Source organism: Eucyclogobius newberryi, unplaced genomic scaffold (assembly GCF_026437365.1).
Source record: "Eucyclogobius newberryi isolate DKJ021-1_F unplaced genomic scaffold, fEucNew1.0.hap1 SCAF_20, whole genome shotgun sequence".
Lineage (NCBI taxonomy): Eukaryota > Metazoa > Chordata > Actinopteri > Gobiiformes > Gobiidae > Eucyclogobius > Eucyclogobius newberryi.
This window is the reverse complement of record NW_027315835.1, coordinates 6,493,751-6,562,476: the sequence shown is the minus strand read 5'-3', so window position 1 is coordinate 6,562,476 and position 68,726 is coordinate 6,493,751. Positions and strand designations below refer to the sequence as shown.

General features: G+C 49.9%; 5 protein-coding genes across 5 annotated transcripts; 2 read left to right on the top strand and 3 right to left on the bottom strand.

The window, feature by feature from the left end:
• Nucleotides 1-32,139: 32,139 nt before the first annotated feature.
• acadsb (acyl-CoA dehydrogenase short/branched chain) lies at nucleotides 32,140-40,607 on the bottom strand. The gene is made up of 11 exons (XM_072456406.1): nucleotides 40,529-40,607; nucleotides 39,389-39,551; nucleotides 38,953-39,053; nucleotides 37,780-37,986; nucleotides 37,545-37,715; nucleotides 36,865-36,990; nucleotides 36,012-36,104; nucleotides 35,859-35,948; nucleotides 34,303-34,440; nucleotides 34,067-34,166; nucleotides 32,140-32,535 (listed from the first exon to the last, which is right to left on the bottom strand). Exons 1-11 carry the CDS (start codon nucleotides 40,559-40,561, stop codon nucleotides 32,459-32,461), a joined length of 1,299 nt encoding a protein of 432 aa, XP_072312507.1. The 5' UTR covers nucleotides 40,562-40,607; the 3' UTR covers nucleotides 32,140-32,458.
• Nucleotides 40,608-41,375: 768 nt separating this feature from the next.
• LOC140368922 (zinc finger protein Pegasus-like) lies at nucleotides 41,376-44,876 on the top strand. The gene is made up of 3 exons (XM_072456089.1): nucleotides 41,376-41,553; nucleotides 43,252-43,440; nucleotides 43,953-44,876. Exons 1-3 carry the CDS (start codon nucleotides 41,403-41,405, stop codon nucleotides 44,795-44,797), a joined length of 1,185 nt encoding a protein of 394 aa, XP_072312190.1. The 5' UTR covers nucleotides 41,376-41,402; the 3' UTR covers nucleotides 44,798-44,876.
• Nucleotides 44,877-45,084: 208 nt separating this feature from the next.
• LOC140368706 (L-seryl-tRNA(Sec) kinase) lies at nucleotides 45,085-51,767 on the bottom strand. The gene is made up of 6 exons (XM_072455740.1): nucleotides 51,489-51,767; nucleotides 50,098-50,320; nucleotides 48,689-48,890; nucleotides 47,867-47,942; nucleotides 46,247-46,340; nucleotides 45,085-45,464 (listed from the first exon to the last, which is right to left on the bottom strand). The coding sequence occupies exons 1-6, from the start codon at nucleotides 51,684-51,686 to the stop codon at nucleotides 45,253-45,255; spliced, it is 1,005 nt and encodes a 334-aa protein (XP_072311841.1). The 5' UTR covers nucleotides 51,687-51,767; the 3' UTR covers nucleotides 45,085-45,252.
• Nucleotides 51,768-56,587: 4,820 nt separating this feature from the next.
• Nucleotides 56,588-65,140, bottom strand: LOC140369467 (uncharacterized). The gene is made up of 7 exons (XM_072456813.1): nucleotides 65,120-65,140; nucleotides 63,021-63,107; nucleotides 60,827-60,932; nucleotides 60,188-60,317; nucleotides 60,012-60,111; nucleotides 59,112-59,143; nucleotides 56,588-58,228 (listed from the first exon to the last, which is right to left on the bottom strand). The coding sequence occupies exons 1-7, from the start codon at nucleotides 65,138-65,140 to the stop codon at nucleotides 58,060-58,062; spliced, it is 645 nt and encodes a 214-aa protein (XP_072312914.1). The 3' UTR covers nucleotides 56,588-58,059.
• A 935-nt stretch (nucleotides 65,141-66,075) lies between these two features.
• LOC140369466 (E3 ubiquitin-protein ligase TRIM39-like) lies at nucleotides 66,076-67,533 on the top strand. Its single transcript, XM_072456812.1, has one exon. It carries the CDS (start codon nucleotides 66,109-66,111, stop codon nucleotides 67,531-67,533), a length of 1,425 nt encoding a protein of 474 aa, XP_072312913.1. The 5' UTR covers nucleotides 66,076-66,108.
• Nucleotides 67,534-68,726: the final 1,193 nt, after the last annotated feature.

The following is a 68,726-nucleotide window of genomic DNA, read 5'->3' as shown; positions in this document are numbered from 1 at the left end:
AGACTCTGAGAGAGGAGAGACTCTGAGAGAGGAGATACTCTGAGGGAGGAGAGACTGAGAAAGGAGAGACTCTGAGAGAGGAGAGACTCTGAGAGAGGAGAGACTCTGATGGAGGAGAGACTCAGAGGGAGGAGAGACTCTGAGAGAGGAGAGACTCTGAGGGAGGAGACTCTGAGAGAGGAGAGACTCTGAGAGAGGAGAGACTCTAAGGGAGGAGAGACTCTGAGGGAAGAGTGACTCTGAGAGAGGAGAGACTCTGAGAGAGGAGAGACTCTGAGAGAGGAGAGACTCTGAGAGAGGAGAGACTCTGATGGAGGAGAGACTCTGAGGGAGGAGAGACTCTGAGAGAGGAGAGACTCTGAGGGAGGAGAGACTCTGAGAAAGGAGAGACTCTGAGAGAGGAGAGACTCTGAGAGAGGAGAGACTCTGATGGAGGAGAGACTCTGAGGGAGGAGAGACTATGAGAGAGGAGAGACTCTGAGGGAGGAGAGACTATGAGGGAGGAGAGACTCTGAGAGAGGAGAGACTCTGAGGGAGGAGACTCTGAGAGAGGAGAGACTCTGAGAGAGGAGAGACTCTGAGGGAGGAGAGACTCTGAGGGAAGAGTGACTCTGAGAGAGGAGAGACTCTGAGAGATGAGAGACTCTGAGAAAGGAGAGACTCTGAGAGAGGAGAGACTCTGATGGAGGAGAGACTCTGAGGGAGGAGAGACTATGAGAGAGGAGAGACTCTGAGAGAGGAGAGACTCTGAGGGAGGAGAGACTAAGATGAAAGACTCTGAGAGAGGAGAGACTCTGAGAGGAGAGACTCTGAGAGAGGAGAGACTCTGAGGGAGGAGAGACTCTGAGGGAGGATAGACTGTGAGGGAGGAGAGACTGTGAGAGAGGTGAGACTCTGAGGGAGGAAAGACCCCGAGGGAGGGAGGAGAGACTCTGAGGGGGGGAGACTGTGAGGGAGGAGAGACTGTGAGGGAGGAGAGACTCTGAGAGAGGAGAGACTGTGAGGGAGGAGAGACTCTGAGGGGGAGAGACTCTGAGGGAGGAGAGACTCTGAGGGAGGAGAGACTCTGAGGGGGAGAGATTGTTAGAGAGGTGAGACTCTGAGGAAGGAAAGACCCCGAGGGAGGGAGGAGAGACTCTGAGGGGGGGAGACTGTGAGGGAGGAGAGACTCTGAGGGAGGAAAGACCCTGATGGAGGGAGGAGAGACTCTGAGGGAGGAGAGACTGTGAGGGAGGAGAGACTCTGAGAGAGGAGAGACTGTGAGGGAGGAGAGCCTCTGAGGGGGAGAGACTCTGAGGGAGGAGAGACTCTGAGGGAGGAGAGACTCTGAGGGGGAGAGACTGTGAGAGAGGTGAGACTCTGAGGGAGGAAAGACCCCGATGGAGGGAGGAAAGACTCTGAGGGGGGGAGACTGTGAGGGAGGAGAGACTCTGAGGGAGGAAAGACCCTGATGGAGGGAGGAGAGACTCTGAGGGAGGAAAGACCCTGAGGGAGGGAGGAGAGACTCTGAGGGAGGAGAGACTCTGAGGGAGGGAGGAGAGACTCTGAGGGAGGAGAGACTCTGAGAGAGGAGAGACTCTGAGAGAGGAGAGACTCCGAGGAGAGACTCTGAGAGAGGAGAGACTATGAGAGAGGAGAGACTCTGAGAGAGGAGAGACTCTGAGGGAGGAGAGACTCCGAGAGAAGAGAGACTCTGAGGGAGGAGAGACTCTGAGAGAGGAGAGACTCTGAGAAAGGAGAGACTCTGAGAGAGGAGAGACTCTGAGAGAGGAGAGACTCTGATGGATGAGAGACTCTGAGGGAGGAGAGACTATGAGAGAGGAAAGACTCTGAGGGAGGAGAGACTCTGAGGGAGGAGAGACTGTGAGGTGGAGAGACTTTGAGGGGGTGAGACTGTGAGGGAGGACTAACTCTGAGGGAGGAAAGAACCTGAGGGAGGGAGGAGAGACTCTGAGAGAGGAGAGACTCTGAGAGAGGAGAGACTCTGAGGGAGGAGAGACTCTGAGAGAGGAGAGACTCTGAGGGAGGAGAGACTCTGAGAGAGGAGAGACATTGAGGGAGGAGAGACTCTGAGAGAGGGGAGACTCTGAGGGAGGAAGGAGAGACTCTGAGGGAGGGAGGAGAGACTATGAGAGAGGAGAGACTCTGAGGGAGGAGAGACTCTGAGAGAGGAGAGACTCTGAGGGAGGGAGGGGAGACTATGAGAGAGGAGAGACTCTGAGGGAGGAGAGACTCTGAGGGAGGAGAGACTCTGAGGGAGGGAGGAGAGACTCTGAGGGAGGGAGGAGAGACTATGAGAGAGGAGAGACTCTGAGGGAGGAGAGACTCTGAGGGAAGAGAGACTGTGAGGGAGGAGAGACTCTGAGAGAGGAGAGACTGTGAGGGAGGAGAGACTCTGAGGGGGTGAGACTCTGAGGGAGGAGAGACTCTGAGGGAGGAGAGACTCTGAGGGGGAAGACTGTGAGAGAGGAGAGACTCTGAGGGAGGAAAGACCCCGAGGGAGGGAGGAGAGACTCTGAGGGGGGGAGACTGTGAGGGAGGAGAGACTCTGAGGGAGGAGAGACTCTGAGGGAGGAGAGACTCTGAGGGAGGAGAGACTCTGAGGGATGGAGGAGAGACTCTGAGGGAGGGAGGAGAGACTATGAGAGAGGAGAGACTCTGAGGGAGGAGAGACTCTGAGAGAGGAGAGACTGTGAGGGAGGAGAGACTCTGAGGGGGAGAGACTCTGAGGGAGGAGAGACTCTGAGGGAGGAGAGACTCTGAGGGAGGAGAGATTCTGAGAGGGAGAGACTGTGAGAGAGGAGAGACTCTGAGGGAGGAAAGACCCTGAGGGAGGGAGGAGAGACTCTGAGGGAGGAAAGACCCTGAGGGAGGGAGGAGAGACTCTGAGGGAGGAGACTCTGAGAGAGAAGAGACTCTGAGAGAGGAGAGACTCTGAGAGAGGAGATACTCTGAGGGAGGAGAGACTGAGAAAGGAGAGACTCTGAGAGAGGAGAGACTCTGAGAGAGGAGAGACTCTGATGGAGGAGAGACTCTGAGGGAGGAGAGACTCTGAGAGAGGAGAGACTCTGAGGGAGGAGACTCTGAGAGAGGAGAGACTCTGAGAGAGGAGAGACTCTAAGGGAGGAGAGACTCTGAGGGAAGAGTGACTCTGAGAGAGGAGAGACTCTGAGAGAGGAGAGACTCTGAGAGAGGAGAGACTCTGAGAGAGGAGAGACTCTGATGGAGGAGAGACTCTGAGGGAGGAGAGACTCTGAGAGAGGAGAGACTCTGAGGGAGGAGAGACTCTGAGAAAGGAGAGACTCTGAGAGAGGAGAGACTCTGAGAGAGGAGAGACTCTGATGGAGGAGAGACTCTGAGGGAGGAGAGACTATGAGAGAGGAGAGACTCTGAGGGAGGAGAGACTATGAGGGAGGAGAGACTCTGAGAGAGGAGAGACTCTGAGGGAGGAGACTCTGAGAGAGGAGAGACTCTGAGAGAGGAGAGACTCTGAGGGAGGAGAGACTCTGAGGGAAGAGTGACTCTGAGAGAGGAGAGACTCTGAGAGAGGAGAGACTCTGAGAAAGGAGAGACTCTGAGAGAGGAGAGACTCTGATGGAGGAGAGACTCTGAGGGAGGAGAGACTATGAGAGAGGAGAGACTCTGAGAGAGGAGAGACTCTGAGGGAGGAGAGACTAAGATGAAAGACTCTGAGAGAGGAGAGACTCTGAGAGGAGAGACTCTGAGAGAGGAGAGACTCTGAGGGAGGAGAGACTCTGAGGGAGGATAGACTGTGAGGGAGGAGAGACTGTGAGAGAGGTGAGACTCTGAGGGAGGAAAGACCCCGAGGGAGGGAGGAGAGACTCTGAGGGGGGGAGACTGTGAGGGAGGAGAGACTGTGAGGGAGGAGAGACTCTGAGAGAGGAGAGACTGTGAGGGAGGAGAGACTCTGAGGGGGAGAGACTCTGAGGGAGGAGAGACTCTGAGGGAGGAGAGACTCTGAGGGGGAGAGACTATGAGAGAGGAGAGACTCTGAGAGAGGAGAGACTCTGAGGGAGGAGAGACTAAGATGAAAGACTCTGAGAGAGGAGAGACTCTGAGAGGAGAGACTCTGAGAGAGGAGAGACTCTGAGGGAGGAGAGACTCTGAGGGAGGATAGACTGTGAGGGAGGAGAGACTGTGAGAGAGGTGAGACTCTGAGGGAGGAAAGACCCCGAGGGAGGGAGGAGAGACTCTGAGGGGGGGAGACTGTGAGGGAGGAGAGACTGTGAGGGAGGAGAGACTCTGAGAGAGGAGAGACTGTGAGGGAGGAGAGACTCTGAGGGGGAGAGACTCTGAGGGAGGAGAGACTCTGAGGGAGGAGAGACTCTGAGGGGGAGAGATTGTTAGAGAGGTGAAACTCTGAGGGAGGAAAGACCCCGAGGGAGGGAGGAGAGACTCTGAGGGGGGGAGACTGTGAGGGAGGAGAGACTCTGAGGGAGGAAAGACCCTGATGGAGGGAGGAGAGACTCTGAGGGAGGAGAGACTGTGAGGGAGGAGAGACTCTGAGAGAGGAGAGACTGTGAGGGAGGAGAGCCTCTGAGGGGGAGAGACTCTGAGGGAGGAGAGACTCTGAGGGAGGAGAGACTCTGAGGGGGAGAGACTGTGAGAGAGGTGAGACTCTGAGGGAGGGAAGACCCCGATGGAGGGAGGAAAGACTCTGAGGGGGGAGACTGTGAGGGAGGAGAGACTCTGAGGGAGGAGAGACTCTGAGGGAGGGAGGAGAGACTCTGAGGGAGGAAAGACCCTGAGAGAGGAGAGACTCTGAGAGAGGAGAGACTCCGAGGAGAGACTCTGAGAGAGGAGAGACTATGAGAGAGGAGAGACTCTGAGAGAGGAGAGACTCTGAGGGAGGAGAGACTCCGAGAGAAGAGAGACTCTGAGGGAGGAGAGACTCTGAGAGAGGAGAGACTCTGAGAAAGGAGAGACTCTGAGAGAGGAGAGACTCTGAGAGAGGAGAGACTCTGATGGAGGAGAGACTCTGAGGGAGGAGAGACTATGAGAGAGGAAAGACTCTGAGGGAGGAGAGACTCTGAGGGAGGAGAGACTGTGAGGTGGAGAGACTTTGAGGGGGTGAGACTGTGAGGGAGGACTAACTCTGAGGGAGGAAAGAACCTGAGGGAGGGAGGAGAGACTCTGAGAGAGGAGAGACTCTGAGAGAGGAGAGACTCTGAGGGAGGAGAGACTCTGAGAGAGGAGAGACTCTGAGGGAGGAGAGACTCTGAGAGAGGAGAGACATTGAGGGAGGAGAGACTCTGAGAGAGGGGAGACTCTGAGGGAGGAAGGAGAGACTCTGAGGGAGGGAGGAGAGACTATGAGAGAGGAGAGACTCTGAGGGAGGAGAGACTCTGAGAGAGGAGAGACTCTGAGGGAGGGAGGGGAGACTATGAGAGAGGAGAGACTCTGAGGGAGGAGAGACTCTGAGGGAGGAGAGACTCTGAGGGAGGGAGGAGAGACTCTGAGGGAGGGAGGAGAGACTATGAGAGAGGAGAGACTCTGAGGGAGGAGAGACTCTGAGGGAAGAGAGACTGTGAGGGAGGAGAGACTCTGAGAGAGGAGAGACTGTGAGGGAGGAGAGACTCTGAGGGGGTGAGACTCTGAGGGAGGAGAGACTCTGAGGGAGGAGAGACTCTGAGGGGGAAGACTGTGAGAGAGGAGAGACTCTGAGGGAGGAAAGACCCCGAGGGAGGGAGGAGAGACTCTGAGGGGGGGAGACTGTGAGGGAGGAGAGACTCTGAGGGAGGAGAGACTCTGAGGGAGGAGAGACTCTGAGGGAGGAGAGACTCTGAGGGATGGAGGAGAGACTCTGAGGGAGGGAGGAGAGACTATGAGAGAGGAGAGACTCTGAGGGAGGAGAGACTCTGAGAGAGGAGAGACTGTGAGGGAGGAGAGACTCTGAGGGGGAGAGACTCTGAGGGAGGAGAGACTCTGAGGGAGGAGAGACTCTGAGGGAGGAGAGATTCTGAGGGGGAGAGACTGTGAGAGAGGAGAGACTCTGAGGGAGGAAAGACCCTGAGGGAGGGAGGAGAGACTCTGAGGGAGGAAAGACCCTGAGGGAGGGAGGAGAGACTCTGAGGGAGGAGACTCTGAGAGAGGAGAGACTCTGAGAGAGGAGAGACTCTGAGAGAGGAGATACTCTGAGGGAGGAGAGACTGAGAAAGGAGAGACTCTTAGAGAGGAGAGACTCTGAGAGAGGAGAGACTCTGATGGAGGAGAGACTCTGAGGGAGGAGAGACTCTGAGAGAGGAGAGACTCTGAGGGAGGAGACTCTGAGAGAGGAGAGACTCTGAGAGAGGAGAGACTCTAAGGGAGGAGAGACTCTGAGGGAAGAGTGACTCTGAGAGAGGAGAGACTCTGAGAGAGGAGAGACTCTGAGAGAGGAGAGACTCTGAGAGAGGAGAGACTCTGATGGAGGAGAGACTCTGAGGGAGGAGAGACTCTGAGAGAGGAGAGACTCTGAGGGAGGAGAGACTCTGAGAAAGGAGAGACTCTGAGAGAGGAGAGACTCTGAGAGAGGAGAGACTCTGATGGAGGAGAGACTCTGAGGGAGGAGAGACTATGAGAGAGGAGAGACTCTGAGGGAGGAGAGACTATGAGGGAGGAGAGACTCTGAGAGAGGAGAGACTCTGAGGGAGGAGACTCTGAGAGAGGAGAGACTCTGAGAGAGGAGAGACTCTGAGGGAGGAGAGACTCTGAGGGAAGAGTGACTCTGAGAGAGGAGAGACTCTGAGAGAGGAGAGACTCTGAGAAAGGAGAGACTCTGAGAGAGGAGAGACTCTGATGGAGGAGAGACTCTGAGGGAGGAGAGACTATGAGAGAGGAGAGACTCTGAGAGAGGAGAGACTCTGAGGGAGGAGAGACTAAGATGAAAGACTCTGAGAGAGGAGAGACTCTGAGAGGAGAGACTCTGAGAGAGGAGAGACTCTGAGGGAGGAGAGACTCTGAGGGAGGATAGACTGTGAGGGAGGAGAGACTGTGAGAGAGGTGAGACTCTGAGGGAGGAAAGACCCCGAGGGAGGGAGGAGAGACTCTGAGGGGGGGAGACTGTGAGGGAGGAGAGACTGTGAGGGAGGAGAGACTCTGAGAGAGGAGAGACTGTGAGGGAGGAGAGACTCTGAGGGGGAGAGACTCTGAGGGAGGAGAGACTCTGAGGGAGGAGAGACTCTGAGGGGGAGAGACTATGAGAGAGGAGAGACTCTGAGAGAGGAGAGACTCTGAGGGAGGAGAGACTAAGATGAAAGACTCTGAGAGAGGAGAGACTCTGAGAGGAGAGACTCTGAGAGAGGAGAGACTCTGAGGGAGGAGAGACTCTGAGGGAGGATAGACTGTGAGGGAGGAGAGACTGTGAGAGAGGTGAGACTCTGAGGGAGGAAAGACCCCGAGGGAGGGAGGAGAGACTCTGAGGGGGGGAGACTGTGAGGGAGGAGAGACTGTGAGGGAGGAGAGACTCTGAGAGAGGAGAGACTGTGAGGGAGGAGAGACTCTGAGGGGGAGAGACTCTGAGGGAGGAGAGACTCTGAGGGAGGAGAGACTCTGAGGGGGAGAGATTGTTAGAGAGGTGAGACTCTGAGGGAGGAAAGACCCCGAGGGAGGGAGGAGAGACTCTGAGGGGGGGAGACTGTGAGGGAGGAGAGACTCTGAGGGAGGAAAGACCCTGATGGAGGGAGGAGAGACTCTGAGGGAGGAGAGACTGTGAGGGAGGAGAGACTCTGAGAGAGGAGAGACTGTGAGGGAGGAGAGCCTCTGAGGGGGAGAGACTCTGAGGGAGGAGAGACTCTGAGGGAGGAGAGACTCTGAGGGGGAGAGACTGTGAGAGAGGTGAGACTCTGAGGGAGGGAAGACCCCGATGGAGGGAGGAAAGACTCTGAGGGGGGAGACTGTGAGGGAGGAGAGACTCTGAGGGAGGAAAGACCCTGATGGAGGGAGGAGAGACTCTGAGGGAGGAAAGACCCTGAGGGAGGGAGGAGAGACTCTGAGGGAGGAGAGACTCTGAGGGAGGGAGGAGAGACTCTGAGGGAGGAGAGACTCTGAGAGAGGAGAGACTCTGAGAGAGGAGAGACTCCGAGGAGAGACTCTGAGAGAGGAGAGACTATGAGAGAGGAGAGACTCTGAGAGAGGAGAGACTCTGAGGGAGGAGAGACTCCGAGAGAAGAGAGACTCTGAGGGAGGAGAGACTCTGAGAGAGGAGAGACTCTGAGAAAGGAGAGACTCTGAGAGAGGAGAGACTCTGAGAGAGGAGAGACTCTGATGGAGGAGAGACTCTGAGGGAGGAGAGACTATGAGAGAGGAAAGACTCTGAGGGAGGAGAGACTCTGAGGGAGGAGAGACTGTGAGGTGGAGAGACTTTGAGGGGGTGAGACTGTGAGGGAGGACTAACTCTGAGGGAGGAAAGAACCTGCGGGAGGGAGGAGAGACTCTGAGAGAGGAGAGACTCTGAGAGAGGAGAGACTCTGAGGGAGGAGAGACTCTGAGAGAGGAGAGACTCTGAGGGAGGAGAGACTCTGAGAGAGGAGAGACATTGAGGGAGGAGAGACTCTGAGAGAGGGGAGACTCTGAGGGAGGAAGGAGAGACTCTGAGGGAGGGAGGAGAGACTATGAGAGAGGAGAGACTCTGAGGGAGGAGAGACTCTGAGAGAGGAGAGACTCTGAGGGAGGGAGGGGAGACTATGAGAGAGGAGAGACTCTGAGGGAGGAGAGACTCTGAGGGAGGAGAGACTCTGAGGGAGGGAGGAGAGACTCTGAGGGAGGGAGGAGAGACTATGAGAGAGGAGAGACTCTGAGGGAGGAGAGACTCTGAGGGAAGAGAGACTGTGAGGGAGGAGAGACTCTGAGAGAGGAGAGACTGTGAGGGAGGAGAGACTCTGAGGGGGTGAGACTCTGAGGGAGGAGAGACTCTGAGGGAGGAGAGACTCTGAGGGGGAAGACTGTGAGAGAGGAGAGACTCTGAGGGAGGAAAGACCCCGAGGGAGGGAGGAGAGACTCTGAGGGGGGGAGACTGTGAGGGAGGAGAGACTCTGAGGGAGGAGAGACTCTGAGGGAGGAGAGACTCTGAGGGAGGAGAGACTCTGAGGGATGGAGGAGAGACTCTGAGGGAGGGAGGAGAGACTATGAGAGAGGAGAGACTCTGAGGGAGGAGAGACTCTGAGAGAGGAGAGACTGTGAGGGAGGAGAGACTCTGAGGGGGAGAGACTCTGAGGGAGGAGAGACTCTGAGGGAGGAGAGACTCTGAGGGAGGAGAGATTCTGAGGGGGAGAGACTGTGAGAGAGGAGAGACTCTGAGGGAGGAAAGACCCTGAGGGAGGGAGGAGAGACTCTGAGGGAGGAAAGACCCTGAGGGAGGGAGGAGAGACTCTGAGGGAGGAGACTCTGAGAGAGGAGAGACTCTGAGAGAGGAGAGACTCTGAGAGAGGAGATACTCTGAGGGAGGAGAGACTGAGAAAGGAGAGACTCTTAGAGAGGAGAGACTCTGAGAGAGGAGAGACTCTGATGGAGGAGAGACTCTGAGGGAGGAGAGACTCTGAGAGAGGAGAGACTCTGAGGGAGGAGACTCTGAGAGAGGAGAGACTCTGAGAGAGGAGAGACTCTAAGGGAGGAGAGACTCTGAGGGAAGAGTGACTCTGAGAGAGGAGAGACTCTGAGAGAGGAGAGACTCTGAGAGAGGAGAGACTCTGAGAGAGGAGAGACTCTGATGGAGGAGAGACTCTGAGGGAGGAGAGACTCTGAGAGAGGAGAGACTCTGAGGGAGGAGAGACTCTGAGAAAGGAGAGACTCTGAGAGAGGAGAGACTCTGAGAGAGGAGAGACTCTGATGGAGGAGAGACTCTGAGGGAGGAGAGACTATGAGAGAGGAGAGACTCTGAGGGAGGAGAGACTATGAGGGAGGAGAGACTCTGAGAGAGGAGAGACTCTGAGGGAGGAGACTCTGAGAGAGGAGAGACTCTGAGAGAGGAGAGACTCTGAGGGAGGAGAGACTCTGAGGGAAGAGTGACTCTGAGAGAGGAGAGACTCTGAGAGAGGAGAGACTCTGAGAAAGGAGAGACTCTGAGAGAGGAGAGACTCTGATGGAGGAGAGACTCTGAGGGAGGAGAGACTATGAGAGAGGAGAGACTCTGAGAGAGGAGAGACTCTGAGGGAGGAGAGACTAAGATGAAAGACTCTGAGAGAGAAGAGACTCTGAGAGGAGAGACTCTGAGAGAGGAGAGACTCTGAGGGAGGAGAGACTCTGAGGGAGGGAGGAGAGACTCTGAGGGGGGGAGACTGTGAGGGAGGAGAGACTGTGAGGGAGGAGAGACTCTGAGAGAGGAGAGACTGTGAGGGAGGAGAGACTCTGAGGGGGAGAGACTCTGAGGGAGGAGAGACTCTGAGGGAGGAGAGACTCTGAGGGGGAGAGATTGTGAGAGAGGTGAGACTCTGAGGGAGGAAAGACCCCGAGGGAGGGAGGAGAGACTCTGAGGGGGGGAGACTGTGAGGGAGGAGAGACTCTGAGGGAGGAAAGACCCTGATGGAGGGAGGAGAGACTCTGAGGGAGGAGAGACTGTGAGGGAGGAGAGACTCTGAGAGAGGAGAGACTGTGAGGGAGGAGAGCCTCTGAGGGGGAGAGACTCTGAGGGAGGAGAGACTCTGAGGGAGGAGAGACTCTGAGGGGGAGAGACTGTGAGAGAGGTGAGACTCTGAGGGAGGAAAGACCCCGATGGAGGGAGGAAAGACTCTGAGGGGGGGAGACTGTGAGGGAGGAGAGACTCTGAGGGAGGAAAGACCCTGATGGAGGGAGGAGAGACTCTGAGGGAGGAAAGACCCTGAGGGAGGGAGGAGAGACTCTGAGGGAGGAGAGACTCTGAGGGAGGGAGGAGAGACTCTGAGGGAGGAGAGACTCTGAGAGAGGAGAGACTCTGAGAGAGGAGAGACTCCGAGGAGAGACTCTGAGAGAGGAGAGACTCTGAGGGAGGAGAGACTCTGAGGGAGGATAGACTGTGAGGGAGGAGAGACTGTGAGAGAGGTGAGACTCTGAGGGAGGAAAGACCCCGAGGGAGGGAGGAGAGACTCTGAGGGGGGAGACTGTGAGGGAGGAGAGACTGTGAGGGAGGAGAGACTCTGAGAGAGGAGAGACTGTGAGGGAGGAGAGACTCTGAGGGGGAGAGACTCTGAGGGAGGAGAGACTCTGAGGGAGGAGAGACTCTGAGGGGGAGAGATTGTTAGAGAGGTGAGACTCTGAGGGAGGAAAGACCCCGAGGGAGGGAGGAGAGACTCTGAGGGGGGGAGACTGTGAGGGAGGAGAGACTCTGAGGGAGGAAAGACCCTGATGGAGGGAGGAGAGACTCTGAGGGAGGAGAGACTGTGAGGGAGGAGAGACTCTGAGAGAGGAGAGACTGTGAGGGAGGAGAGCCTCTGAGGGGGAGAGACTCTGAGGGAGGAGAGACTCTGAGGGAGGAGAGACTCTGAGGGGGAGAGACTGTGAGAGAGGTGAGACTCTGAGGGAGGAAAGACCCCGATGGAGGGAGGAAAGACTCTTAGGGGGGGAGACTGTGAGGGAGGAGAGACTCTGAGGGAGGAAAGACCCTGATGGAGGGAGGAGAGACTCTGAGGGAGGAAAGACCCTGAGGGAGGGAGGAGTGACTCTGAGGGAGGAGAGACTCTGAGGGAGGGAGGAGACACTCTGAGGGAGGAGAGACTCTGAGAGAGGAGAGACTCTGAGAGAGGAGAGACTCCGAGGAGAGACTCTGAGAGAGGAGAGACTATGAGAGAGGAGAGACTCTGAGAGAGGAGAGACTCTGAGGGAGGAGAGACTCCGAGAGAAGAGAGACTCTGAGGGAGGAGAGACTCTGAGAGAGGAGAGACTCTGAGAAAGGAGAGACTCTGAGAGAGGAGAGACTCTGAGAGAGGAGAGACTCTGATGGAGGAGAGACTCTGAGGCAGGAGAGACTATGAGAGAGGAGAGACTCTGAGGGAGGAGAGACTCTGAGGGAGGAGAGACTGTGAGGTGGAGAGACTTTGAGGGGGTGAGACTGTGAGGGAGGACTAACTCTGAGGGAGGAAAGAACCTGAGGGAGGGAGGAGAGACTCTGAGAGAGGAGAGTCTCTGAGGGAGGAGACTCTGAGAGAGGAGAGACTCTGAGAGAGGAGAGACTCTAAGGGAGGAGAGACTCTGAGGGAAGAGTGACTCTGAGAGAGGAGAGACTCTGAGAGAGGAGAGACTCTGAGAGAGGAGAGACTCTGAGAGAGGAGAGACTCTGATGGAGGAGAGACTCTGAGGGAGGAGAGACTCTGAGAGAGGAGAGACTCTGAGGGAGGAGAGACTCTGAGAAAGGAGAGACTCTGAGAGAGGAGAGACTCTGAGAGAGGAGAGACTCTGATGGAGGAGAGACTCTGAGGGAGGAGAGACTATGAGAGAGGAGAGACTCTGAGGGAGGAGAGACTATGAGGGAGGAGAGACTCTGAGAGAGGAGAGACTCTGAGGGAGGAGACTCTGAGAGAGGAGAGACTCTGAGAGAGGAGAGACTCTGAGGGAGGAGAGACTCTGAGGGAAGAGTGACTCTGAGAGAGGAGAGACTCTGAGAGAGGAGAGACTCTGAGAAAGGAGAGACTCTGAGAGAGGAGAGACTCTGATGGAGGAGAGACTCTGAGGGAGGAGAGACTATGAGAGAGGAGAGACTCTGAGAGAGGAGAGACTCTGAGGGAGGAGAGACTAAGATGAAAGACTCTGAGAGAGGAGAGACTCTGAGAGGAGAGACTCTGAGAGAGGAGAGACTCTGAGGGAGGAGAGACTCTGAGGGAGGATAGACTGTGAGGGAGGAGAGACTGTGAGAGAGGTGAGACTCTGAGGGAGGAAAGACCCCGAGGGAGGGAGGAGAGACTCTGAGGGGGGGAGACTGTGAGGGAGGAGAGACTGTGAGGGAGGAGAGACTCTGAGAGAGGAGAGACTGTGAGGGAGGAGAGACTCTGAGGGGGAGAGACTCTGAGGGAGGAGAGACTCTGAGGGAGGAGAGACCCCGAGGGAGGGAGGAGAGACTCTGAGGGGGGGAGACTGTGAGGGAGGAGAGACTCTGAGGGAGGAAAGACCCTGATGGAGGGAGGAGAGACTCTGAGGGAGGAGAGACTGTGAGGGAGGAGAGACTCTGAGAGAGGAGAGACTGTGAGGGAGGAGAGCCTCTGAGGGGGAGAGACTCTGAGGGAGGAGAGACCCTTAGGGAGGGAGGAGAGACTCTGAGGGAGGAGAGACTCTGAGGGAGGGAGGAGAGACTCTGAGGGAGGAGAGACTCTGAGAGAGGAGAGACTCTGAGAGAGGAGAGACTCCGAGGAGAGACTCTGAGAGAGGAGAGACTATGAGAGAGGAGAGACTCTGAGAGAGGAGAGACTCTGAGGGAGGAGAGACTCCGAGAGAAGAGAGACTCTGAGGGAGGAGAGACTCTGAGAGAGGAGAGACTCTGAGGGAGGAGAGACTCTGAGAGATGAGAGACTCTGAGGGAGGAGACTCTGAGGGAGGAGAGACTCTGAGAGAGGAGAGACTCTGAGAGGAGAGGCTATGAGGGAGGGGAGACTCTGAGGGAGGAGAGACTCTGAGAGAGGAGAGACCCTGAGGGAGGAGAGACTCTGATGGGGGAGAGACTCTGAGGGAGGAGAGACTCTAAGTGAGGAGAGACTCTGAGAGAGGAGAGACCCTGAGGGAGGAGAGACTATGAGGGAGGAAAGACCCTGAGGGAGGAGAGACTCTGTGGGAGGAGAGACTCTGAGGGGGAGAGACTGTGAGGGAGGAGAGACTCTGAGGGAGGAGAGACTCTGAGGGAGGAGAGACTCTGAGGGAGGGAGGAGAGACTATGAGAGAGAAGAGACTCTGAGGGAGGAGAGACCCCGAAAGAGGGAGGAAAGACTCTGAGGGGGGGAGACTGTGAGGGGTGAGGGAGGAGAGACTCTGAAGGAGGAGAGACTCTGAGGGAGGAGAGACTCTGAGGGAGGGAGGAGAGACTATGAGAGAGGAGAGACTCTGAGGGAGGAGAGACTCTGAGGGAGGAGAGACTGTGAGGGAGGAGAGACTCTGAGAGAGGAGTGACTGTGAAGGAAGAGAGACTCTGAGGGGGAGAGACTCTGAGGGAGGAGAGACTCTGAGGGAGGAGGGACTCTGAGGGGGAGAGACTATGAGAGAGGAGAGACTCTGAGGGAGGAAAGACCCTGAGGGAGGGAGGAGAGACTCTGAGGGAGGAAAGACCCTGAGGGAGGGAGGAGAGACTCTGAGGGAGGAGACTCTGAGAGAGGAGAGACTCTTAGAGAGGAGAGACTCTGAGAGAGGAGAGACTCTGAGGGAGGAGAGACTCTGAGAAAGGAGAGACTCTGAGAGAGGAGAGACTCTGAGAGAGGAGAGACTCTGATGGAGAAGAGACTCTGAGGGAGGAGATACTCTGAGAGAGGAGAGACTCTGAGCAAGGAGACTCTGCGAGAGGAGAGACTCTGAGAGAGGAGAGACTCTGTGGGAGGAGAGACTCTGTGGGAAGAGTGACTCTGAGAGAGGAGAGACTCTGAGAGAGGAGAGACTCTGAGAAAGGAGAGACTCTGAGAGAGGAGATACTCTGATGGAGGAGAGACTCTGAGGGAGGAGAGACTCTGAGAGAGGAGATACTCTGAGGGAGGAGAGACTCTGAGAAAGGAGAGACTCTGAGGGAGGGAGGAGAGACTCTGAGGGAGGGAGGAGAGACTATGAGAGAGGAGAGACTCTGAGGGAGGAGAGACTCTGAGGGAGGAGAGACTGTGAGGGAGGAGAGACTCTGAGAGAGGAGAGACTGTGAGGGAGGAGAGACTCTGAGGGGGAGAGACTCTGAGGGAGGAGAGACTCTGAGGGAGGAGAGACTCTGAGGGGGAGAGACTGTGAGAGAGGAGAGACTCCTAGGGAGGAAAGACCCCCAGGGAGGGAGGAGAGACTCTGAGGGGGGGAGACTGTGAGGGAGGAGAGACTCTGAGGGAGGAGAGCCTCTGAGGGAGGGAGGAGAGACTCTGAGGGAGGGAGGAGAGACTATGAGAGAGGAGAGACTCTGAGGGAGGAGAGACTCTGAGGGAGGAGAGACTGTGAGGGAGGAGAGACTCTGAGAGAGGAGAGACTGTGAGGGAGGAGAGAGTCTGAGGGGGAGGAACTCTGAGGGAGGAGAGACTCTGAGGGAGGAGAGACTCTGAGGGGGAGAGACTGTGAGAGAGGAGAGACTCTGAGGGAGGAAAGACCCCCAGGGAGGGAGGAGAGACTCTGAGGGGGGGAGACTGTGAGGGAGGAGAGACTCTGAGGGAGGAGAGACTCTGAGGGAGGAGAGACTATGAGAGAGGAGAGACTCTGAGGGAGGAGAGACTCTGAGGGAGGAGAGACTGTGAGGGAGGAGAGACTCTGAGAGAGGAGAGACTGTGAGGGAGGAGAGACTCTGAGGGGGAGAGACTCTGAGGGAGGAGAGACTCTGAGGGAGGAGAGACTCTGAGGGGGAGAGACTGTGAGAGAGGAGAGACTCTGAGGGAGGAAAGACCCTGAGGGAGGGAGGAGAGACTATGAGGGAGGAAAGACCCTGAGGGAGGGCGGAGAGACTCTGAGGGAGGAGACTCTGAGAGAGGAGAGACTCTGAGAGAGGAGAGACTCTGAGGGAGGAGAGACTGAGAAAGGAGAGACTTTGAGAGAGGAGAGACTCTGAGGGAGGAGAGACTCTGAGGGAAGAGTGACTCTGATGGAGGAGAGACTCTGAGGGAGGAGAGACTCTGAGAGAGGAGAGACTCTGAGGGAGGAGACTCTGAGAGAGGAGAGACTCAGAGAGAGGAGAGACTCTGAGGGAGGAGAGACTCTGAGGGAAGAGTGACTCTGAGAGAGGAGAGACTCTGAGAGAGGAGAGACTCTGAGAAAGGAGAGACTCTGAGAGAGGAGAGACTCTGATGGAGGACAGACTCTGAGGGAGGAGAGACTCTGAGAGAGGAGAGACTCTGAGGGAGGAGAGACTCTGAGAAAGGAGAGACTCTGAGAGAGGAGAGACTCTGAGAGAGGAGAGACTCTGATGGAGGAGAGACTCTGAGGGAGGAGAGACTATGAGAGAGGAGAGACTCTGAGGGAGGAGAGACTCTGAGGGAGGAGAGACTCTGAGAGAGGAGAGACTCTGAGGGAGGAGAGACTCTGAGGGAGGAGAGACTCTGAGGGAAGAGTGACTGAGAGAGGAGAGACTCTGAGAGAGGAGAGACTCTGAGAAAGGAGAGACTCAGAGAGAGGAGAGACTCTGATGGAGGAGAGACTCTGAGGGAGGAGAGACTATGAGAGAGGAGAGACTCTGAGGGAGGAGAGCCTCTGAGTGAGGAGAGACTCTGAGAGAGGAGAGACCCTGAGGGAGGAGAGACTATGAGGGAGGAGAGACTCTGAGTGAGGAGAGACTCTGAGAGAGGAGAGACTCTGAGGGAGGAGAGACTCTGAGAGAGGAGAGACTCTGAGGGAGGAGAGACTCTGAGAGAGGAGAGACTCTGAGGGAGGAGAGACTATGAGAGAGGAGAGACTAAGAGGGAGGAGAGACTATGAGAGAGGAGAGACTAAGAGGGAGGAGAGACTATGAGAGAGGAGAGACTAAGAGGGAGGAGAGACTCTGAGGGAGGAGAGACTCTGAGAGAGGAGAGACTCTGAGGGAGGAGAGACTCTGAGAAAGGAGAGACTCTGAGGGAGGGAGGAGAGACTCTGAGGGAGGGAGGAGAGACTATGAGAGAGGAGAGACTCTGAGGGAGGAGAGACTCTGAGGGAGGAGAGACTCTGAGAGAGGAGAGACTCTTATGGAGGAGAGACTCTGAGGGAGGAGATACTCTGAGAGAGGAGAGACTCTGAGCGAGGAGACTCTGAGAGAGGAGAGACTCTGAGAGAGGAGAGACTCTGAGGGAGGAGAGACTCTGTGGGAAGAGTGACTCTGAGAGAGGAGAGACTCTGAGAAAGGAGAGACTCTGAGGGAGGGAGGAGAGACTCTGAGAGAGGAGAGACTCTGAGAGAGGAGAGACTCTGAGAAAGGAGAGACTCTGAGAGAGGAGATACTCTGATGGAGGAGAGACTCTGAGGGAGGAGAGACTCTGAGAGAGGAGATACTCTGATGGAGGAGAGACTCTGAGAAAGGAGAGACTCTGAGGGAGGGAGGAGAGACTCTGAGGGAGGGAGGAGAGACTATGAGAGAGGAGAGACTCTGAGGGAGGAGAGACTCTGAGGGAGGAGAGACTGTGAGGGAGGAGAGACTCTGAGAGAGGAGAGACTGTGAGGGAGGAGAGACTCTGAGGGGGAGAGACTCTGAGGGAGGAGAGACTCTGAGGGAGGAGAGACTCTGAGGGGGAGAGACTGTGAGAGAGGAGAGACTCCTAGGGAGGAAAGTCCCCCAGGGAGGGAGGAGAGACTCTGAGGGGGGGAGACTGTGAGGGAGGAGAGACTCTGAGGGAGGAGAGCCTCTGAGGGAGGGAGGAGAGACTCTGAGGGAGGGAGGAGAGACTATGAGAGAGGAGAGACTCTGAGGGAGGAGAGACTCTGAGGGAGGAGAGACTGTGAGGGAGGAGAGACTCTGAGAGAGGAGAGACTGTGAGGGAGGAGAGAGTCTGAGGGGGAGGAACTCTGAGGGAGGAGAGACTCTGAGGGAGGAGAGACTCTGAGGGGGAGAGACTGTGAGAGAGGAGAGACTCTGAGGGAGGAAAGACCCCCAGGGAGGGAGGAGAGACTCTGAGGGGGGGAGACTGTGAGGGAGGAGAGACTCTGAGGGAGGAGAGACTCTGAGGGAGGAGAGACTATGAGAGAGGAGAGACTCTGAGGGAGGAGAGACTCTGAGGGAGGAGAGACTGTGAGGGAGGAGAGACTCTGAGAGAGGAGAGACTGTGAGGGAGGAGAGACTCTGAGGGGGAGAGACTCTGAGGGAGGAGAGACTCTGAGGGAGGAGAGACTCTGAGGGGGAGAGACTGTGAGAGAGGAGAGACTCTGAGGGAGGAGAGACTCTGAGGGAGGAGAGACTCTGATGGGGGAGAGACTCTGAGGGAGGAGAGACTCTAAGTGAGGAGAGACTCTGAGAGAGGAGAGACCCTGAGGGAGGAGAGACTATGAGGGAGGAAAGACCCTGAGGGAGGAGAGACTCTGTGGGAGGAGAGACTCTGAGGGGGAGAGACTGTGAGGGAGGAGAGACTCTGAGGGAGGAGAGACTCTGAGGGAGGAGAGACTCTGAGGGAGGGAGGAGAGACTATGAGAGAGAAGAGACTCTGAGGGAGGAGAGACCCCGAAAGAGGGAGGAAAGACTCTGAGGGGGGGAGACTGTGAGGGAGGAGAGACTCTGAAGGAGGAGAGACTCTGAGGGAGGAGAGACTCTGAGGGAGGGAGGAGAGACTATGAGAGAGGAGAGACTCTGAGGGAGGAGAGACTCTGAGGGAGGAGAGACTGTGAGGGAGGAGAGACTCTGAGAGAGGAGTGACTGTGAAGGAAGAGAGACTCTGAGGGGGAGAGACTCTGAGGGAGGAGAGACTCTGAGGGAGGAGGGACTCTGAGGGGGAGAGACTATGAGAGAGGAGAGACTCTGAGGGAGGAAAGACCCTGAGGGAGGGAGGAGAGACTCTGAGGGAGGAAAGACCCTGAGGGAGGGAGGAGAGACTCTGAGGGAGGAGACTCTGAGAGAGGAGAGACTCTTAGAGAGGAGAGACTCTGAGAGAGGAGAGACTCTGAGGGAGGAGAGACTCTGAGAAAGGAGAGACTCTGAGAGAGGAGAGACTCTGAGAGAGGAGAGACTCTGATGGAGAAGAGACTCTGAGGGAGGAGATACTCTGAGAGAGGAGAGACTCTGAGCAAGGAGACTCTGCGAGAGGAGAGACTCTGAGAGAGGAGAGACTCTGTGGGAGGAGAGACTCTGTGGGAAGAGTGACTCTGAGAGAGGAGAGACTCTGAGAGAGGAGAGACTCTGAGAAAGGAGAGACTCTGAGAGAGGAGATACTCTGATGGAGGAGAGACTCTGAGGGAGGAGAGACTCTGAGAGAGGAGATACTCTGAGGGAGGAGAGACTCTGAGAAAGGAGAGACTCTGAGGGAGGGAGGAGAGACTCTGAGGGAGGGAGGAGAGACTATGAGAGAGGAGAGACTCTGAGGGAGGAGAGACTCTGAGGGAGGAGAGACTGTGAGGGAGGAGAGACTCTGAGAGAGGAGAGACTGTGAGGGAGGAGAGACTCTGAGGGGGAGAGACTCTGAGGGAGGAGAGACTCTGAGGGAGGAGAGACTCTGAGGGGGAGAGACTGTGAGAGAGGAGAGACTCCTAGGGAGGAAAGACCCCCAGGGAGGGAGGAGAGACTCTGAGGGGGGGAGACTGTGAGGGAGGAGAGACTCTGAGGGAGGAGAGCCTCTGAGGGAGGGAGGAGAGACTCTGAGGGAGGGAGGAGAGACTATGAGAGAGGAGAGACTCTGAGGGAGGAGAGACTCTGAGGGAGGAGAGACTGTGAGGGAGGAGAGACTCTGAGAGAGGAGAGACTGTGAGGGAGGAGAGAGTCTGAGGGGGAGGAACTCTGAGGGAGGAGAGACTCTGAGGGAGGAGAGACTCTGAGGGGGAGAGACTGTGAGAGAGGAGAGACTCTGAGGGAGGAAAGACCCCCAGGGAGGGAGGAGAGACTCTGAGGGGGGGAGACTGTGAGGGAGGAGAGACTCTGAGGGAGGAGAGACTCTGAGGGAGGAGAGACTATGAGAGAGGAGAGACTCTGAGGGAGGAGAGACTCTGAGGGAGGAGAGACTGTGAGGGAGGAGAGACTCTGAGAGAGGAGAGACTGTGAGGGAGGAGAGACTCTGAGGGGGAGAGACTTTGAGGGAGGAGAGACTCTGAGGGAGGAGAGACTCTGAGGGGGAGAGACTGTGAGAGAGGAGAGACTCTGAGGGAGGAAAGACCCTGAGGGAGGGAGGAGAGACTATGAGGGAGGAAAGACCCTGAGGGAGGGCGGAGAGACTCTGAGGGAGGAGACTCTGAGAGAGGAGAGACTCTGAGAGAGGAGAGACTCTGAGGGAGGAGAGACTGAGAAAGGAGAGACTTTGAGAGAGGAGAGACTCTGAGGGAGGAGAGACTCTGAGGGAAGAGTGACTCTGATGGAGGAGAGACTCTGAGGGAGGAGAGACTCTGAGAGAGGAGAGACTCTGAGGGAGGAGACTCTGAGAGAGGAGAGACTCAGAGAGAGGAGAGACTCTGAGGGAGGAGAGACTCTGAGGGAAGAGTGACTCTGAGAGAGGAGAGACTCTGAGAGAGGAGAGACTCTGAGAAAGGAGAGACTCTGAGAGAGGAGAGACTCTGATGGAGGACAGACTCTGAGGGAGGAGAGACTCTGAGAGAGGAGAGACTCTGAGGGAGGAGAGACTCTGAGAAAGGAGAGACTCTGAGAGAGGAGAGACTCTGAGAGAGGAGAGACTCTGATGGAGGAGAGACTCTGAGGGAGGAGAGACTATGAGAGAGGAGAGACTCTGAGGGAGGAGAGACTCTGAGGGAGGAGAGACTCTGAGAGAGGAGAGACTCTGAGGGAGGAGAGACTCTGAGGGAGGAGAGACTCTGAGGGAAGAGTGACTGAGAGAGGAGAGACTCTGAGAGAGGAGAGACTCTGAGAAAGGAGAGACTCAGAGAGAGGAGAGACTCTGATGGAGGAGAGACTCTGAGGGAGGAGAGACTATGAGAGAGGAGAGACTCTGAGGGAGGAGAGCCTCTGAGTGAGGAGAGACTCTGAGAGAGGAGAGACCCTGAGGGAGGAGAGACTATGAGGGAGGAGAGACTCTGAGTGAGGAGAGACTCTGAGAGAGGAGAGACTCTGAGGGAGGAGAGACTCTGAGAGAGGAGAGACTCTGAGGGAGGAGAGACTCTGAGAGAGGAGAGACTCTGAGGGAGGAGAGACTATGAGAGAGGAGAGACTAAGAGGGAGGAGAGACTATGAGAGAGGAGAGACTAAGAGGGAGGAGAGACTATGAGAGAGGAGAGACTAAGAGGGAGGAGAGACTCTGAGGGAGGAGAGACTCTGAGAGAGGAGAGACTCTGAGGGAGGAGAGACTCTGAGAAAGGAGAGACTCTGAGGGAGGGAGGAGAGACTCTGAGGGAGGGAGGAGAGACTATGAGAGAGGAGAGACTCTGAGGGAGGAGAGACTCTGAGGGAGGAGAGACTCTGAGAGAGGAGAGACTCTTATGGAGGAGAGACTCTGAGGGAGGAGATACTCTGAGAGAGGAGAGACTCTGAGCGAGGAGACTCTGAGAGAGGAGAGACTCTGAGAGAGGAGAGACTCTGAGGGAGGAGAGACTCTGTGGGAAGAGTGACTCTGAGAGAGGAGAGACTCTGAGAAAGGAGAGACTCTGAGGGAGGGAGGAGAGACTCTGAGAGAGGAGAGACTCTGAGAGAGGAGAGACTCTGAGAAAGGAGAGACTCTGAGAGAGGAGATACTCTGATGGAGGAGAGACTCTGAGGGAGGAGAGACTCTGAGAGAGGAGATACTCTGAGGGAGGAGAGACTCTGAGAAAGGAGAGACTCTGAGGGAGGGAGGAGAGACTCTGAGGGAGGGAGGAGAGACTATGAGAGAGGAGAGACTCTGAGGGAGGAGAGACTCTGAGGGAGGAGAGACTGTGAGGGAGGAGAGACTCTGAGAGAGGAGAGACTGTGAGGGAGGAGAGACTCTGAGGGGGAGAGACTCTGAGGGAGGAGAGACTCTGAGGGAGGAGAGACTCTGAGGGGGAGAGACTGTGAGAGAGGAGAGACTCCTAGGGAGGAAAGTCCCCCAGGGAGGGAGGAGAGACTCTGAGGGGGGGAGACTGTGAGGGAGGAGAGACTCTGAGGGAGGAGAGCCTCTGAGGGAGGGAGGAGAGACTCTGAGGGAGGGAGGAGAGACTATGAGAGAGGAGAGACTCTGAGGGAGGAGAGACTCTGAGGGAGGAGAGACTGTGAGGGAGGAGAGACTCTGAGAGAGGAGAGACTGTGAGGGAGGAGAGAGTCTGAGGGGGAGGAACTCTGAGGGAGGAGAGACTCTGAGGGAGGAGAGACTCTGAGGGGGAGAGACTGTGAGAGAGGAGAGACTCTGAGGGAGGAAAGACCCCCAGGGAGGGAGGAGAGACTCTGAGGGGGGGAGACTGTGAGGGAGGAGAGACTCTGAGGGAGGAGAGACTCTGAGGGAGGAGAGACTATGAGAGAGGAGAGACTCTGAGGGAGGAGAGACTCTGAGGGAGGAGAGACTGTGAGGGAGGAGAGACTCTGAGAGAGGAGAGACTGTGAGGGAGGAGAGACTCTGAGGGGGAGAGACTCTGAGGGAGGAGAGACTCTGAGGGAGGAGAGACTCTGAGGGGGAGAGACTGTGAGAGAGGAGAGACTCTGAGGGAGGAAAGACCCTGAGGGAGGGAGGAGAGACTCTGAGGGAGGAAAGACCCTGAGGGAGGGCGGAGAGACTCTGAGGGAGGAGACTCTGAGAGAGGAGAGACTCTGAGAGAGGAGAGACTCTGAGGGAGGAGAGACTGAGAAAGGAGAGACTTTGAGAGAGGAGAGACTCTGAGGGAGGAGAGACTCTGAGGGAAGAGTGACTCTGATGGAGCAGAGACTCTGAGGGAGGAGAGACTCTGAGAGAGGAGAGACTCTGAGGGAGGAGACTCTGAGAGAGGAGAGACTCAGAGAGAGGAGAGACTCTGAGGGAGGAGAGACTCTGAGGGAAGAGTGACTCTGAGAGAGGAGAGACTCTGAGAGAGGAGAGACTCTGAGAAAGGAGAGACTCTGAGAGAGGAGAGACTCTGATGGAGGACAGACTCTGAGGGAGGAGAGACTCTGAGAGAGGAGAGACTCTGAGGGAGGAGAGACTCTGAGAAAGGAGAGACTCTGAGAGAGGAGAGACTCTGAGAGAGGAGAGACTCTGATGGAGGAGAGACTCTGAGGGAGGAGAGACTATGAGAGAGGAGAGACTCTGAGGGAGGAGAGACTCTGAGGGAGGAGAGACTCTGAGAGAGGAGAGACTCTGAGGGAGGAGAGACTCTGAGGGAAGAGTGACTGAGAGAGGAGAGACTCTGAGAGAGGAGAGACTCTGAGAAAGGAGAGACTCAGAGAGAGGAGAGACTCTGATGGAGGAGAGACTCTGAGGGAGGAGAGACTATGAGAGAGGAGAGACTCTGAGGGAGGAGAGCCTCTGAGTGAGGAGAGACTCTGAGAGAGGAGAGACCCTGAGGGAGGAGAGACTATGAGGGAGGAGAGACTCTGAGTGAGGAGAGACTCTGAGAGAGGAGAGACTCTGAGGGAGGAGAGACTCTGAGAGAGGAGAGACTCTGAGGGAGGAGAGACTCTGAGAGAGGAGAGACTCTGAGGGAGGAGAGACTATGAGAGAGGAGAGACTAAGAGGGAGGAGAGACTATGAGAGAGGAGAGACTAAGAGGGAGGAGAGACTATGAGAGAGGAGAGACTAAGAGGGAGGAGAGACTCTGAGGGAGGAGAGACTCTGAGGGAGGAGAGACTCTGAGAAAGGAGAGACTCTGAGGGAGGGAGGAGAGACTCTGAGGGAGGGAGGAGAGACTATGAGAGAGGAGAGACTCTGAGGGAGGAGAGACTCTGAGGGAGGAGAGACTCTGAGAGAGGAGAGACTCTGAGGGAGGAGATACTCTGAGAGAGGAGAGACTCTGAGCGAGGAGACTCTGAGAGAGGAGAGACTCTGAGAGAGGAGAGACTCTGAGGGAGGAGAGACTCTGTGGGAAGAGTGACTCTGAGAGAGGAGAGACTCTGAGAAAGGAGAGACTCTGAGGGAGGGAGGAGAGACTCTGAGGGAGGGAGGAGAGACTATGAGAGAGGAGAGACTCTGAGGGAGGAGAGACTCTGAGGGAGGAGAGACTGTGAGGGAGGAGAGACTCTGAGGGATGGAGGAGAGACTCTGAGGGAGGGAGGAGAGACTATGAGAGAGGAGAGACTCTGAGGGAGGAGAGACTATGAGAGAGGAGAGACTCTGAGGGAGGAGAGACTCTGAGGGAGGAGAGACTCTGAGAGAGGAGAGACTCTGAGGGAGGAGAGACTCTGAGGGAAGAGTGACTGAGAGAGGAGAGACTCTGAGAGAGGAGAGACTCTGAGAAAGGAGAGACTCAGAGAGAGGAGAGACTCTGATGGAGGAGAGACTCTGAGGGAGGAGAGACTATGAGAGAGGAGAGACTCTGAGGGAGGAGAGCCTCTGAGTGAGGAGAGACTCTGAGAGAGGAGAGACCCTGAGGGAGGAGAGACTATGAGGGAGGAGAGACTCTGAGTGAGGAGAGACTCTGAGAGAGGAGAGACTCTGAGGGAGGAGAGACTCTGAGAGAGGAGAGACTCTGAGGGAGGAGAGACTCTGAGAGAGGAGAGACTCTGAGGGAGGAGAGACTATGAGAGAGGAGAGACTAAGAGGGAGGAGAGACTATGAGAGAGGAGAGACTAAGAGGGAGGAGAGACTATGAGAGAGGAGAGACTAAGAGGGAGGAGAGACTCTGAGGGAGGAGAGACTCTGAGAGAGGAGAGACTCTGAGGGAGGAGAGACTCTGAGAAAGGAGAGACTCTGAGGGAGGGAGGAGAGACTCTGAGGGAGGGAGGAGAGACTATGAGAGAGGAGAGACTCTGAGGGAGGAGAGACTCTGAGGGAGGAGAGACTCTGAGAGAGGAGAGACTCTGAGGGAGGAGATACTCTGAGAGAGGAGAGACTCTGAGCGAGGAGACTCTGAGAGAGGAGAGACTCTGAGAGAGGAGAGACTCTGAGGGAGGAGAGACTCTGTGGGAAGAGTGACTCTGAGAGAGGAGAGACTCTGAGAAAGGAGAGACTCTGAGGGAGGGAGGAGAGACTCTGAGGGAGGGAGGAGAGACTATGAGAGAGGAGAGACTCTGAGGGAGGAGAGACTCTGAGGGAGGAGAGACTGTGAGGGAGGAGAGACTCTGAGAGAGGAGAGACTGTGAGGGAGGAGAGACTCTGAGGGGGAGAGACTCTCTGGGAGGAGAGACTCTGAGGGAGGAGAGACTCTGAGGGGGAGAGACTGTGAGAGAGGAGAGACTCTGAGGGAGGAGAGACTCTGAGAAAGGAGAGACTCTGAGGGAGGGAGGAGAGACTCTGAGGGAGGGAGGAGAGACTATGAGAGAGGAGAGACTCTGAGGGAGGAGAGACTCTGAGGGAGGAGAGACTCTGAGAGAGGAGAGACTCTTATGGAGGAGAGACTCTGAGGGAGGAGATACTCTGAGAGAGGAGAGACTCTGAGCGAGGAGACTCTGAGAGAGGAGAGACTCTGAGAGAGGAGAGACTCTGAGAGAGGAGAGACTCTGAGAGAGGAGAGACTCTGAGAAAGGAGAGACTCTGAGAGAGGAGATACTCTGATGGAGGAGAGACTCTGAGGGAGGAGAGACTCTGAGAGAGGAAATACTCTGAGGGAGGAGAGACTCTGAGAAAGGAGAGACTCTGAGGGAGGGAGGAGAGACTCTGAGGGAGGGAGGAGAGACTATGAGAGAGGAGAGACTCTGAGGGAGGAGAGACTCTGAGGGAGGAGAGACTGTGAGGGAGGAGAGACTCTGAGAGAGGAGAGACTGTTAGGGAGGAGAGACTCTGAGGGGGAGAGACTCTGAGGGAGGAGAGACTCTGAGGGAGGAGAGACTCTGAGGGGGAGAGACTGTGAGAGAGGAGAGACTCCTAGGGAGGAAAGACCCCCAGGGAGGGAGGAGAGACTCTGAGGGGGGAGACTGTGAGGGAGGAGAGACTCTGAGGGAGGAGAGCCTCTGAGGGAGGGAGGAGAGACTCTGAGGGAGGGAGGAGAGACTATGAGAGAGGAGAGACTCTGAGGGAGGAGAGACTCTGAGGGAGGAGAGACTGTGAGGGAGGAGAGACTCTGAGAGAGGAGAGACTGTGAGGGAGGAGAGACTCTGAGGGGGAGAGACTCTGAGGGAGGAGAGACTCTGAGGGGGAGAGACTGTGAGAGAGGAGAGACTCTGAGGGAGGAAAGACCCCCAGGGAGGGAGGAGAGACTCTGAGGGGGGGAGACTGTGAGGGAGGAGAGACTCTGAGGGAGGAGAGACTCTGAGGGAGGAGAGACTATGAGAGAGGAGAGACTCTGAGGGAGGAGAGACTCTGAGGGAGGAGAGACTGTGAGGGAGGAGAGACTCTGAGAGAGGAGAGACTGTGAGGGAGGAGAGACTCTGAGGGGGAGAGACTCTGAGGGAGGAGAGACTCTGAGGGAGGAGAGACTCTGAGGGGGAGAGACTGTGAGAGAGGAGAGACTCTGAGGGAGGAAAGACCCTGAGGGAGGGAGGAGAGACTCTGAGGGAGGAAAGACCCTGAGGGAGGGCGGAGAGACTCTGAGGGAGGAGACTCTGAGAGAGGAGAGACTCTGAGAGAGGAGAGACTCTGAGGGAGGAGAGACTGAGAAAGGAGAGACTTTGAGAGAGGAGAGACTGTTAGGGAGGAGAGACTCTGAGAGAGGAGAGACTGTGAGGGAGGAGAGACTCTGAGGGGGAGAGACTCTGAGGGAGGAGAGACTCTGAGGGAGGAGAGACTCTGAGGGGGAGAGAATGTGAGAGAGGAGAGACTCTGAGGGAGGAGAGACTCTGAGAAAGGAGAGACTCTGAGGGAGGGAGGAGAGACTCTGAGGGAGGGAGGAGAGACTATGAGAGAGGAGAGACTCTGAGGGAGGAGAGACTCTGAGGGAGGAGAGACTCTGAGAGAGGAGAGACTCTTATGGAGGAGAGACTCTGAGGGAGGAGATACTCTGAGAGAGGAGAGACTCTGAGCGAGGAGACTCTGAGAGAGGAGCGACTCTGAGAGAGGAGAGACTCTGAGGGAGGAGAGACTCTGTGGGAAGAGTGACTCTGTGAGAGGAGAGACTCTGAGAAAGGAGAGACTCTGAGAAAGGAGAGACTCTGAGAGAGGAGATACTCTGATGGAGGAGAGACTCTGAGGGAGGAGAGACTCTGAGAGAGGAGATACTCTGAGGGAGGAGAGACTCTGAGAAAGGAGAGACTCTGAGGGAGGGAGGAGAGACTCTGAGGGAGGGAGGAGAGACTATGAGAGAGGAGAGACTCTGAGGGAGGAGAGACTCTGAGGGAGGAGAGACTCTGAGGGAGGAGAGACTCTGAGAGAGGAGAGACTGTGAGGGAGGAGAGACTCTGAGGGGGAGAGACTCTGAGGGAGGAGAGACTCTGAGGGAGGAGAGACTCTGAGGGGGAGAGACTGTGAGAGAGGAGAGACTCCTAGGGAGGAAAGACCCCCAGGGAGGGAGGAGAGACTCTGAGGGGGGGAGACTGTGAGGGAGGAGAGACTCTGAGGGAGGAGAGCCTCTGAGGGAGGGAGGAGAGACTCTGAGGGAGGGAGGAGAGACTATGAGAGAGGAGAGACTCTGAGGGAGGAGAGACTCTGAGGGAGGAGAGACTGTGAGGGAGGAGAGACTCTGAGAGAGGAGAGACTTGAGGGAGGAGAGACTCTGAGGGGGAGAGACTCTAAGGGAGGAGAGACTCTGAGGGGGAGAGACTGTGAGAGAGGAGAGACTCTGAGGGAGGAAAGACCCCCAGGGAGGGAGGAGAGACTCTGAGGGGGGGAGACTGTGAGGGAGGAGAGACTCTGAGGGAGGAGAGACTCTGAGGGAGGAGAGACTATGAGAGAGGAGAGACTCTGAGGGAGGAGAGACTCTGAGGGAGGAGAGACTGTGAGGGAGGAGAGACTCTGAGAGAGGAGAGACTGTGAGGGAGGAGAGACTCTGAGGGGGAGAGACTCTGAGGGAGGATAGACTCTGAGGGAGGAGAGACTCTGAGGGGGAGAGACTGTGAGAGAGGAGAGACTCTGAGGGAGGAAAGACCCTGAGGGAGGGAGGAGAGACTCTTAGGGAGGAAAGACCCTGAGGGAGGGCGGAGAGACTCTGAGGGAGGAGACTCTGAGAGAGGAGAGACTCTGAGATAGGAGAGACTCTGAGGGAGGAGAGACTGAGAAAGGAGAGACTTTGAGAGAGGAGAGACTCTGAGAGAGGAGAGACTCTGATGGAGGAGAGACTCTGAGGGAGGAGAGACTCTGAGAGAGGAGAGACTCTGAGGGAGGAGAGACACTGAGAGAGGAGAGACTTTGAGGGAGGAGAGACTCTGAGAGAGGGGAGACTCTGAGGGAGGAAGGAGAGACTCTGAGGGAGGGAGGAGAGACTATGAGAGAGGAGAGACTCTGAGGGAGGAGAGACTCTGAGAGAGGAGAGACTCTGAGGGAGGGAGGGGAGACTATGAGAGAGGAGAGACTCTGAGGGAGGAGAGACTCTGAGGGAGGAGAGACTCTGAGGGAGGGAGGAGAGACTCTGAGGGAGGGAGGAGAGACTATGAGAGAGGAGAGACTCTGAGGGAGGAGAGACTCTGAGGGAAGAGAGACTGTGAGGGAGGAGAGACTCTGAGAGAGGAGAGACTGTGAGGGAGGAGAGACTCTGAGGGGGAGAGACTCTGAGGGAGGAGAGACTCTGAGGGAGGAGAGACTCTGAGGGGGAAGACTGTGAGAGAGGAAAGACTCTGAGGGAGGAAAGACCCCGAGGGAGGGAGGAGAGACTCTGAGGGGGGGAGACTGTGAGGGAGGAGAGACTCTGAGGGAGGAGAGACTCTGAGGGAGGAGAGACTCTGAGGGAGGAGAGACTCTGAGGGATGGAGGAGAGACTCTGAGGGAGGGAGGAGAGACTATGAGAGAGGAGAGACTCTGAGGGAGGAGAGACTCTGAGAGAGGAGAGACTGTGAGGGAGGAGAGACTCTGAGGGGGAGAGACTCTGAGGGAGGAGAGACTCTGAGGGAGGAGGGACTCTGAGGGAGGAGAGATTCTGAGGGGGAGAGACTGTGAGAGAGGAGAGACTCTGAGGGAGGAAAGACCCTGAGGAAGGGAGGAGAGACTCTGAGGGAGGAAAGACCCTGAGGGAGGGAGGAGAGACTCTGAGGGAGGAGACTCTGAGAGAGGAGAGACTCTGAGAGAGGAGAGACTCTGAGAGAGGAGATACTCTGAGGGAGGAGAGACTGAGAAAGGAGAGACTCTGAGAGAGGAGAGACTCTGAGAGAGGAGAGACTCTGATGGAGGAGAGACTCTGAGGGAGGAGAGACTCTGAGAGAGGAGAGACTCTGAGGGAGGAGACTCTGAGAGAGGAGAGACTCTGAGAGAGGAGAGACTCTGAGGGAGGAGAGACTCTGAGGGGGAGAGACTGTGAGAGAGGAGAGACTCTGAGGGAGGAAAGACCCCCAGGGAGGGAGGAGAGACTCTGAGGGGGGGAGACTGTGAGGGATTAGAGACTCTGAGGGAGGAGAGACTCTGAGGGAGGAGAGACTATGAGAGAGGAGAGACTCTGAGGGAGGAGAGACTCTGATGGAGGAGAGACTGTGAGGGAGGAGAGACTCTGAGAGAGGAGAGACTGTGAGGGAGGAGAGACTCTGAGGGGGAGAGACTCTGAGGGAGGAGAGACTCTGAGGGAGGAGAGACTCTGAGGGGGAGAGACTGTGAGAGAGGAGAGACTCTGAGGGAGGAAAGACCCTGAGGGAGGGAGGAGAGACTCTGAGGGAGGAAAGACCCTGAGGGAGGGCGGAGAGACTCTGAGGGAGGAGACTCTGAGAGAGGAGAGACTCTGAGAGAGGAGAGACTCTGAGGGAGGAGAGACTGAGAAAGGAGAGACTTTGAGAGAGGAGAGACTCTGAGAGAGGAGAGACTCTGATTGAGGAGAGACTCTGAGGGAGGAGAGACTCTGAGAGAGGAGAGACTCTGAGGGAGGAGACTCTGAGAGAGGAGAGACTCAGAGAGAGGAGAGACTCTGAGGGAGGAGAGACTCTGAGGGAAGAGTGACTCTGAGAGAGGAGAGACTCTGAGAGAGGAGAGACTCTGAGAAAGGAGAGACTCTGAGAGAGGAGAGACTCTGATGGAGGACAGACTCTGAGGGAGGAGAGACTCTGAGAGAGGAGAGACTCTGAGGGAGGAGAGACTCTGAGAAAGGAGAGACTCTGAGAGAGGAGAGACTCTGAGAGAGGAGAGACTCTGATGGAGGAGAGACTCTGAGGGAGGAGAGACTATGAGAGAGGAGAGACTCTGAGGGAGGAGAGACTTTGAGGGAGGAGAGACTCTGAGAGAGGAGAGACTCTGAGGGAGGAGAGACTCTGAGGGAGGAGAGACTCTGAGGGAACAGTGACTCTGAGAGAGGAGAGACTCTGAGAGAGGAGAGACTCTGAGAAAGGAGAGACTCAGAGAGAGGAGAGACTCTGATGGAGGAGAGACTCTGAGGGAGGAGAGACTATGAGAGAGGAGAGACTCTGAGGGAGGAGAGCCTCTGAGTGAGGAGAGACTCTGAGAGAGGAGAGACCCTGAGGGAGGAGAGACTATGAGGGAGGAGAGACTCTGAGTGAGGAGAGACTCTGAGAGAGGAGAGACTCTGAGGGAGGAGAGACTCTGAGAGAGGAGAGACTCTGAGGGAGGAGAGACTCTGAGAGAGGAGAGACTCTGAGGGAGGAGAGACTATGAGAGAGGAGAGACTAAGAGGGAGGAGAGACTATGAGAGAGGAGAGACTAAGAGGGAGGAGAGACTCTGAGGGAGGAGAGACTCTGAGAGAGGAGAGACTATGAGGGAGGAGAGACTCTGAGAAAGGAGAGACTCTGAGGGAGGGAGGAGAGACTCTGAGGGAGGGAGGAGAGACTATGAGAGAGGAGAGACTCTGAGGGAGGAGAGACTCTGAGGGAGGAGAGACTGTGAGGGAGGAGAGACTCTGAGAGAGGAGAGACTGTGAGGGAGGAGAGACTCTGAGGGGGAGAGACTCTGAGGAAGGAGAGACTCTGAGGGAGGAGAGACTCTGAGGGGGAGAGACTGTGAGAGAGGAGAGACTCCTAGGGAGGAAAGACCCCCAGGGAGGGAGGAGAGACTCTGAGGGGGGGAGACTGTGAGGGAGGAGAGACTCTGAGGGAGGAGAGCCTCTGAGGGAGGGAGGAGAGACTCTGAGGGAGGGAGGAGAGACTATGAGAGAGGAGAGACTTAGAGGGAGGAGAGACTATGAGAGAGGAGAGACTTAGAGGGAGGAGAGACTATGAGAGACCTTGTTTAGACCTGGTTCAGTCCAGAAATGAAACAAAACATTATAAACGTGTTGATTTTATGAGGGAAAGTGAATTTCTTTATAATTTTTATACTTTATACATGTTGTTGTTGTTGTTGTTGTTTTTGTTGTTAGAGGAGCTGGAGATGAAGAACAAGCACAAAGTGTTGACGATTATTGCAGTAAATGTTCTTTTTTTTAAGAGTTTAACCGTGTTTTCAGTCATTGCTATTGTTCTTAGCCTCATTTACTCCTCATTTACAGCGCGTCGAAACGAGACCTCGTCAATCAAAGACAAACGAGCTTTAATTGTCATTTTATTCATGTATTGACAGTATTTCTGAAAGTATTAATAGTATTTCTGCTTCTCTGGACTGTCAGATGAAGCTTTGTGGTAAAACTGCTCTAAAACCTTCATCTCTGCTCAAAAAAAAATATTAAAATTAAATATTGATATGAAAATGATCATTTTTCAGGCCGTGACATTCTTACGCCTGATTAAAAATAGCTGTAATGTCATTAACGTGAGAGGAGCAGAACTAATGAGCTTAATTGGCTTTAATGGAGCTGGACATGAGCTGATCTGTGCTGCCACCTGCTGTTCACACGTGGAACTGACACGACAGGTTCAAAGTGTGAGTGTTTTATTTATGTTTTTACAGAAAATGTCCAAAAACAGACTCAAACTGGACAAAAAAGACAATAAACACAATAAACAGAGAAAGTTATCAAGGCACAAAAAGGTTTTACCACAAAAATAGACTTAAAACTGAAGATGTGAAACTTATTTATAAGATTCATTTATTGATTTATAATTAAGAAACTGTTGCAATTTAAACCTGGTGTTAATTCAGTCAAAGTCCGAGTTTAGTCCCGGTTTAGTTAATGTTATGTGTAAAAACAGCCAAAATGTCTCATATTTGGCACATTTATATCCGAAAAATGTTCTTGCTTTATTCATATTTATTCATAAATCAGACTTAGAATCAGATTTGAACAAATTCTTCTGTTGGATTCATCACAATTTCCACATGAATCTGAGAAATAAACATTAAATATGTGATTGAACTAAATAAAAAACTAAAGTGCTAAACCTCAGTAACATCACAACTAAAAACACTATCACCGACACATGATCCTGGTTTAGACCCGGTTTTAGACCCGGTTTTAGTCCCGGTTTTAGTCCCGGTTTTAGTCCCGGTTTTAGTCCCGGTTTTAGTCCCGGTTTTAGACTCGGTTTAGACTCGGTTTAGTCCCGGTTTAGTCCTGGTCTAAGACAGAACTGGGGCTCAGAAGAATCAGACTTGAAGCAGTTTGAGGACAGGAAACTGCAGCTAACGCCCAAATAAGGCTTAAACTAGGCTCAGGCGGCGTGGGAGGGCATCTGGCCCGCGTGGGTCGGGTTCGGGGATGAAACAGGAAACAGCGGCGGTGTTTAAATGGAGTGCGTCTCGTCTCTTCTCGGACTCAGCGGTCGTACTCTTTGTCGATGAACTTGGCCATGGTCGAGAGCTGCACGTTTGTGGTGCCTTCGTAAATTGTTCCTGTGGAAAAAGAAACGGCGGAAAAATAAACAGGAAGTTCCAGTTTTTGTGCTGTCGAAGTGAGAATATGAAGCAGATCGTGTCTTTTAAAGCGTTTGGGCCTCATTAAACGTCTTTGTGACGTTTAAATATGTGTTTTCAGTGTGTTTGAAGTGCTCGCTGTCGCCCCCTGGAGGAGCTCTCTGACCTGCAGGGGGAGCTCTGACCTGCAGGGGGAGCTCTGACCTGCAGGGGGAGCTCTGACCTGCAGGAGGAGCTCTGACCTGCAGGAGGAGCTCTGACCTGCAGGGGGAGCTCTGACCTGCAGGAGGAGCGCTGACCTGCTGCAGGAGGAGCTCTGACCTGCTGCAGGGGGAGCTCTGACCTGCAGGGGGAGCTCTGACCTGCAGGGGGAGCTCTGACCTGCTGCAGGAGGAGCGCTGACCTGCTGCAGGAGGAGCTCTGACCTGCAGGGGGAGCTCTGACCTGCTGCAGGAGGAGCGCTGACCTGCTGCAGGAGGAGCTCTGACCTGCTGCAGGGGGAGCTCTGACCTGCAGGGGGAGCTCTGACCTGCTGCAGGAGGAGCTCTGACCTGCAGGAGGAGCTCCCTGACCTGCAGGAGGAGGAGCTCTGACCTGCAGGAGGAGGAGCTCTGACCTGCAGGAGGAGCTCCCTGACCTGCAGGAGGAGGAGCTCTGACCTGCAGGAGGAGGAGCTCTGACCTGCAGGAGGAGCTCTGACCTGCAGGAGGAGCTCCCTGACCTGCAGGAGGAGGAGCTCTGACCTGCAGGAGGAGGAGCTCTGACCTGCAGGAGGAGCTCTGACCTGCAGGAGGAGCTCCCTGACCTGCAGGAGGAGGAGCTCTGACCTGCAGGAGGAGGAGCTCTGACCTGCAGGAGGAGCTCCCTGACCTGCAGGAGGAGGAGCTCTGACCTGCAGGAGGAGGAGCTCTGACCTGCAGGAGGAGGAGCTCTGACCTGCAGGAGGAGCTCCCTGACCTGCAGGAGGAGGAGCTCTGACCTGCAGGAGGAGGAGCTCTGACCTGCAGGAGGAGCTCTCTGACCTGCAGGGGGAGCTCTCTGACCTGCAGGAGGAGCTCTGACCTGCAGGGGGAGCTCTGACCTGCAGGAGGAGCTCTCTGACCAGCAGGAGGAGCTCTGACCTGCAGAAGGAGCTCTGACCAGCAGGAGGAGCTCTCTGACCTGCAGGAGGAGCTCTGACCTGCAGGGGGAGCTCTCTGGCCTGCAGGAGGAGCTCTGACCTGCAGGGGGAGCTCTCTGGCCTGCAGGAGGAGCTCTGACCTGCAGGGGGAGCTCTCTGGCCTGCAGGAGGAGCTCTCTGACCTGCAGGGGGAGCTCTGACCTGCAGGAGGAGCTCTCTGACCTGCAGGAAGAGCTCTGACCTGCAGGAAGAGCTCTGACCTGCAGGAGGAGCTCTCTGACCTGCAGGAAGAGCTCTGACCTGCAGGAGGAGCTCTCTGACCTGCAGGGGGAGCTCTCTGACCTGCAGGAGGAGCTCTGACCTGCAGGGGGAGCTCTGTAGTGACCTCACCGATCTTGCAGTCTCTGTAGTATTTCTCGATGGGATAGTCCTTAGTGAAGCCGACTCCGCCCATCCACTCGATGCACTTGGACGTGGTCAACGTCGCCACCTGCAGGACACAACACACACAGAGCTGAGGTCCAGTCTGAGGTCCAGTCTGAGGTCCAGTCTCAGGTCCAGTCTCAGGTCCAGTCTCAGGTCCAGTCTCAGGTCCAGTCTCAGGTCCAGTCTCAGGTCAGTCTCACCTCGGCGCTGAAGTACTTGGCCATACAAGCTTCTTTGATGAAGTCTCGTCCGGCCTCTTTGAGTCGAGCTGCGTTATACGTCAAGAGTCGAGCCGCTTCAATCTGTGTCGCCACGTGAGCGATCTGATGCTGCATGCCCTGCACAACAACAACAACAACAACAACACGTGAGTGATCTGATGCTGCATGCCCTGCACAACAACAACAACAACAACAACACGTGAGTGATCTGATGCTGCATGCCCTGCACAACAACAACAACAACAAGTGAGTAATCTGATGCTGCATGCCCTGCACAACAACAACATCACCACCAACATAACGACAACAACATCAACAACACCAACAAAAATGTCAACAACACACACACACACACCACCACCACCACCACCACCACCACCACCACCAACAACATCAACAACACACAACATCAAAAACACACGTTAAAAAAAACGACAACAACAACGTCAACAACACACACACGCACAACATCAACACACAACAACAACGTCAACAACCCACAACAATGTCAAAAACAACAACAAAAACAACAACAACAACGTCAACAACACACACACAACAACGTCAACACACAACATCAACAACACACAACAATGTAAAAAACAAAAATGACAACACACAACAACGTCAACACACAACAACAATGTCAACAACACACACACCACCACCACCAACAATGTCAACACACAACAACAACAACAAACAAAATCAAAAACACACAACGTAAAAAAAACAAAGACAACAACAACGTCAACAACACACACACGCACAACAACGTCAACACACAACAACGTCAACAACCCACAACAATGTCAAAAATAACTAAAAACGACGACAACACACGCACAACAACAACATCAACAACACACAACAATGTAAAAAACGAAAAGGACAACAAAACAACAATGTCAACAACAACGTCAACAACACACAAAAACAATGTCAACAACAACGTCAACAACACACAACATCAACAACTTCAAAAACAAAAATGACAACGTCAACAACACACGCACAACAACAACATCAACAACAACGTCAACAACACACACACAACATCAACAACACACACACACAACGTCAACAACACACACGCACGCACAACAACGTCAACAACACACACGCACGCACAACAACGTCAACAACAACATCAATCTATCATTGTAGAGTCAAAAAAGTAGTTTATTTTCTGTCAATTCTGCATAAACTCTGAATGGAATGAGCGTCCCTGGTGTGATGTCACTTCCTGTCATACTTCTACACACATTTTCCCACTTTTCTCCACAATCGGACGTTCGATCGGCGTCAAACTAACATTTATATTTACAACATTGACAAACACGCCAGATAGTTAAAATTAGAAAATGGTAAAAACCTGTCGCACGCCCCGTTAAAAACATTACAGAAGTGACTCGACGTACTCGTTACAGTTTAATTGTGAATACTTGGAACGCTTTCACATGAAGTTGGATTATATTAAGTGTAAAAACTGATTCAAAACGTGTTTGCTTGCGGTTTTAGGGCCCGTTTCTCACTTGGAAGTCGAAAATGCGCTTGCCGAACTGCACCCTCTGCCTGGTGTAGGGGACGGCGTGGTCGAAGCAGCCCTGCGCCAAACCCAGCATCTGATCCGGGGGGAAAACAGGTCAAAAACGGGTCAAAAACACGCAGAATGGCGAGCGTTTCACCTGCGCCGAGATCCCGATGCGGCCCTCGTTCAGCATCCCGATGGCGTATTTGTACCCTTGGCCAATCTCGCCCAAAATGTTCTTCTCAGGGACCTGCAAAAGTAAAGGAAAAGCTATGGATCACATTTTAACATTTTCATGTCATAAAATCAGACAAATAATAAAACCCTATTACCATATTAGTCATGGTAAATTCTGCAAGGCATTTATTTTACATTTACATTTAATTTACGTAAATTTTACATTTTATTTATATATTTATATATATTTAATTTACATTCAATTTACATTTATTCTACAATTTATTTTACATTTTATTAATATTTAACTTACATTTTATTTATATTTAATTTACATTCAATCTACATTCATTCTACATTTTATTTTACATTTTATTTAATTCAAATTTATTTTACATTTTATTCAACTTTTATTTAGTTATTTTAAATTTATTTTACATGCCAATCCAAACTAGCAAGGTTTCTTTTGATTATTTAATTAAAAAACATCAAATTTACTTTTTAACAATATTTAGAGTAAAAATATTTTTGGATAAAAAAATGTGTCTTTTTGAAGTACTTCCTGTCCTGTTTTCTCAGCTCAGAGCAGGTTTTAGAGTGTTTAGTTCACAGAAAACCATCATCTGATGAATACGATGATATAATAAATTAACTCTCAGCCCTAATATTTAATGCAGATTGAGCTTTCTGTAATATTATAATGTTCATTTCAATTAATAAAACCGTATCATTCCAGACAGAGCTCAATTCTTTAACATTATTTTAGTTGTCGACTGTTTAACCATTATATCTATTGAACATTGAGACTTTTTAAATATGTTCTATATATTCACCTTCACGTTGTCGAAGTTGAGCGGGCACGTGGACGACGCCCTCAGCCCGAGCTTGTTCTCCTTTTTACAGATCTCCAGCCCGTCTGCGTCTCTGTCCACCAGGAAACACGTGATGCCTCTGTAGCCCTGAGGAGCACAGCACCGTCACTCTGGAGTCTGTGCGCCTTCTGTGTTTTCTTTGGAGGTCTTCTTTCTTTATTTCATTTCTATGACTTATTTATTTTTCGTCTGATTCTTTCGAATCTTTCGAATCTTTCGAATGTGTACCCTATTTTCTAGACTATAAGACGCACATTTTTTCATAGTTTTGGCCGGGGTGAGACTTATACTCCAGAGCGACTTATATGTGATATTATTCATTATTTTCACACTAACAACCACAAGAGGGCGCTCTAGGCTCTAAGCGACGCAGAAGAAGAATCTGCTCTTCCTCTGGAGTTTGTGGAGTTGTTTAGAAGTGACACAGAGGAAGAAGAATTCAATGGATTTAGTGATTTGGGGTAAAACTGATGCTTTGCTAAACTTGTTAGCATGTTCTTTATGCTATAGTTATCTGAATAACTGTTCATATGTTACGTTAACATACCAGACACTTACCACAGTTATGTCTGTGCCTCATGTAGCTGACGGTGTTAGCGTTAGCATACGTACACTCATAGACAATGTTCTGTGACACTCACGGCGGACGGGTCGACGTTGGCCATCACCAGGAACACCCCGGCGTGCTCCGCGTTGCTGATCCACAGTTTGGAGCCGTTGATGACGTAGTGATCGCCGCGTTTCTCCGCTCGGGTTTTCAGGGCGAAGGCGTCGCTCCCGGACTCGGCTTCGGACAGACAGAAGCTGCCGACCTGCGGGGGGCGAGGGGAAGTGAGCTCGGGACGCGGCCACGTCAAAGTGAAGTGTGTGACGCACCATGTCCGTGGAGAGGCGGCTGAGGTAGCGGTCCTTCTGCTCCGGCGTGCCCAGTTTGGACAGCAGCGTGTTGATGAGCGTGTTCTGGATGTCGCAGAGCACGGCCACGGACGGGTCCACTTTGGCCAGCTCCTCGATCACCAGGATGGAGGCGAAGAAGGTGGAGCCGGTGCCGCCGAACTCGGGGTCGATCTCGATGCCCATCAACTGCGGGCAAGAGAGACTCCAGTCTGAAGGGTTCAAAGGTCAACCACGTACTGAGCAGCAGCGATTAAGCGACTCAACGTGACGGATCTTTTGAGCTTCATAATCAGCGTCTCAACAGACTAAACAAGACTTTTAAAAAAAATATATATATATATTTGTCTTTATTATTATTATTATTCATTTGAATTATTATATTTTTTACAATTATTATTTTTTTAACAATTATTTATTTGAATTTTTTTTTTTTTACAATTATTATATATATTTTTTTAACAATTATTATTATTTATTTAATTTTGTCATACTGTCATAATCATGTGCAATAATGTCATAATCATATGCAAAACAATCATGATCATGTGCAATAATGTCATAATCATGTGCAATGTCATAATCATATGCAAAACTATCAATCATGTGCAATAATCATGTGCAATACTGTCATAATCATGTGCAATAATCATGTGCAAAACCATCATAATCATGTGCAATACTGTCATAATTATGTGCAATATAGTTAAAGAACGTCAATATTTTCTGTCCATATAACAGCTGCAAATATTATTTTTTTTAACGTTATCGCTCTTTTTTTTTTTATTCAATATACTTCAGTGCCTACTCTGTGTTGCAACATTGGAATTTTCTCATTGTGGGACAAATAAAGGTTATCTTATATTACAGGTTTATTTGTTTGATAACGCATTTAAAACCAATAGAAAATACTCATTATCTGGACAATATTTTATCTGTGAAATGTCGTTTTACATATTAAAATATTACCATTATTTTAAAGTTTATATTTTTTTTACATTTTCACCTTTAATTGGCACTAAAAAATAATCTATAGATATGATACATTTGCTCACCTCGGCACTGTTATTACTGTGTTTGAGTTCAAATGTGGTTGGATCAGACAAAGCTCTTCAGTGTAATGTTCCGCAGTGGCTTTACGGCGTTTGCACTTACTCCTTGTTCAAACAGCGACTGGATGACCTCCTCGTCCATGTGAGAGCACTCGTCCATGGACGACACCAACGGAGCGATGCGTTCCTGAGCGTATTTCCTGACTGACAACGGAACATAATACAAAACGTTCAATTGTAACCGTGACGACGAAGGTTTAACATCAGAAAATCACAAAATATAAATCACTCTGATGTGAGTCATAACAGAGTCTGGTTTAAAGATGATTCATATTGTATTGTTTGATATAATTGTATTTACAGATACATTTCAATATATTGCATTGCCACAAATGTACGTTTTATGAAGTTTAAAGGATATACTGTACTTATATAATGCACTTTTCTTATATTATGAATTATTATTAAGTATTATAATTATTTGTAAAATTATTGAGTATTATTATTATTATTATTATGTATTCTTCTTCTTGTCTGACCTGCGTCCCTCATCATGGCCTCCTCCTCGGAGAACGTCTGCAGAGGAGGAAACGACACGGCGCTGGTTTGGTCCTGGTCCAGGTCCAGAGCTGAACTGGTGGATCTGAGTCTCCATCGCCCACTCTGCACCGCTCTGAGGGGAGACGAAAGAAGTCTGCAAGACTGTGGAGGAGAGAGGGAGAGAGGGAGGGAGGGAGGGAGAGGGAGGGAGAGGGAGGGAGGAGAGAGGGAGGAGAGAGGGAGGGAGGAGAGGAGGGAGAGAGGAGGGAGGAGAGAGGGAGGGAGATAGAGGGAGGAGAGGAGGGAGAGGGAGGAGAGAGGGAGGAGGTAGGAGGGAGAGAGGGAGGAGAGAGAGAGGGAGAGAGGGGGAGGGGAGGGGGGAGAGAGGGGGAGGGGAGGGAGGAGAGAGAGAGGGAAGGAAGGAGAAGAAAAAACAAGGATTACATTGACTGGACATAATTTTAAAACATTAAAATCTGTTGTCATTTCTTGGCCTTTTTTGGTGTATTTGACTCAAATGTTTCTGTGACGCGCTTATTTAATATAAGATAAGATATTCCTTTATTGTCCCACATGGGGAAATTTAATTGATGCAACGCAGGAAGATACAGAGGTAGATACAGAAGAACAGAGAAAGGAAACATGCAATATTAGACACATTCACTGTTTTGAAGATTAAATTAGTGCGTTTTATTTTTAACTACGAACAACTGTTGTGAACACGTGGATGTACAACTGGACAACTGTATGTAAATCGTACATTAATAAATAGTTGTAATTTTAAGGAAAAGAGGGGACTTTACTCACTTTACTTAGGAGTTATCATTATTTTTCTGATCTAATTACAATCCTGACCAAAACATGGACACGAATCTGGAACATGATACTCGTGGAAGGCTCGAATATGAATATAATCTAACATAAACATTGTAGTAGATATGTATTATGTTTGAACCGACTTGATAAATGGAGCTGCAAAACAGAAGCTCACTGACAGCTAGCTTAGCATTAGCAACACACGTCATTTCAAGGCAAGGTTACCGTGGTTTTGCAAGCGCACAACGTCAAACAAAACCGGACATACCTCACGAAATAATACACAAACTTAAGTTAAGAAGTAGATTGGATTCGTGCGTTACCCTTGACAACGTCCTGACCAAAGAAGAAGCCATGGCGAGAGTTACAAAACTGTTTACATGCGCGAGAGAGCCGCGTTCACGTTCCCTTGGCCATTTACACCTTCAGCGCCGAACAAATCAATTTATACTTCAAAACAACTAAAAATATAAAAAAAATACAACTTGCTAACATATAATCACCATCGCATCAATTGTGCGGTTATTTGTATTTTTTAATCTTAAAACGTGCAAAGAAATGAGTTTGTATTCCGCGGTGACGAATATCTCCGACGGGACCCAAATGCAACGAACCACGTGACTCGGAACCAGAAGTCGCTCGGTTCCGCGGGTCTCGTCACCTAGCAACAGCGGAACGTTTGTACATTTTTAATCGCGTTTTACGCACAGAGTCGCGTTTTTCAGGGGGCGGATGGTGAGCTACGACACCGCGACAGGTCCGTGGACAATGCGGTGACGCGAGGGCTTGTTTTGGGCTGTGATTCCGAGGCACGAAGCTAATGCTAAAGCTAATGCTAAAGCTACTGCATTGACAGCTGTAGTACAGGCTAAAGACCACTGTGGATTCTCTTCACGCGGTAAGTGCGGCGGCCATCTTGTGATTGTAAAAAACAACAATATGACCCGGAAAATCATTAATAAAGGGGTTAATTGAATAATAATGAAGAGATTAGTGGTTCTATTAAATCATCTGTCAGGACATGTTTCTCTGCTTTTAAAAAAATGTGACGATTCAATGTGATAATTCAATAACACTGGTCTGTATTTACTATGGCGACGCGTTCTCTAGTGTTGTATACGCCCTGACGCTACAATGAAACAGACATGCCGTTTTATTTGCTGCTTGTTGTTTACTAGTTTGTTGACGAGGACAACAATGGAGGGCATCAAGACGGAGCCGGTGGATTTCGTGAAGGAGTTCCAGGAGTATCTGAGCCAGCAGACCCAGCATGTCAACATGATCTCTGGCTCGGTGTGCCGGGAGAAGGAGGCGGCCGCGGAGCAGATGTACCCGCCCAGCATGCACGGTCAGGGGGGCTTAAGAACCACACCCATCACCCCAACATGCACGGTCAGGGGGGCTTAAGAACCACACCCATCACCCCAGCATGCACGGTCAGGGGGGCTTAAGAACCACACCCATCACCCCAACATGCACGGTCAGGGGGGCTTTAGAACCACACCCATCACCCCAACATGCACAGTCAGGGGGGCTTAAGAACCACACCCATCACCCCAACATGCACGGTCATGGGGGGCTTAAGAACCACACCCATCACCCCAACATGCACGGTCATGGGGGCTTAAGAACCACACCCATCACCCCAACATGCACAGTCATGGGGGGCTTTAGAACCACACCCATCACCCCAACATGCACGGTCAGGGGGGCTTAAGAACCACACCCATCACCCCAACATGCACGGTCAGGGGGGCTTAAGAACCACACCCATCACCCCAACATGCACAGTCGGGGGGGCTTAAGAACCACACCCATCACCCCAACATGCACAGTCAGGGGGGCTTAAGAACCACACCCATCACCCCAGCATGCACGGTCAGGGGGGCTTAAGAACCACACCCATCACCCCAACATGCACGGTCAGGGGGGCTTTAGAACCACACCCATCACCCCAACATGCACGGTCAGGGGGGCTTAAGAACCACACCCATCACCCCAACATGCACAGTCAGGGGGGCTTAAGAACCACACCCATCACCCCAACATGCACGGTCAGGGGGGCTTTAGAACCACACCCATCACCCCAACATGCACAGTCAGGGGGGCTTAAGAACCACACCCATCACCCCAACATGCACGGTCAGGGGGGCTTAAGAACCACACCCATCACCCCAACATGCACAGTCGGGGGGGCTTAAGAACCACACCCATCACCCCAACATGCACGGTCAGGGGGGCTTAAGAACCACACCCATCACCCCAACATGCACAGTCGGGGGGGCTTAAGAACCACACCCATCACCCCAACATGCACAGTCAGGGGGGCTTAAGAACCACACCCATCACCCCAACATGCACAGTCAGGGGGGCTTAAGAACCACACCCATCAACACGTGGGAGGAACAATATCCTTTTAATTTCTGGTTTATGATGTCGTCAGTATGTGAAATCTAATGCTTTTCTGTCTGATCTGACAATATAACATCAGGCAAAAAAAAATGCTATAATTTGACATGAAAAGGGTAAAAATACTGATTAAAACATTAAATTTAAACATAGGATGCGACTTCCTAGTGTGCAAACATTGTGTGAGTAAAATTAAACATCATATTTAAGTGAAAAACTAAGTGAAGGTTTGGTTGTAAGTATTTTTCAGTTATTTAATTGGGATTGTAAAGATTTGCAAAAAGAATAATGCAGTTCTCTTGAGTTTTCGGACCGACAGATGCATTTAATCAGCTTTGTTTCATATAAATATAGATATTCTTTGTACTTTTCCGTTTGCAAAGTTGTTATTGAGTGAATTTACACAATCTTATGATCTTTTGTTGTCAGATTATGGACATTTGTAATCGTTTTGGGAACTATTCCAGCACTTACGGGTTTCTTTGGTCGACTATTTAACACAACGTATTCCAAAAGCGACTCTGTGCGTACGCAAAAGTGACTCTTCCGTCCTTAGTGGCTCATCAATGTCTTCGTCCATTTTATCAGTGAAAAGGCAAAGTCTGTGTTGTGTTTTCAAAGTGGTTTCCCCCCGTAGAGCCCCAGGCCGCGGCCCAGAGCCCGGCGGACCCCTCGCCCTCGGACGTGGGCCTGTCGCTGGGCGAGGCCCCGGAGCTGCAGGTGGACGGGCTGGAGCGGACGAGCGACGGGAAGTACAAGTGCAACTACTGCAGCTACAGCAACAAGGGCATGGCGCGCCTCATCGAGCACATACGCATTCACACAGGTCAGTGCGCACGGAGGGGGCGGGGCCTTTTCGAGCGCTAAAGGGGGTGTGGCGGGGGTTTACCACGTTCTAATTCTGACTTTATCTGGTGTATTTATATCTGTTGGACATATAAATGATAGAAAACAGAGAAAACGTTGAAAAATCAGAGAGTACCTGACTAAAGTGAAGTATAATCAGAGAGTACATGTCTAAAGTGAAGTATAATCAGAGAGTACCTGACTAAAGTGAAGTATAATCAGAGAGTACCTGTCTAAAGTGAAGTATAATCAGAGAGTACCTGTCTAAAGTGAAGTATAATCAGAGAGTACCTGTCTAAAGTGAAGTATAATCAGAGAGTACCTGTCTAAAGTGAAGTATAATCAGAGAGTACCTGTCTAAAGTGAAGTATAATCAGAGAGTACCTGTCTAAAGTGAAGTATAATCAGAGAGTACCTGACTAAAGTGAAGTATAATCAGAGAGTACCTGACTAAAGTGAAGTATAATCAGAGAGTACCTGGTGTTCCTTCAGGAGAGAAGCCTCACCGGTGCCAGCTGTGCCCGTTCGCCTCTGCGTATGAGCGCCACCTGGAGGCCCACATGCGCTCGCACACCGGGGAGAAGCCGTACAAGTGCGACCAGTGCGCCTTCCGCTGCAGCGACCGCAGCAACCTGTCCCACCACCGGAGGCGCCGCCACAAGCTGCTGCCGCCCCGCGTGCCCCGCCTCCCGCCGTTCAATGCCAAGCGGCTGCACGGCGCGCTGCAGAAGCGGCAGAGCGCGCTCGGGTACGCACGCAGGCTCGTCCTCAACTTCAACCCGGCCCAAGCGCAAAAGCCCGATTACCTGAGCGAGGCGGCGACCCGGCACGACTTCAGGACCGTCCCGGCCAGTTTGGACGAAAGCCGAGCGTGTTTGCCGTTCATGAGCCCCCTGGACCAGCTGTCCACGCTGGCGGCGGGTCAGCCGTCCGACCCGACGCCCGACTCCAGCGAGAACGTGACCGATGAGAAGCCCATCATCATCCAGCATATTGCGAGCCACGCCCAGTGCAGCAGCAGTAGCCGCCGGGCGTCGCCGAGCCCCGCCTCGCCCGGCTGCAGCCCCACCCCCGGCGTCAGCTTCGAGAGCGGCGCCAGCAGCCCGACGGCGGCCGCGCGCCACCAGGGGACCGGGCACACGTGCGTCCACTGCCACGTCCAGTTCGCCGACAACATCCTGTACACCATCCACATGGGTTGCCACGGCTACGAGCGGCCGTTCCAGTGCAACGTGTGCGGGCATCTGTGCAGGGACAAGTACGACTTCGCCTGCCACTTCGCCCGCGGGCAGCACAAAGACCGAGAGGCTTTTATTCACTCAAATGTGGGAGAATGAAACAGGATCATCTGCTGTAGAAGCAGAAGTTTGACTAGAACTGGGTCTTTTTGGATCAACAGTTCACTGGACGATTCACATGAAAAGACCTTTTATAACAACGACAGCGGAATTATTACATCAACTGTTTCTATTATACAACTATTTATCAATAATGCACTTTTTTTGTACATATTCTTTATCTCGGAGCCGCCAGTCGCCACATTTCAACACTTATTTGGTTAAAATTGTATTTAAAAATCAATAATAAATATGGACCGTTACTTTTATTTGTTTTACATTTTTAACATTTATTTTCAGCTTGTAAAATATGAAGGATTCAAAATGTCTGAACAATGCAACACACGACCTTCACGTCCAGTGGAAACAGACAGAAAAGTCACTGTAAATGTATTTAAACTGTATAAAACATCACGTTCTGTTATTCATAAAGCGCTCTTAAACTTGGTCTGGATTCACCTTTTATTCTCTAAAGTCTTAAACAGAACGTCCTCTTTCTGTCGGTCAAAGACCTGCACGGCCGTCGCTGCGTCTCGCTCGGCGCTTTCCGTGTCGGAGCGGGAAACGTCCCGGAGCAAGCGGCTTTTGAAATCCCGGAGAGAGTTGGACTTGAGCTGGTTCAGTTCAGACGCCAGCGAGGCCACGCCCACCGACGGGAGCCCAGCGTCTGGAGGTTAAAGAGGAAACTGTTACTGATGACACGTGTTTAAGACGTCACACGGTCACAGAGGGAGGAGCTGAGCGTCACAGAGGGAGGAGCTGCAGTCGCAGAGGGAGGAGCTGAGCATCACAGAGGGAGGAGCTGAGCGTCAGAGGGAGGAGCTGCAGTCACAAAGGGAGGAGCTGCAGTCAGAGGGAGGAGCCACAGTCACAGGGAGGAGCCACAGTCACAGAGGAAGGAGCTGCAGTCACAGAGGGAGGAGCCGAGCGTCACAGAGGGAGGAGCCGAGCGTCACAGAGGGAGGAGCCGAGCGTCAGAGGGAGGAGCTGCAGTCACAGAGGGAGGAGCCGAGCGTCAGAGGGAGGAGCTGCAGTCACAGAGGGAGGAGCTGCAGTCAGAGGGAGGAGCCAAGCGTCACAGAGGGAGGAGCTGCAGTCACAGAGGGAGGAGCTGCAGTCACAGAGGGAGGAGCTGCAGTCACAGAGGGAGGAGCTGCAGTCACAGAGGGAGGAGCTGCAGTCACAGAGGGAGGAGCTGCAGTCACAGAGGGAGGAGCTGAGCGTCTGGAGGTTAAAGAGGAAACTTACTAAAACAACATACAACAAAATACAACAAAACCCATGACAAAAAATGACAAAACTATATGGTGTCCAGGCCCTGGTAAACTGGGGTTGTCATGACGCTGAATAAGCCTGAGTGCAGAGGTCAAAGGTCGTGTATGACTCTGCACAGTAAACGACAGAAAACTTAAAACGTCATAAAAACATTGAAATGAGTAAATGTCAAACCTCGAGCCGACTTCACAGCGTCAGAGATGAGCTTTCGACAGGCCTGATCTGCCCGATGCACCGCACTGTGGGCACATGCCACCCTGTCATCCTCCTGAAGAACACCAGGAGAACATGAGAACAGCATGAGAACAGCACGAGAACAGCACGAGAAGAACACGAGAACAGCACGAGAACAGCACGAGAACAGCACGAGAACAGCATGAGAACATGAGAGCATCATGAGAACAGCATGAGGACAGCATGAGAACAGCATGAGAACAGCACGAGAACAGCACGAGAAGAACACGAGAAGAACACGAGAACAGCACGAGAACATGAGAGCATCATGAGAACAGCATGAGGACAGCATGAGGACAGCATGAGAACAGCATGAGAACAGCACGAGAAGAACACGAGAACATGAGAGCATCATGAGAGCATCATGAGAACAGCATGAGGACAGCATGAGAACAGCACGAGAAGAACACGAGAACAGCACGAGAAGAACACGAGAACAGCACGAGAACAGCATGAGAACATGAGAGCATCATGAGAACAGCATGAGAACAGCATGAGGACAGCATGAGGACAGCATGAGGACAGCATGAGAACAGCACGAGAACATGAGAACAGCACGAGAACATGAGAACAGCACGAGAACATGAGAACAGCATGAGAACAGCAAGAGAAGAACACGAGAACAGCACGAGAACAGCATGAGAACATGAGAGCATCATGAGAGCATCATGAGAACAGCATGAGGACAGCATGAGGACAGCATGAGGACAGCATGAGAACAGCACGAGAACAGCACGAGAACAGCACGAGAAGAACACGAGAACAGCACGAGAAGAACACGAGAACAGCACGAGAACAGCATGAGAACATGAGAGCATCATGAGAACAGCATGAGAACAGCATGAGGACAGCACGAGAACAGCATGAGAACAGCACGAGAACAGCACGAGAAGAACACGAGAACAGCACGAGAAGAACACGAGAACAGCACGAGAACAGCATGAGAACATGAGAGCATCATGAGAACAGCATGAGAACAGCATGAGGACAGCATGAGGACAGCATGAGAACAGCATGAGAACAGCATGAGAACAGCATGAGAACAGCACGAGAACATGAGAACAGCACGAGAACATGAGAACAGCACGAGAACATGAGAACAGCACGAGAACATGAGAACAGCATGAGAACAGCATGAGAACAGCATGAGAACAGCATGAGAACAGCATGAGAACAGCATGAGAACAACATGAGAACAGCAGAACAGCATAAGAACAGCATGAGAACAGCACGAGAACAGCACGAGAACAGCACGAGAACAGCACGAGAACAGCACGAGAACATGAGAACAGCATGAGAACAGCATGAGAACAGCATGAGAACATGAGAACAGCATGAGAACAGCATGAGAACAGCATGAGAACAGCATGAGAACAGCATGAGAACAGCATGAGAACATGAGAACAGCATGAGAACATGAGAACAGCATGAGAACAGCATGAGAACAGCATGAGAACAGCATGAGAACATGAGAACAGCATGAGAACAGCATGAGAACAGCATGAGAACAGCATGAGAACAGCATGAGAACAGCGTAACTTGTATTTGAGCAGAACTTGCCTTTTGTTCCGTGTCGTCTTGGACGGGTCTCAGTGGATTCTTCAGCGCAAACGAGATCAGATCCAGAACCTTCTGACTGAAAGAAGTCACAGTATAAGTACACAGTATAAGTACACAGTATAAGTACACAGTATAACAGTACACAGTATAACAGTATAAGTACACAGTATAAGTACACAGTATAAGTACACAGTATAAGTACACAGTATAACAGTATAAGTACACAGTATAAGTACACAGTATAAGTACACAGTATAACAGTACAGAGTATAACAGTATAAGTACACAGTATAAGTACACAGTATAAGTACACAGTATAACAGTACACAGTATAACAGTATAAGTACACAGTATAAGTACACAGTATAACAGTACACAGTATAACAGTATAAGTACACAGTATAAGTACACAGTATAACAGTACACAGTATAACAGTACACAGTATAACAGTATAAGTACACAGTATAAGTAACTAGAATATAACTGGAGAAACTGGGATTTCACAAAATAGAAAAATCCAGCTGGTTCAGTCACAGTAAATCCACTCAGACACGTGTGATATTAAAGCTCAGTTTAAACACATTTAATATTGTATTTGAAATCAATTGTTTATTTAATCAAGATTATGATGACACTTTTTTTCTTGGATAAGAATTTATATATTAATGACTTTAGCACAAATTATACTTTTGTGAATCTCCATGGCTAGAAATGTGTATTTTTCCGTTTTTTGAAATAGAAAAACAAAACTAACTGACATTTCGACCTTCTAAAATTCAAAATTGTTAATTATTTTGTGTTTGGATCTGGTGTTCTCTCACATGTCGGCGGCGTCGAGCGCGCCTGCCGTGTCCAGCGCGACGCTGTTCTCCTCCCAGGCGTTCCTCCGACCGTCCGGCGGCTGGAGGCGGCGCTCCATCTCCTCCATCACGGCGCGCGGGATCGGCTCCGCCCTCTTTTGGTTCCTACGGATACACGTCTCCAGGTCGCAGCGGAGGAAGAGCTGACAGAAGCCCAGCGAGTCTGAGGAAAACAACAGGCGGCTTAACGGGGAGCATAAACACGTCTGAGGCCTCAGAACTGTTGCCATGGACACGATAGATGGATACTTCTGGAACATACTCCAGGCAGCCACACAAAATAACATCTACGATCAGGGACTGGATTTAAAAATGGACAAATTTGGACGTTTGGTTGGGCTTAAATTCCTTTAGTTTCACTTTTGATGGAGGACAGAACGGCGGACAGAATGGTAGACAGAATGGTGGACAGAACGGCGGACAGAATGGTGGACAGAACGGCGGACAGAATGGTGGACAGAACGGCGGACAGAACGGCGGACAGAACGGAGGACAGAACGGCAGACAGAACGGCGGACAGAACGGCGGACAGAACGGCGGACAGAACGGAGGACAGAACGGAGGACAGAACGGAGGACAGAGCGGCGGACAGAACGGAGGACAGAGCGGCGGACAGAACGGAGGACAGAATGGCGGACAGAACGGCGGACAGAACGGCGGACAGAACGGCGGACAGAATGGAGGACAGAACGGAGGACAGAACGGAGGACAGAACGGCGGACAGAACGGCGGACAGAACGGCGGACAGAATGGCGGACAGAACGGAGGACAGAACGGAGGACAGAACGGAGGACAGAACGGAGGACAGAGCGGCGGACAGAACGGAGGACAGAGCGGCGGACAGAACGGAGGACAGAATGGCGGACAGAACGGCGGACAGAACGGCGGACAGAATGGAGGACAGAACGGAGGACAGAACGGAGGACAGAACGGCGGACAGAACGGCGGACAGAACGGCGGACAGAATGGCGGACAGAACGGAGGACAGAATGGCGGACAGAACGGCGGACAGAACGGCGGACAGAACGGAGGACAGAACGGCGGACAGAACGGCGGACAGAACGGCGGACAGAACGGAGGACAGAACGGCGGACAGAACGGCGGACAGAACGGCGGACAGAATGGAGGACAGAATGGAGGACAGAATGGCGGACAGAACAGCGGACAGAACGGCGGACAGAATGGCGGACAGAACGGAGGACAGAATGGAGGACAGAACAGCGGACAGAACGGCGGACAGAATGGCGGACAGAACGGAGGACAGAATGGAGGACAGAATGGCGGACAGAACGGCGGACAGAATGGAGGACAGAATGGCGGACAGAACGGCGTTGCGGTCAAACGCTCCGGCGGCGTGTTTTCGGCCTCACGTTTCCTGGCGAGCTGGTGCACCTCGTATCTCATGCTGCGGTAGTAGAAGTTGTCGTCGAGGAGCAGCACCGCGGGGGCCGGTTCAGGCGACGACGCGTTGCTTCCCAGGACGTCCCGGACACGCCTTTGCCACGCCTCTTTGTCGCCGTCGCCGCTCGTCCCGCACACAAAGTCCTCCACGCACCCCAGCACGGCCCGGCGATGTCGCTTCCACGCCGTGTGCTGGAGAAAAGACCGGGATTTAACGACCGCGAACGTCCATCGTGCAACGCAAATGACAGTAAATTACCGTATTTTCCGCACTATAAGCGAAACAAAACGCACACAAAATCGCTTCGAGGTGAGTAAGCACAGGCACAATTCATCCGTATATAAGACACACTGGATTATAAGGCGTTTTTTGAGAAAATTAAAGGCTTTTAAGTGCGCCTTATAGTGCGGAAAATACGGTAAACTTTGAGCGTCATTTGTGAACGCGATTTCACTGGAGAAACTCGGATTAACCTCAGAAAAATCACAAAATATTCAAAGCAAAAGGTGATTTTGTAAAAGGAAAAGCACTCGGACACATTATTAGTTTATTTAAGAGGAGATTATGACAGACACGAGGCATTTTCCATGAAGATTTAAAGATTTTACGGAGCTCAAACGGACAGGAATGTTGACCGCACAAGTTTATCATTTTATTTACAGATGAATTACATATTTTAGAGCGGATTCAGGTTGTCGTGATGCTCGTATGATCTGTCGAAATGTGTGATAAAGACTTAAAACTATTAGTATTTAGGATTCGGGGGCTTTATTTCACCACAAATGCAAAAAGTGTCCGTCAAAATCTCATATTAAACAAACAAATAATGTCAAATCAAATCGTGAATGTGTTTAATCAAGCTCAGATTATTGTGAGAATTAATATTATTAATTTTCCTTCATTCTTTTACATCACTGTTCCATTATCACGTGACCAGCTTTATGGAATTAAACTTTCTGAATGCAAAAGTACAATTATTGTGACATAAACAGCCGGATAAAACCGTTTTTTTCTGGCAAACAAATTGAAATTGAAATTAGTTTAGCTCAAAAATTGTCACGATTATTGGTTTTTAGTCCTTTTAATTAATGTTGTGACTAAAATTATTGTTAATCGTGATAATTCAGGTCACAGTATAATCGTAAGGACTAAAAATGAATAATCGTGACAGTTGTAGAAGCAAAATTAACTGTTTTGATCAATTTATCGTCCAAAAAAATGAACCGAAATGTAAATATTATTCTTTATCTGTCTGTTTTATTTAAAGACATCAGAATACTTAAACACTTGTACATGCAGTGTCTTAAATACTTCTTAAATACTTTGTGTGGAAGTACGACACGTCCACGGTCCACGCACCTCCCCCGGCTCCTCCTCTCGCTCATGCCGGGACACGAACGCCTCCTCCGGGATCAGCTCGTCGTAGTTCACCGCCGCGGACCTCCAGCCGAGCTCCGCCGCGGGTCCACGGAGCTCCCGGGCCAGCGTGGACTTCCCCGCGGCCGGCAAGCCGCACAGGACCACCAGGCAGACCCCCGAGTCACGCGCCGAGGCCATCGGGGCGTTTCACCGGGAAAAGAAGAGCATCGTGTTAACGGGAGCGCGGGGGACGGGGCCGCGGGGAACCGGGAGTCAGGACTTCCGTGTTGTGGTTGTGAGAGCCGTGCGTTGGACCAATCAGAGAGGGAGTTGCGGTCACGTGTGGTCGTCGGACCGAAAATAAAATAAATAAAATAAATAAAATAAATAAAATAAATAAAATAAATAAAATAAATAAAATAAATAAAATAAATAAAATAAATAAAATAAAAATTATGCAATACAAAATATATAAATAGATAAATACAGATAAACACAGAAGTATTTTGTAGATAGTAATACAATGCCAGAGCAGCTGTGTATATACTTAGATCTCACCCCTCGTCCGTTGCAGGTGGTTTGGGCGTCACAGTCGAGCTTTGGCAGAAGAACCGCGGCGTCCACACACTTAGTCTGGATCCACCAGTGATCCGAGTTGAGTCAATACCATCATTTGCTTCAAGACTGGATAAACATCGCTCTCAGCTGTAGTTTCGTTTGTCCCGGGTCCTGTTTGATGACTTGTTTTCCTGCATTGGTGCGCGGACATGTACCAGGACAACAACTACAGACGCCTGTCCATCTGTCCATCTGTCCATCAGGTCAGTACAGAAATATGCATGTCTGAGCGCAATAATAAAGTGTATGTGCTGTGTGTGTGCTGTGTGTGTGCTGTGTGTGTGCTGTGTGTGTGCTGTGTATGTGCTGTGTATCTGCTGTGTATCTGCTTGTGGTTGTGTATAAAACCAATGAAAAGTACATAGATAGTAAAAATTTATATTTTTTTTAGTAAAAAAAACATAGTTTTCATAGCGTTAATATTTTGTTCTAGCGCACCATTTAAAATTCGATTGTGGTATATTTAATGAAACTACAAGTAAACTAAATTTAGGCTATATAGTTATTTGTTTGTTTTATTATTCAGATCTTTTGCCACTGGGGATTTCTACAGGACAATCACCAGCAGCTTCAGGTCCACAACCGAGGACTGGACGTCCACAACAGAGGACTGGACGTCCACAACACACAACACAGAGGACTGGACGTCCACAACACAGAAGTGTTTTTGATAAAGGGATTTTCATATTTATAGCAAAGACCACATGCTCACTCAAGATTGAGCCCAAATGTCTGGTTGTTTACACAGAATGAGATAAAGTTAAATGAATAAAACAGTGAGAAGCTTCTCAGCTCTTTAGTTCTCTGTTCTCTTTACTTCTGTACCTACTTGTGCATTGTAACACTGAAATTTCCCCACTGTGTGGACTAATAAAGGATTATCTCATCTTGTCCTTGTTTGTTTTTGTTTATGATCTTGAATTGTGGTAAATTAAATAAGTACATCTTTAAATAGCCACTGAATTTCCCACAGACTCCCCAGTATTATATATATGAAAAAGATGCATGTAAACAGGACACACATTTTATAATATAAAATAATTTATTTTGTGGAAAAATAGAACAGTAAATAACTATATAGATATATCTATAGATGTATATCTATAGATATAGATAGATATATAGATAGATATATCTATAGATATAGATAGATATATCTATAGAGATATATCTCTATAGATATATATAGATATATCTCTCTATCTATATCTATATATATATCTATATATATATATATATATAGATATATATATATCGTCTGCCATTGTTGTGGTGCCGGTTCTTCTCAGGTGAAATGTGTACGTACATCACCGGAGCGTCATCTCTGATTGGCTGCTGCACCGCCTCGCCGCAGAAAAGCTCAAAATTCTGAACTTATTTGCGGCGAACCGTTTTGATGCTTTGATGCTTATACGCCCGTCAAAGCGTCTCGAGCGGAAAACGCAAAAGCGCGCCCGCCTCGCCGCGCTCCTCGGCGAATCGCGCCGCAAATAAGCGGAAGCCGCGCCGCAAAAACGCAGGAGGTGCTTGACGCGTGTTTACATAGACTTTGAATGTAAACTGGACGCTTTTGCCGCACCGGTCTGAACGGGCCATGAAACGGGAGCGTTTGACATGACTGAGAGCATTTGTGCCGTAACGCAGCGTCTCCATCCGGAACGAGGTACTAAATGTGAGTAAATGTGAGTGAATGCAGGTGAATGCGAGTGAATAGTAAATGCGAGTGAATAGAAAATTCAAATCAAATCAATTTATTTTTGTAAGGCCCAAAATCACAACAACAGTCGCCTCTGAGGGCCGAATCAACAATGTCTGTGGTGGCGATCAAGTCAGACAATGTCTGTGGTGGCGAGGGACGATGTCCCAGGGTCCTCTGTCCTTAGACTCTCCTTCTCGGCCAGGAAAAACTACAAAAAAACCTCTTTGGGAAAAAAGCGTAGAAACCCGGAGGAGTTCCAGTGAAGGAGAGATCCGACTCTCACAGACGAACAGACGGACACGAGGAGACTGGAGCTGGAGCCACTCTTCAGGCAGATGAGGGACCGTCTGAGTCGAGCTGGACCCACTCTTCAGGCAGATGAGGGACCGACTGAGGCGAACTGGACTCACTCTTCAGGCAGATGAGGGACCGTCCACACAGGGCAGGGACCACTTCACCAGGGGAGGGGCATCTGGGTCCACAGGTCCTCAGGAGTGAGAGAAAGAAAAATAAGGCGGTGAACAGTTTGCAAGTGGAATTAAAAAATAAATATTGTTTGATAGCATAAGTAGTCAGAAGAAGAAGAGGATAGTGCTCAAGCTGTCATACTTCCCCCAGCATAGTTACTCCTAGGGCAGCGTAGCTAAAGCTGTGGGTTTATGTTTCTGTTCCTAACTACTCTGACCATAAGCGATTTCGAAGAGGAACGTTTTAAGCCTGGACTTAAATGAAGAGACTGTGTCAGCATATTTAACATGGGTCGGGAGCTGATTCCATAACACAGGAGCTTGGTAGCTAAACGCTCTACCTCCTACAGTACTTTTAGAGACTCTTGGCACCACCAGAAGGCCGGCATTCTGAGAGCGAAGAGCTCTGTTTGGATGATATGGTTCTATAGCATCTTTGAGGTAGGATGGGGCCATGTCATTTATGGCTTTGTAGGTCAAGAGTAGAATTTTGAATTTGATTCTAAACTCGACAGGGAGCCAGTGAAGAGACTTCAGCACCGGCGTAATGTGCTCTCTTCTTTTTGTTCCTGTTAGTAATCTTGCTGCTGCATTTTGAACCAGTTGAAAGCTTTTTATGGAGCTTTTAGGACACGCTGCAAACAGGGAGTTACAGTAGTCTAATCTAGTCGTTACAAATGCATGGATAAGTTTTTCGGCATCACTTTTAGGCAGAATTCTTCTGATTTTGGCTCTTGTTGCGCAAATGGAAATAGGCTGTTTTACAAGCTTGATTTATATGAGCTTTATATGAGAGCTCCTGGTCAAATAAGACTCCAAGGTTTCTTACAGTAGAACTGGAGGCTACACTGACATTGTCCAGTGTGACTATCTGCTCAGATAGTCTCGTAGATGCTTAGGGCCAAGCACAATGACCTTGGTTTTTTCAGGGTTAAGAAGCAGGTAGTTAAGTGTCATCCAGGTTTTTATCTCCTTCACACAAGCACTAAGTCTGTCTACTTGATCGCTCTGATCAGGTTTCATTGATAAATACAGCTGAGTGTCATCTGCATAGCAGTGGAAGTTAATGTCATGCTTTCTGATAATGTTGCCTAATGGCAGCATATAAAGAGTAAACAGAATTGGACCGAGTACCGAACCCTGTGGCACACCGTAAATTACTTTAGAACATGGTGAGGAGCTCTTGTTTACATTAACAAATTGGAACCTATCAGATAAATAGGATTTAAACCAGCTGAGGGCTGTTCCTCCAACACCTACATCACATTCTAACCTCTGCAGTAGAATGTTGTGGTCGATGGTGTCAAACGCTGCGCTGAGGTCCAACAGAACCAGGACTGAGACCAGTCCATCGTCAGCGGCTAATAACAAATCATTTGTGACTTTAACTAGTGCAGTTTCAGTGCTGTGGTGGGCTCTGAACCCTGACTGGAAAACTTCAAATAAGTTATTGTCCTGCAGGTGGCGACAAAGCTGTTTTACTACAACTTTTTCAAGGATTTTAGAGACAAAGGGAAGATTTGAAATAGGTCTGTAGTTTACCAATAGGTCGGGATCTAGATTAGGCTTTTTCAGAAGAGGTTTAATGACTGCATGTTTGAAGGACTGTGGAACATAGCCACTTTCGAGTGAAGTATTTATTATATTAAGAATAGGGTCTATAATTAGGGGAAGAATGTCTTTGAGGAGTCTGCTTGGAATGGGGTCTAGGACACAAGTTGAGCTTTTAGAGGACATAATGGCTGAAGTGATCTCTGCTTGATCAACAGCTGTGAACCTTTCTAAGTTTACAGGTGGATTTATATGAGACGTTAGATTTACAGCTTGGGCTAGTTCACGGCTAATAGCGGGGGTAATTTCATCTAATTTATCTCTGATTGTTTTTATTTTATTGTTAAAAGATAGGAGGAAATCATCAGAGCTAAGTGTAGCTGGGATTGAGGGCTCTACTGCGCTGTGACAGTTTGTTAGCCTAGCTACAGTGCTGAAAAGGAATTTAGTGTTACTTTTGTTGACTTCTATTAGATTTGAATAGTATCTGGTTTGGGCCTTACGCAGAGCCTGCTGATAGGACAGCAGGCAACTTTTGTGTGAGAGCGACGAAATAATCCCTCTAACTTTCTAACTCTTTGTTTATGTGAACGCAGTTATTAATGATAAAACAACAAGTTACATTTTCCTTCACATTATTTAGATTCCATATGTCAAATTGAACATTTATGAATAATTGTAACTTCTCTGCAGTGATGAACCACAAAAGTACAAACCAGTGACAAAACATGTTAGAAACTCTTTCATTTATAATTCATTCAAAAACGTCACACACAAAAATCCATTTGTTTAAAATCCATCATATTTACTCTTGTAACATACAATATTTCCATATTTGTCATATTTGACAACATTTATATTTTTTAATCCTTCATGTGAACTCAAGTGTTTATTCTGTAAAAAAACCTGAGCAGATTGAATTCATATTTAATTTCCCCCCAATCAAATATAAAGTGTAGAAACAGCACAAATCCATCTTCCTTGGATTTGTCTTTTGATTGAAAACTATAATATGAGTGACAGACAGGATTGTAGACAATTTGAAACTAAAAGAGAAACTACTTCATGAGCGACACATTCTTCCTGAAGCTGTTTTTATAAATGCTTCACATAAATAAGAGTAAAACCTGGATAAGAAGTAGAAGTTACTTATTCGACGCTCTGCAGCTAAAATCTAATCGTATTATTACAAAAACATGAGATAAACACAAACAAAAGACATCCATGATAAACATTGGGCCTGAGAATATAGTTTAGTCTGATATTACTGAAGTGGCTGCAGCACTTATCACGTGTTTAAGTGGTTGTACTGATGTGTCTGCACTTATTTAGTCTATTTTTAAATCAAAACAGGAACGGCATTGACATTTAAATCAGATAAACACGATAAACTACTTTAAAATAACATTGGAATCAGCTTTACTTTACGAATGTGCGATCGTCAAGTCGACTTTGGGGGATTTTAAAGGATTTATATTCACAACGGCAGAAAGGATCAAGTTTGTAGAGATGATTTGAGATTTGGGAGTTTAATCTAGTTTTAAACAGATAAATACACGGTTTACACTTGGTTTTCTGCAGAGACATGTGTAACTGTGCCGTCTGTTCAATTTATGAGAGCGTAAACGAGATTCTTGCTGCTCAGGATTTATAGTCGGATTCTTTTGGAGCATTTTCTTGAGCTGTAAAAAGCCGGATAAATCACTTGAAAACTGGCCACACGTGTGTTTTATGCAGTTTGAGGCTCAGGGTAATTTTGACAGCGCGAACAATGCAGTAAAATAGTGTTAAATAGCACCCTCTAGAGGCAAAAATGTGGAGATTCAGGTGCAATTTAGACACTTTTCTGACAGTTTAAACCCTGATTGGACTAAATAAAGGTGTTTTATGGTGTTATTGTGTCAGATCAGAACTGTTGTCATTTATGTGGAGTTTGGCTCTTGTTTACAGTCTGGTTGCTATGGTAACAGCTGTGGAATCACCTCTATCTGTGTCATATTTGTGCTCACGTCCAACCAGGAAGTACAATTATTAAAACAAATGGTCAAATAAACTGGAGACAAACGGGCCAAACGTTGAGTCAAATCTGAAATATAATGGTGTCGAGTGCGTTTTAGTCAAATGTGTCGTTCTAGACTTTAAAGCGTTTGAAGTTAGCGTTTTAGCCGCGCTTTCGATAAGAACTCCACGTACAGTCCGATAAGCGAGGGCCGATTGTGCGCTCCGGTTCCAGGGGTCACGCGTCTGCTTTGGGGGGTCTCGGCGGGATGGGTCTGGGGACTCCCGGACCCTGCCGGTGCGGCAGGGCGGGCGGGGCGGGCGGGGCGGGCGGGATCACCTGGACCTGCGCCGGGTCCGGGACTTGGCCTTGGATGTTCCAGTAATCCAGCTCGCCGTACGTCCAACTGAGAGAGAGAGAGAGGAACAGGGCGTGGCGTTTGAATCCGGCGAGCGGCGACTTGAGAGAACGTGCTCGATAACGCGTGTACTCGGGATGTCACGAGTATTTGGTCGATGATGTCACGAGTATTCGGTCGATGATGTCACGAGTATTGGGTCGATGATGTCACGAGTATTGGGTCGATGATGTCACGAGTATTGGGTCGATCGGGAGTATTTATGACTATTTTAGGATCAAAATAAAGTGGTTTTGATTCAATTCAAGGTTTAAAAAATACATTTACAGAACTTCTAAGTCTAAAACAAGCTGAGCAATAGATTTGTGTTCAAATATTATGCTTTTTGCTTTATCATAAATGTATAAAAAGAACTTTATTTCATCTTCAAAAATCAGTTCTATTCGATCGGTCGAGGCAATAACTGACGTATCGACTTTAAAAAAGTGTGTTAAATAAAATAATTCAATAACGATGCCACAATAGTCTTGTATAAACCTGTGGGAAACGCTGCGTTTCAATATAAATCTGTTCGTTTTTGTCACATTTAGGTTATTTTGTCACTCAGACAGTTGAATTTCATCAAACCTTGAGAAACTGTAACGTGTCAGACATTTTCACACTCAGTCTAATCGTGAGTCATGTTTTCACTCACAATAATCGTGACATCCTGACACCCTGACATCGTGACATCCTGACATCCTGACACCCTGACATCGTGACATCCTGACACCCTGACATCGTGACACCCTGACATCGTGACACCCTGACATCGTGACATCCTGACATCGTGACACCCTGATATCGTGACATCGTGACACCCTGATATCGTGACACCCTGACATCGTGACATCCTGACATCGTGACATCCCTCGTTCATAAATGTTCTTACCCAGGCCCTCCAGGCTGAGGCGGAGGTCCAGGCTTGAAAAGAGAAAAACGTCATTCATCAAAAGACACGATGCATCTCATGTTTTAGACAAGAGTAAATGATTTGGACATTTGCACCGCTTCTTCAGATACAATTTTAGTTCTTCTCGAGTTTCAATCTCTAACTCAATGTTTTGCCCTTTCAATTAAAGGACACATATTATGCAACATTGACTCTTTTAACCCTGTTCCAACATTGTCCCTCATCACAAACTCAGCTGGCATAGCATTTAGCTTCATTTGCGCTAGTTTGATGAATCCTGTTTAGAAAGTCTTCTCCCTCCTGTAGCTCCTCGATAACTGACGTTTCCTCCATAACCATCTTCTCTTCTGTTTTTAACTCCATAAATCGTCTCCAAACTCGCTCTGTGCTTTTCTATCGTCTTGTCATGATCAGTACAACTGCGTGCAGAGACCAGGAAGTAAAACCGCAGTGTGTTGTATGAAATATGCATCTTAAACTGTTGAGGTGGCACCATCTACTGGCTGCAAGGGGGAACTACACCATTTGGAGGGTTGGAAATAAGAGATCCAAATGTAATTTTGTTTGTTCTTTTTCTGTTCTAAAACATGAGCTGCCACTTGAGGCACTCGAGAGCGGGCTTAAAGGCCCAAAACAATAGAAATATTGCACAATGTGTGTGTCCTTTAAATGGAACAATTTATAAATCAGATGTTGCGTCCAGTTTCTCTTACTCGAGTAATAGTTTTGAAATACTTGAGAAACGATTACTTCTAAAAACATGATCTAGTGTGACCTCTGACCTCTGAGCGTCCTTCATGTTTGGCTGATAAAACTGACCCGTGTTAAACCCACAGACGCGGTTCGTAAAGGGCGGAGCTAAGCGGAGGATACATTTACCCTGTCCACGGTCTCCGGGGTCTGAGTGGTCGTGTGCGCCGGCGGCGGAGAGACGCTCCTCTGTGCGGCGGCAGATGTGCCGTTTGTCGAGCTGCGAGATCTGCAAAGATAGACAGAGTTTCAGCTGAAGCTTCTAGACAGAGAACATGTGCGTCTGTGCCGTCCAGAGCTCTGACTTGTGTCTTCTCTTGAGGCAGACGTCCAGCGAGTCTCGTCTGAACACGAAGAGAAGCAGCAACGCCGCGGCGACTAGCAGAGGGACCACCAACAGGAAGAAGATCAGGAGCCCGTTTCTCAGGGAGTGATCTGCAACACACACACACACACACACACACACACACACACCTTCTTTGAGCGTTTAACGACCGTTCCCTCGTCAAAAACGCACCAGAGTCGCGTTTGGCGTCGTTTCACGCTCGATTCGTTAATCCCAGAGGTGAACAGATTTGTCTCATCATCAGAAAACCATAAATCATCTCCAGATTCATTCTGAGCATTTCTGACTCAAATCGCGATCGGTACAACTGCACTTTTACATTAACATGTCGGGCAAGCTAGCTTTTTCTCATCTCACGGCTGTAATTCCCTCTGCTGCCAGTAGATGACGCCCAAAGTCAATGGTGTTGGAGGCGACGTGTGGAGAATATTATAGTGTAGAGTATGTTTAACGGACAAGAATGATAAAAATAACACAATATTTGTCTAGTTTAGTCTCTAAACGTGACTCCAGACGCGTTCTCGGGCGAGGGAACGGCGCGGGAGCAACGTTACGAGGTCAAAAAAACACGCTGGACGACGGCGCGCGGGGCACAAACCGATGGTGGCCGGTCCGCTGTCGACGCTGCCCCCTCGTCCTGAAGCGGCGCAGTCTGGAGGGGCCCAGCCCACGTGGCAGTGGCAGTGGCCCCGGTTGTTACAGACCTGAAATGGACACAAACGAGGACATTACGACTGTAGTGCAGCGTTTACTCGTGTCCTCATTAAACGTCTTTGAGCGCCCCTCTCTCGCTCGTCGTTGTAAATCGGGTAATATTTTTGTAATCCATCAGAAATGTGCAGAAAAGTGCTGTTCATGTTTGTATTTGGATCAAAAAGTCAACGTCGTCGATACAAAGCATTTTCAACGGAACGCTTCACTAAGACGGCGCCGTTTTCACACATTTCCCGTGGATTTCAAAAACGCCATTTAATTATTGTTATCGGGAAAATCAGAACAAAGGTCGAGATGTTCATGATGATGTCATGCTTTGTGTGGCATTTGTGTGTTTTGACGACAAATGTTATTTATTTAAACCCCAAATGTAAAACCGGAAGTCTTCATTTTTCAAATAATACTAGATGAAACACTTGTTGGGCGGAGACAGGGCGGAGACAGGGCACAGACAGGGCACAGACAGGGCAGAGACAGGGCGGAGACAGGGCAGAGACAGGGCAGAGACAGGGCAGAGACAGACAGGGCAGGGCGGACACAGGGCAGAGACAGGGCAGAGACAGGGCAGAGACAGGGCAGAGACAGGGCGGACACAGGGCAGAGACAGGGCGGACACAGGGCACAGACAGGGCGGACACAGGGCAGAGACAGGGCAGAGACAGGGCAGAGACAGGGCAGAGACAGGGCAGAGACAGGGCAGAGACAGGGCACAGACAGAGAAGCAGGAATCCACAACTTTGAGGAAACTGTCTCCGTTAAACCTAAATTATCCTTAAAATCCTGAACATCTTTCATCTTAAGTCTTTTGTGTTTTCAAACCTTAAAACCACTTCTGCTTCTAGATTAGATCAGATCACTACATTCCAATATTGCAGAAAAAGTATTATCTGTCGTGAAGATACTGCCCCAGTACTTTATTTATGTGTCTTGAATTACTTTTATTATTTGTACTTGTATGATGTTTTACAGTGCAGTGGGAAGTATGTCCAATGGAAACATGTCTTTGCAGTGCAGATATGTGTAAGTATTTTCCCCTGTACGTGTGGAATATGAGAGTTCTGTCAAAATCATGTCTAAATGAAGCCTCACTTTGTACTAATATTTGTCTTTTGGTCTTTTCTCTGCAGCTTCTTCTTACACTCATAAACTCTGATCAAACATGTCCTGTGGAAAGAGGGCGGGGCTAAAGACCACGTGTCCCTTTGTCTATTGTACTGTGTAAAAGTACTGTATACTGTGCAACTGTAAAAGTACTGTATACTGTGAAACTGTAAAAGTACTGTATACTGTGAAACTGTAAAAGTACTGTATACTGTGAAACTGTAAAAGTACTGTATACTGTGAAACTGTGTAAAAGTACTTTATACTGTGCAACTGTAAAAGTACTGTATACTGTGAAACTGTAAAAGTACTGTATACTGTGAAACTGTAAAAGTACTGTATACTGTGAAACTGTAAAAGTACTGTATACTGTGAAACTGTAAAAGTACTGTATACTGTGAAACTGTGTAAAAGTACTTTATACTGTGAAACTGTAAAAGTACTGTATACTGTGAAACTGTAAAAGCACTGTAGACTGTGAAACTGTAAAAGTACTTTATACTGTGAAACTGTAAAAGTACTGTATACTGTGAAACTGTAAAAGTACTGTATACTGTGAAACTCTGTAAAAGTACTGTATACTGTGAAACTGTAAAAGTACTGTATACTGTGAAACTGTAAAAGTACTGTATACTGTGAAACTGTAAAAGTACTGTATACTGTGAAACTGTAAAAGTACTGTATACTGTGAAACTGTGTAAAAGTACTGTATACTGTGAAACTGTAAGGTATGTGTATTATTATTGTATTTGTCTATTATGTGTTTTAGACCTCAATAAATAATAGATAAAATAAATAAAATAAATAAAATAAATAAAAGTAAAATCAAAATTATCAATAATAATAATGAAAAAAAAATTATACAATACAAAAAAATACAAATAAATAAATAAATACAGATAAACACAAAAGTATATTGTAGATAGTAATACAATGCCAGAGCAGCTCAAAGGCGTGTGTATATACTTAGATCTCACCCCTCGTCCGTTGCAGGTGGTTTGGGCGTCGCAGTCGAGCTTTGGCAGAAGAACCGCGGCGTCCACACACTTAAAGTCCAGGCAGGTCTGAAACGGGAGCGTTTGACATGACTGAGAGCATTTGTGCCGTAACGCAGCGTCTCCATCCGGAACGAGGTACTAAATGTGAGTAAATGTGACTTCACTGTTGTCTCTGGAGGAGGCGTGTGAGAGCAGGAGGTCCTCTCTGCTGCACACTCAGGCTCAGAGCACATGGTGGAGCAGAGGAGGATATTTGGGCCTCGGGACTCTGTATTTGGGCCTCTTTTTGCTTTATTAATTGCTGGATGTCGACTGTTTTATTCTTCTGTGACGTTTGGCTCTCTGGTCTGGTTTTCGTATTTCATGGTGATTGTTTATATGTTTTTAAAAGAAAAATAATTTAAAAAAAAAAGAAATTCATCATCAGGAAAGAAAGATCCAGAGGTTTTGGTTTTCCAGGTTGAAGGAGCTCGTTTGTAAAGGAAATGTCTTGTTCTATTAATGATTGTCTGACTTTACTCGTTTACAACACGGTGTGACTCTTTAAGACGTTGAACATTAATCAAAATGATGATCTGTCGATGCTGTTTTATTTCTTCTGAGAAACAATAACCACATTATATTTGCTGAATGTCTCGTTTGAGCTTCACACCAAACATGACTGGACCGTGAAATTAAACTAAACTGTAGAAATATCAATTTATACAGTTGTTTGCAATGTTTCACAAGCTTTTCTTTATTTATGTATATATTTGTTTAACTCGAAATTGCACGAGAAAAATTGCAAATTGAAAAATCTAAAATAAGATAATAAGTAAGTGCTTGGAATAAGTGGTATTTATCTTGTTTCGAGTATAGTTTTACCACCTTAAAGTAAGATTGCCAACGGAACAAGCATAAAATGTCTTGTTTTACTTATAGTTGTAACGGACGATTTTTCGCCGATTTGAGAACTCAAGTAGAAGGAAAGGGAAACATGCTGCTCTCCTGGGGACGAGCAGACGAGGCTCTGCAGGTGAACGAGGCTCTGCAGGTGAACGAGGCTCTGCAGGTGAACGAGGCTCTGCAGGTGAACGAGGCTCTGCAGGTGAACGAGGCTCTGCAGGTGAACGAGGCTCTGCAGGTGAACGAGGCTCTGCAGGTGAACCAGGCTCTGCAGGTGAACGAGGCTCTGCAGGTGAACGAGGCTCTGCAGGTGAACGAGGCTCTGCAGGTGAACCAGGCTCTGCAGGTGAACGAGGCTCTGCAGGTGAACGAGGCTCTGCAGGTGAACGAGGCTCTGCAGGTGAACAAGGCTCTGCAGGTGAACCAGGCTCTGCAGGTGAACGAGGTGTCTTTGAAGATGGATGAAGACAATTTTTTTTTCTCCATTTTAGTTTTCTTCATTGTCGTGTTTCAACCTGGTTTTGTTTGTTTTTGCTTGAATATCTATGAAGTATTTTTACTCAAATATTTGTGTTTCAATGAATCGTCCCGACACTTTTGGACCATTGCTGCTGGTCATAAAATGTCATCATAACAGCGACTTTCCTGAGACGATTGTCCACAAATGTCTCAGCTGAGATGTGAGAATGTGCATCTGTTCACAACGCTACATTCATCTGCACAAACGCTTCAATCATCAAACTATTGATAATAAATATGACTCAAAGTTTATTTCCCTGTTATCTCAGTCTGTGATACAACGAGGCATTAATAAACTGACCTTTGGACCTTTTACAACATTCAAAGTGACCAAAGAGTGAACAATCTGAAGGTTTACAACATTTACAGCAGTTTTTCAGGCTGGAGCGTCTTTAGAAGGAGCCACGAGATTATCATTCACCTTTATTCAAAAGGATTTGTACAAGAAGTACTTTCAATACTTCATTTCTACTGCGAATACTTCAGTACTTCAGAGCAAGAGCCAAACTTACAAAAGGACTGACAGATAAAGGCGTTTGCTCAAAGGCACCTCAGCGGCTTCAAACCCTCAACAATCTGCTCCAGCACAGGTCAGTGTTACTAGGCCCACTACTATTACTGCTATTACTACTGCTACTACAACTACTACTACTATTGGTGGTGTAGTTTGGTACTTGGTCCTGCTCCAGGTCCATTTCTCTTCTGCTTCACACACTTACACTGTGATTCTCACTCTTATTCTTATTTAATACCACTAAAGAGAAAACTTCTGCTGCTGCTGTCAATCCTGCACTTTATGTCACCACTTCTTTCATTCAACTCAACATTAGTTTGTCAAATATCAAAATACACTGCAAGAAATGTCATTTCTGTGGAAGTGAAAGTCAAATTTAAAGTCCTCCATTTTGTCTTTGTTCTTTTTCTCTTCAAATGTGGATCTGGAACAGTTTTTACTCATGAAAGTTCAAAAGTTTGTTAGAATTTCATGTCAAACTGTGAAACTGGAGCAGAATGTAAAGAGGATTTAAATCTATCAATATATTTGATACTTTGATTCTCTCCAAATACCAAGAGTCAACAGCTTGTTTTAAATCTTTATGAAATCATTCTTTTAGAAGTGACTTGTTAAACCTTTATTTGATTGAACTCTGAGACTTTAAAGACATTTTGAAGCAGATAAAGGTGTAAATATGTGACTGAAGCTTCTCCACAGAGAATATTGATGAATAAAGTCTATTCTTGATGTTTCTTCTTTTTGGACACTTGAATGTCTCTGTGTTTGTTCTAAAAGCTCTTTTGGTTTGTGTTTTAGAGTCTGTTTAGTCCAGACAAACATGAACATGATTCAAACACTAGTTTAGTCACGATTAGTCCATGAATCTTCTGACGTTTGAATGTGGGAGAGAAAAAGATGAACAGAACACGAGAGAAACCAGATTTATGAAGCACAATGTTCATGTTCAACATGTCTGGACTCGGTCTGGACTCGGTCTGGACTCGGTCTGGACTCGGTCTGGACTCGGTCTGGACTCGGTCTGGACTCGGTCTGGACTCGGTCTGGACTCGGTCAGGTTCAGTTTTCTCTCTTTTCCTCCTGGTGTTTGACTTTTCTGATGGAAAAGACTGATTTTAGAGTAACTGATGTTGACCTTGTGTTTCAGAGATGTCCTCCACAAGTGAAAGGAGCTCTGAGGAGACGTTCTGGTGCTCCATCTGTCTGGAGGTGTTCTCTGAGCCAGTGTCCACTCCATGTGGACACAACTTCTGCAAACGCTGCATCACTGAGGGCCCCTGCACATGTCCTCTGTGTAAGAGGAGCTATGACAGAAGACCTGAGCTCAGCATCAACACACTGCTGCGAGATCTGGTTTCAGAGGCTAAACTGGACAAGAACAAGAGCAGATCTATGAAGGACATGACCTTTAGTGAGGTCCAGTGTGACGTCTGCTCTGAGCCCAAGCTGAAGGCCCTGAAGTCCTGCCTGGTCTGTCTGTCCTCGTTCTGTGAGACCCACCTCCAGCCTCATCTCACAGTTTCTGGGCTGAAAAGACACCAGCTGATGGAGCCTGTGGAGAACCTGGAAGACATGATGTGTCCCACACACCAGCGCCCCCTGGAGCTCTTCTGTGGAACTGATGAGAAGATCGTGTGCATCACGTGCTCCGTTCTAGAGCACAAGAACCATGAGCTGTTGTCTCTGGAGGAGGCGTGTGAGAGCAGGAGGTCCTCTCTGCTGCACACTCAGGCTCAGAGCCAGCACATGGTGGAGCAGAGGAGGCTGAAGGTCCAGGAGATCCAGCGCTGTGTGGAGCTCAGTGACACAGAGGTCCACAGAGAGAGGGCTGTGGGGCTGCAGGCCTTCACTGATCTCATGCAGTCTGTTCAGAGGCGTCAGGACCGGTTCTTAGAGGAGCTGCAGGAGAAGCAGAGCCGGAGCCACAAACGAGCCCAGGAGCTGGTGCAGCAGCTGGAACAGGAGATCTGTGAGCTGGAGAAGAGCAGTACTGAGGCGGAGCGGCTCTCACGCTCTCAAGACCCCCTCCACTTTCTACAGAGCTGCCCTGCACTCACGCCCCCTGCTGGACTGAAGGAGTGGAGCAGCGTGAGCTTTGAGCCGGAGACGTGTGAGGGCAGTGCAGCCCGGGCTCTGACTGAGCTGGAGAAACATCTCTATAAAGACTTTAACAAAGTGTTTAAAGCTGAACTGAAGAGAGTGCAGCAGTTTGTGGTGAACGTCACTCTGGATCCAGACACTGCTCAACCTCATCTCGTTCTGTCTGAAGATCTCAAACAGGTTCATGACACTGATGTGAGGAAGAAGCTCCCAGATTCTCCTCTGAGGTTTGATCCTTGGCCTTGTGTTCTGGGAAAGCAGAGTTTCTCCTCAGGCAGGTTTTACTTTGAGGTTCAGGTCAAAGGGAAAACACGGTGGGATTTAGGAGTCGCCCAAGAGTCCATCAACAGGAAGGGAAAGTTCACTCTGAGTCCTAAAAATGGATTCTGGTGCATCAGGTTGAGAAACAAAGATCAGTTCAAACTCTGCTCCTCTGGTCCTCACTGCAGTTTAGACTTTCAGAGGTCAAAGTGACTAAAACAAGAATAAAAGTTCTGAACTTCAGTCAAATGTAACTGTGGAACCTTTTGACTCCATTTTGGACTGAAAGTACAAAGTTCTTCTCTTTATTGTTTCAGTTCTTTTGAAATGTCTGAAGCTTTATTTGAATCCTGTTCATGGTGACCTCCTGTGAGAGGGTTTTGGGTTCAAGTCTCGGCTTTGAGCAAACTAAATATTTGTATAAAAATGTCTAGAAATTAGAAAATGTTTGGACAAACACTGAATTCAAAAGGAGATTAAAGACTAAAGGTCTAAACCAGATCTAAACCAGGAATACCCCAGGACTAAACCGGGACTAAACCAGGACTAAACCGGGACTAAACCGGGACTAAACCAGGTCTAAACCAGGACTAAACCAGGTCTAAACCAGAACTAAACCAGAACTAAACCAGGATTAAACCGGGACTAAACTGGGACTAAACCAGGACTAAACCAGGACTAAACCAGGTCTAAACCAGGACTAAACCGGGTCTAAACAAGGGCTAAACCAGGACTAAACCAGGACTAAACCGGGTCTAAACCAGGACTAAACCAGGACTAAACCAGGACTAAACCGCGTCTAAACCAGGACTAAACCAGGACTAAACCGCGTCTAAACCAGGACTAAACCAGGACTAAACCGGGTCCAAACCAGGACTAAACCAGGACTAAACCAAGACTAAACCGGGAATAAACCGGGACTAAACCGGGTCTAAACCGGGATTAAACCAGGACTAAAGCAGGACTAAACCAGGACTAAACCAGGTCTAAACCGGGACTAAACCGGGACTAAACCAGGTCCAAACCAGGACTAAACCAGGTCTGAACCAGAACTAAACCAGAACTAAACCAGGATTGAACCGGGACTAAACTGGGACCAAACCAGGACTAAAACAGGAATAAACCAGAACTAAACCAGGACTAAACCAGGACTAAACCAGAACTAAACCAGGACTAAACCGGGTCTAAACCAGGACTAAACCGGGTCTAAACCAGGGCTAAACCAGGACTAAACCAAGACTAAACCGGGACAAAACCGGGACTAAACCGGGTCTAAACCGGGATTAAACCAGGACTAAAGGAGGACTAAACCAGGACTAAACCAGGACTAAACCAGGTCTAAACCAGGTCTAAACCAGGACTAAACTGGGTCTAAACCAGGGCTAAACCAGGACTAAACCAGGACT

What these genes read in the sequence shown, in the direction of transcription:
- acadsb (XM_072456406.1), bottom strand. Translation starts at nt 40,561, where the DNA reads ATGGCTTCTTCTTTGGTCAGGACGTTGTCAAGG. An exon ending in TCAACTTCGACAACGTGAAG is followed by an intron (nt 36,105 to 36,864) that starts GTGAATATATAG and finishes TTACTTTTGCAG; the next exon opens with GTCCCTGAGAAGAACATTTT. An exon ending in GCATCGGGATCTCGGCGCAG is followed by an intron (nt 35,949 to 36,011) that starts GTGAAACGCTCG and finishes CCCCCGGATCAG; the next exon opens with ATGCTGGGTTTGGCGCAGGG.
- LOC140368922 (XM_072456089.1), top strand. Translation starts at nt 41,403, where the DNA reads ATGGAGGGCATCAAGACGGAGCCGGTGGATTTCGTGAAGGAGTTCCAG. An exon ending in GTACCCGCCCAGCATGCACG is followed by an intron (nt 41,554 to 43,251) that starts GTCAGGGGGGCT and finishes TTCCCCCCGTAG; the next exon opens with AGCCCCAGGCCGCGGCCCAG. An exon ending in GCACATACGCATTCACACAG is followed by an intron (nt 43,441 to 43,952) that starts GTCAGTGCGCAC and finishes GTGTTCCTTCAG; the next exon opens with GAGAGAAGCCTCACCGGTGC.
- LOC140368706 (XM_072455740.1), bottom strand. Translation starts at nt 51,686, where the DNA reads ATGGCCTCGGCGCGTGACTCGGGGGTCTGCCTGGTGGTCCTGTGCGGC. An exon ending in GCGCTCGACGCCGCCGACAT is followed by an intron (nt 47,943 to 48,688) that starts GTGAGAGAACAC and finishes GACTTCTTTCAG; the next exon opens with TCAGAAGGTTCTGGATCTGA. An exon ending in CGCTGTGAAGTCGGCTCGAG is followed by an intron (nt 45,465 to 46,246) that starts GTTTGACATTTA and finishes TTTAACCTCCAG; the next exon opens with ACGCTGGGCTCCCGTCGGTG.
- LOC140369467 (XM_072456813.1), bottom strand. Translation starts at nt 65,140, where the DNA reads ATGGACCTGGAGCAGGACCAA. An exon ending in CCACCTGCAACGGACGAGGG is followed by an intron (nt 60,933 to 63,020) that starts GTGAGATCTAAG and finishes TGTCCATTTCAG; the next exon opens with GTCTGTAACAACCGGGGCCA. An exon ending in CCCCGGAGACCGTGGACAGG is followed by an intron (nt 59,144 to 60,011) that starts GTAAATGTATCC and finishes TCTCTTTTCAAG; the next exon opens with CCTGGACCTCCGCCTCAGCC.
- LOC140369466 (XM_072456812.1), top strand. Translation starts at nt 66,109, where the DNA reads ATGTCCTCCACAAGTGAAAGGAGCTCTGAGGAGACGTTCTGGTGCTCC.